Source organism: Chlamydotis macqueenii, chromosome 3 (assembly GCF_036417535.1).
Source record: "Chlamydotis macqueenii isolate bChlMac1 chromosome 3, bChlMac1.mat, whole genome shotgun sequence".
Classification (NCBI taxonomy): domain Eukaryota; kingdom Metazoa; phylum Chordata; class Aves; order Otidiformes; family Otididae; genus Chlamydotis; species Chlamydotis macqueenii.
The window spans coordinates 83,123,739-83,195,827 of NC_141558.1; the positions used below are offsets into that span (position 1 = coordinate 83,123,739).

Here is a 72,089-nt window from a genome sequence, read left to right on the forward strand (position 1 = left end):
CAGAGCCGGGGCCTGCACCACTGCCGGGCCCGGGCAGCCGGGCTCCCCCAGCCTGCTGGCGGGGGCGGCTGAGCTCCGTCCCGGGCCCGCGCTCGGCGGGATTTCGGAGGCCGGGCGAGGGACTGTCTTCGTGGGGCTGTCCCGCATGGCCAGGCCGGCCGGCTACATCTTAACCAGCACCCGCGGGGAGCCTCTCGGCCCCCGCTCCGGAGGAGGCCACCGCCACTCCTACTCTGACGCCGAGTGTCATGGCCGAATTTCTGCCAGGCCCTGGCAGCCCAGCCTCGCTCCAACCTACCGGGGCCGGGCCGGGCCGGGCCGGGCCGGGCTAAGCCACCGCCCCCCGCCCCGCCCCACCGGCGGTCGCCACTTCCCCCTCCTCCGTCGCTTCCTCCCGTCGGCCCCCGCCACGTGACCCAGCCCCGCCCCGAGCCCCTCGCCCGAACCCAAAATGGCCGCCGGCGAGCCCCTTCCCACATTGGGCATCGTGCCCGGCTCCAAGATGGTCGCCAACGGAGGCTTGCCGGACACATCCTAGCGGGTCAGTCCGAACGCTGCGGCTCGGTAGGCTGGACGAAGCCCCGCCTCAGGCATCCTGCCGCTCCCATTGGCGCTGCAGAGGGCCAGACCCGCTCTCATTGGCTAGCGAGGTGTCGCTCCCGCTCTCTCTGCTCCAGGGCCCGGGGAACTATTTTCCATTCGGCGGAGGGGGGCTGGGGAGGGGGCTTTACCGGATCGTTCTGTCCGCGCCTAGCGGCAAGCGGCGGGCCCGGGCGGGGCGGCGGAGGATGCTGCGGCCGTTGGGGCCGCCGGGACGGGGCTGAGGCGTCGCTGTCCCCGCCGCGGCGCAGCGGTAGGTGCCTCCCGGTCGGGGCTCGGGCTCGGCGGACGGGACCTGCGCCGTTCGCCCCCCGGCGGCGAGAGGCAGCCGCTCTCAGCCACGGCCCCGGCTCCGGCCCCGCTGCTGCCCGCTGAGGCCGCGGCTCCGTGAGGGAGGCGGGGAGCTGCCGCCGTCTCCCGGCCGCGGGCAGCCAGCGCCCGAGGGAGCCGGGGGAAGGGACGGGGCCGAGCGAGCGGGAGGGGGAGGGCTCGGCCGCGGGGCTCGGCAGGGCCGGGGCGCGGCGGGGTGCCGGCAGGGGAAAAGGCCGGCCGGGGGGCGGGGAGGGGACGACAGCTCCGTTCGGTCCCGGACACCCTCCTGAGAGAGGCGGGGGAAGCCGGGGCTGGCGTTTGCAGCGAAGCCTGGAGAGGGGCTGAGGGTTAAACCCGCCCCAGGTGAATCCGGTGCCGGCACCCGGAGGCGGTCGGTCGGGGCTGCCCCGTGTCGGGCAGCTGGCGGGGCGGCAGCGCCGGGCCGCTGCTCCCGCTGGGCTCCCAGGTCAGTCCTGAAGCTGGGGTAGGAGCCCGGGGGGTTTGGTCGGCGGGCGCCTGTAGTTGAGTTTACACGCGTGTTTCTCCGTGTGGAAATCACCTTTGCAAAATTGCCGTTAAAGAGTCTTCGGGGCGCACAACCTACGGTGGAGGGCTGGTGCGTTCAGCATCAGGCTGCTTCCCTCATGAGCACTCCCAAAAGTTTGGAAATCGTCTTTATATGCATCTAACACAAAGTTATGAATGGTTTCTTGGAATTGTAGGAGCAGTAAATCGTGTTATGTCTGCTGCTCTTAACTTTGTAATTCAATACTTACACTGAACCACAATAGCTTAATCCCGTGCAATACACTTCTGAATCTGATATGTGTGTTTTATCAGGTTTGTGTCTCATCTGAGCATGTATTCTTATGAACACAGGATGTACGACAGTTATGCTTCCATTCCCTGAGCACTTTCAGAATGCTTCTTTCCTCTTTTTTTTTTTTTTTTTTTCCCTCCTGCCTTCTGTAAAGCTTGTCAAAGTTTTCTACAATGTTTCTATGAACTGTAAATTTTATGCTAATTGTCATATGAGGTATTGTATCCCATCGTGTGAGGTGTGATCCCTGACTGTGCCATGCAAACCTTATTATGAAAAATACTGTGCTTTTCCACTGGAGTGAATTCCATTATGGTTTGTGCCATTGCCAAGTTTGGTAAAGGTACAGCTTTTCTCACATAAATTGCAACAACTTCAGGAGTGCTTTTGTTGCTGTACTATACTCCTATAACAAGAAAATATTTTGGGGATAGATGTGGCCCAAGTGAACTATTTGCAGGGAGATTACATGAATGAATAGTACTACTAAAGCTTGCATTTATATAACCTTACTTAAAAATAATTATGTTCCATAAATTTGCACAGAAGTTGGCTGGATCTCCCTTTAAATTGATCCACCTCCTTCAGAAGACAGGTGAACTAAATACGTGTGTTGGATATCAGGATGAGAGTGAAAGTCTTGAGAGGTTTTTTCCTGGCTTTAAAACATTGTGCAGGAGGCTAAGCCGCATTTTCATAGCTATCTAAACACTTCAGATGCCTCAAATACATTTGAGTGTTCTGTTTTCTTGAGTTTTTACTTTATCTTAACATCTTTTGTGTAATTATTTTTTAAATTTAAAATTCACTTAGAGATGAGCAATTGCATTTCAGGGCACTTCCCCCCTCCCTGCCCCCCATCTGGGTGAATGGCAAAAAAGACCCTTCTGTGGCTGCAACTAACAGAGTAAGATTTTACTAGGTTTTAAGTGCATTATCATTAAAAATGTAGCTTTAGAGTAGTTTTGCTTTAATAATTTTGTTAGGATCATATGAGTTAGGACCTAGTACTGGAAGGAGATTGTTCAGTTCCTGGACCCTTTAGTGTGACCATCTTTACAGAATCAGTATCTTAATGTCCCTTTCTAGAAGTGCTTTTATTTTTATTATGGGATTATACAATAAGAGTGTAATTCCTAACTTCCTTTCACGTAAATATGATTAACTTTAGTTTACGGATGTTACTCCAAGATACAGTACTCTTACAAAAGTAAGTAATGGGACTTTTTAGTCCCACTTGACCCCACAAAGTGTATTTGTGCAACATGGAAATTGTAATTTATGGGCACTAGAAGTTTTGAGTTCACTGAATTATTGAGGAGGATGGAATGTCCTTTCATAAGTCCATTTCAGGAAGGGAAGTTAGGGTTCTGTCGCTAGGTGATGACCATGGAGTACATCAGAGCACTCAAATGCAGTTTGCCTTACTCACTTAGAAATTTTTCTTCGGAGTTCAAATCTCTCATGGGCCACTGTACGCACAGGTGACTTTAGGGTAATTTTGTAGTTAAACTGTCTTACATCCATGGAATTCTTAAGGTGTGGTTCGCACACCTCAAGATCTCGTGTCGTGCAGACTTGTGCAATTAAAGGCTTCCTGCTGAAGATGTCATGCAACCCTGAGCCTGAACATAACCCCTGTTACCTTGAATATCTCCAGTTGGTGATGAGGTTGCTACAGTACGATATTGAAAGAAGGCAAGTTTCCAAGTTAACAACCGCTTAATTCATTCAGTTTTCAGTCTGTAAACCAAAGTATTCAAGTGGACTTGCCCTCAAAGCAGTAGCCTTAGCAATAGGGTCTCTGTTTGAACAGGTTTGTCTCTTTGTGGGTTTTGTACGTTAATAACTATGGCAGAATGAATTAGGTATACTTCCAGGGTGCATTGTCAGTCCAAAGAAAACTACAAAAAGGACAAAACAAAACAATTTTGAGACCTGATGGACTGAGGGGCTGAAATATGTTCTGATTTTCTTGTTGGTCTAAATGTCTTGCATCTACTCTGGTTTCAGAATTGCATTAGTGATACAGCCAGCTAGTGAATTCAGAATGCGTGCTGGGTAGCATGCAGTAGCTTGATATGACTTCGTATGTATGAGAGCACGGGAAAAATTACTGGATTAGTCCTTGGAGGAATATCTAGATTTTTTTCTTCTATTACTCTTTTAATGATGGCAGGTACATCTAAGAAAGAGAGAGCAGATGGAAGGGATTAGAAATCAACTGTGTTCTATTAGAAAGGGGTTTTTTTTAAATCTTCTATGAAACATGTGAAACCTGTCACTCTGCAGTAAGGTTCTAGAGAGTTACTGTTCATCAAATTTGATGTGGCAATTCACGTGTTTTCATGATGGACTAATGACCCAAGATGGTATAACATGCATTTTTCTGGTCTCATTCATTATGTTTAAAGTTAAGTAAGAGATGTATTTTAGTCTAATCAAAGGATACTGATCATTGCTGTTAATAGTTTTAAATCACCTTGTACTGTGATAGCCTGTTGCTAAATAGCTCAATTTTTTTTTTTTTTTTGGTAGATTCAGATGACTCCATGTAACTTTCATACAATAGGTATATCTGTTCTTAAAATTTAGTTAAAGTAGTAGTGTTTCATTTTCTGCTACAAATAGTGAAAACAAATGTAAAATCTAACCAGGATACCTTTTTCTTCACTAAAAGGTACATTCCTCACTTTGTAGAATGAAAGAAAGAACTTTTGATGTAAAGGCTTCACCATAAACTCCTAAAATATTGATTCCTATTCCAAAATATTGGAATAGGCTGGCTAGTTAAGTAGCTCTTGTGTAGCTATCTGTTTTAGGCTGATTTCCTTGCCTCTTATTTCCTCAAGAGCTGTGCTTCATGGTTTCTTCAACCTTACGGGGAAATAAGCGCTCGGTATTCTGTTGTGGTATTTATGCCTAGAGGCTTCATTAAGGCTGCAAGGTTTGGTTGTGTTGAGCAACGTGCAGTGCCTCCCCTCCTCTGATCGTGGCCTGCACTGTATTGTGATGCCTGCTGTCTTCTAGAGATGTCTATCTAGTTTAAAAAAAAAAAAAGAAGCATTTTGATTTATGGAGTTTGAGGTCAGAAGGATTATCAGCTTTTCTGATACTGTTAATCTGTGCATTAATTTGAAAAAAACCCCATGGAATTGCTCCATTAAATAAGCAGTGCCCTGAAATGCTATGTATTTGTGTGGTTTGGTTATTGGACAGCTTATTTTAATCTTTGAGCTATATCTAGTTAAAATATTGTATTTAAAGTTTAGTAAATGTATGCTATACCTTCTGGAGGCCTTATACTTTGTCAGCTCTATAAATTAACTCTGACACACTGAATATTTTTCACCAGCTAACATAGCTGTTAGTTAAGTTAAATAAAGGAGAAAAGCCCACATGCTCTCTCCATGCATACAGCTGGACATCTCTGTTAAATTTTTCAACAAAAATGAAATTTTGATTGCTTTTTAAAGCTTCATGAATACTCTAATTGGTGAATCATCTAATGTGCAGTTTAGTTTCAGGAAATATGAAATGGCTCACTAACTTCATGGTTATAAGATTATGCAGACCTTCTGAAAATCTCAGTAAGAAAATGTGTGCAGTGGTGGTGGTTGATATTTTTGGCTGTGATAGAGGTTGGCTAAAACTTGATGTAGTTATGCACAGTCTGCACTAGTTTATGTGGTAGAAACTCCTTTGAAGAATTATCTGGAAGGAAGAAAGAATAATTTTACAGGTTTATCTGCTCTTGGGACCCTATCCAGATTTTGTTAAAGAAGTTTGCAGTCAGGAACCTCTTCTGGATCTGTAACTGGTCCTGAATTCCTGGATAACGTGGTAGTTGCTTTTCACCCAGTGCTTTTACAGAGCTGTGGTTGTTGAATTCTTCAGCCTTAATGTTGGACAGCTGCAAAACATTTAAAGCCTATCTTTGAAAGATTGGGATAAGAAGGAGGGGGAGATGGAGGCTGCCCAGATAAGTAATGCTTCTTGAGGACTCTGAAGTATTTTCTTTATCTGGCCATATACGGTGTGTTCCTGGCTAGCAGGATACTACTTCATTATGTACTGGGTTTTCAGCTGAAGTATTTAAACCTGTAGTCCTTGCTTGTGAAAGTTTGGGTCTCTACAGTAGTTGAAGAATTGAAGAGGTCAGAAATTTGCTTTTCTTTTTGCTGCAGCAGAATAAGAAAAACTTCAGTGCAGTGCATAAGGTCTTGTAAACTCAAGGGTTTTAGATTCTCACTGTTGTTGAAGATGCATGGAGTGTTCTTAGAATGTTGTTGCATTGCTGTGCCTATGGCAGTAAGTATGGCGAGCACCAGCTTCTTACAGGCAGAAGCTTTTACAGTGTTTGGAAGTGCTTCAGTGACTTCTGATGGGAGTATATTTACAGAGGTGAAATTTGAAAGAATAGTTAAAAATTTAAGTACAGTAGAAGCAATCAAAAACAGTTTTTCTGTAATGCTGAATCTGTTAACGTTTTTATTCTTCCTCAGCAGAGTGAATTCTGATAGTAATTCAACAGTCAGCCTGGCTCCCAGATTAAATCATTTGGGCCTCATTGCTCAAGGCCCAAATGTCAATCATAGGATTAAGAGTTGTAATTCTGGGATAAAAAGGTCTGGCACTTAGCACCTTCTGCGTCTAGTCTGCTAGCAGAGACTCTAGGGCTGCAGTTGAATGAATTAGGCTTGATCAAGATTGTGATAAAAACTGATCAAGATATCTTAGACTATCGGGGTTTTAATGACAAAAACGTAGGTTATGTTGATTGCTTATACCAGTTTGACTTAATTTTCTTCATGACACTTGGCTAGCTGAGGATGAACATGTTTAATAGGTCAGACCTGAAAATACCATGTTTCTTGAAAAGAACTTGAACAAAAGACTTCCATCTCCAAAATGTCTCTGCCTTCCGATACCTTGAATTATGTCTGCGTAGGTACGTCTGTTTTTATTCCTGACTATATACTCTGCCTCTGTACCTTAGGTTTTTGGTTTTGCAGTAAGGCCTGTGCAGCAGAGTCTGATTTACTGACTGACTCGCTTATGGAAAAAGTACCCATTACTAAACTTTGTTTTTAGAGAGCTTTTACATTTGGCCTCTTTGAGGAAGGAAGTATTTTAGTCATTCCACTAGTGCAATAAGAGGTCTTTTTTTTTTTTTTCTTTTTTTGAAGTAGCATATGGATAAAGTGAATTAATTTTAGACTGCAAATTATCTTTAATCTTCAGTTGACTGGAATATTTGTGATAGATTTGGTTAAACACTTATACTGCTTAGTAGATGCTTTACTTTCTTAGATCTTTAATTTTCACATTCCTGTTGGGGAATGGTGAATTGCATACTTTTTTTTTTTTAAACATATGTTAAACCTCTCTTGGATAGAAAGTGGAATTCAATTAAATATACAAATAGCACTTTAAAATTGGTTTGTAGTTTATTACTTCAAATGTGCTGTATAAGTAGTTAAACCGGCAATTTTATCAAAATAATTTAAAAAAAAATAATTACTTAATAAGTTAAAATTCCTATTCACTCATGTCTTGCAGTATTTTAGACTTGGTAGATCTAATTTCTCATTCATTGGTCTTGCTCATGGCTTGAAAGAGGAAAATAACTATATATATTTAAGCTACCAAAGAGTTGTAGTGGTAAAATTACTAATATTTACGATTGAGAGGTCTGTCTAAGAGGTTATCTTTACTAAAAGAGCACTCCTTTCAACTGAAAGTTAACAGTCTGTGACTGTTTACAGCTCCCTACTTCTGAGCTAGGATAACACCAAGTGGGTGTGCCACTCCTGTAGGTTCCACCAAGAGCCATCTCTCCATATTGGCACATGTACTGCTTGAGTCTTCTTTAGAATTGTGGCTGTTTAGCAAGGGGCTTAAGGAGTCCATCCCTCCCAGGGATGGGTACCTGGCTTTGGTAACATTGGAATGATTGGTTTTCCTCGCCTTTTTCCTTTTTCTGAAATAGTATATGCGTTGGGTCTCTGTGATGGCTTGGCAGAGAACCAGGAGAGATGCTGTCAATGTTCTCACTGTGATTGTAGTTAATAAAGCTTCTGTCTGACCTGTCCTAAACTGTAACTGCGTTATTACGCACTTGGAGTCCTCAGATTCTCTGACACAGTTTCTTGATTTTTATTCAACCAGTTTGTTTAATCTGTGATGTTCTCCTTTCTTTTCTCTTCTGGGTTAGTTGGTAGTGGCTTGTTGAGGGAGACCAACTCTGAGTGCCAGCATTGGCCTGAGAGAGTGGGCTGGGGTGTGTGATGGGGCGAGGGGGTGCGGAGGCGTGATGGTGTTGTCGTTCCTTCACACTGTCGTTCGCACTGCAGTGACTTGTTCTCTCCTAAGTTTGTTTCATCTAGCCACACCTTCAGTGTAAGAAGGGTCTGTTGAATCCAGTGAGCAAAGCTTCCGCTGCCAAGATCTCACTGGATATTTCTGCAAGTTCTCGACAGTGGCTTAACTCCTTTGGACATTTGACATTCTTTAAAACTTCGGAAATAAACATGATCTTTGATTTTGCTTTATTCTTATGTATTTGCTTATTTATTTTTAGTAAGTCTAGGGCTTAATGCAGATTGTCACAATGCTGGGTACATTTGGATATAAATTGGATTTAAAATTTCAGTATTAGACCAGCTTTATCTTCAAAAATGTATGAGGTCTATCTACTGAAGAAGTTCCTTATAATTATTGTCCTTAAGATCTGGATGCCTTATTTATTGAAGCAAGAAATTTGACAACAGGACCTTGGGTTCTTCCAGATGTGAGACAAATAATATGTAATAATTTAGATACAGATTATGAGACTAAAATTTCTGTTAATATAATCTTGTATAATGCAAAAGTGCTACATCTGGATTTAAGGCCCTGAACTGCAAACTGCTGGCTCTGGGAGAGGCTATCACGCAGGCGTTAATAAATAGTTCACGTGTTCTTGTATTGTTTGCTGAGCAGCATGTATTGGCCAGACAGGTTTTCTACTAGGTGTACCCTTTGGTCTGGGCTGTTCTTGCATTACATCCCATTACTGTACTTCAGGAGTGCATTGTCTGTTAGTATTTGCTAAGATTATTAGCTTTTAGCCTGGTTTGGCAATTAACAAAATTCTGTTCCATCTTGGATTATGACATTGTGATTGTTGGTTTCTTTTGACGAGTTAGTTATCTTTAGAAGAGAATGTTCGAAATGAACGTTTTGAGAAAATCTACATTAATTGTGGAATCTTAACATACTGTGCACTGCTGAAATTGTAGAAATATTTGTTTTTCTAGTTCTTATTCAGTTACTTTGAGAATGAAAAGTCTTTTTTTTGTTGTTGTTGTTGTTCTTTATTATAAAGATAACTTAACATCTAGTCCTCCAGTATGACAATTCCAAAATAACTTTGCTTATGGTCTTCTGTGGTACTTTCATGTCTCAATTAAAATGTTTACATGTTCAACAAATCCACATGGCAGTCTATGTTATAGAGGTATTTTTACCGCCCACTGAATTGTATTCTAACAAAATGTATTGGAATGAATACAAAGACTCTTTCACATTGACCTGCTGATCTACTGTTTCCTTTTATTGGAACTAAAAAGAGAAAATCTGGGAATCTGTCAGAAGTTTTGATTTTTATAATGCTGAAACGGTCATGCTATATAAGAAGTGAGAAAACTGCTTTGCCTCAAGAATCTGGGTTGACCGGTGTCTGTTCTCATGTGCAGATGATACGGTTTTGTTCTCTCAAATTCCTTGAGGTCTGAAGCATCTGTTAGAGGATTTAGTATTTTTTTCGGTAGAACTGTTGGTCCTTACATGCATATGACATGGTTTTGTTTTCTTAAACTCCTTTGGGAGTGAAGCATCTGTTAAAGGATTTTCAGTGTTTTTGTCAGAAGGAATATGACTAAAATTCAAAACTATTGAGTAATTACAGTCATCTATAGCTCGGTTTCTTGTGTGGATTACTGATGACCACTGCATTGAACAAGTTTTCTATTTTGATATTTGTCTAACAGTTGTGAACAGAATAAACAAGGTTAGAGGCCTTAAGGTCCAGACTAGTAGAGTAATTTTTGTCTGAAAAGTAGTAGACCTCTTGTATTTTAGACTGAGGTTTGGACTGAGTTTCAGTATGGCATGTGGTTTTGGAAAAACACTTTGTTCTACTGTAGACTGTAGAAATTTCTATAATTCAGGCAAAACTGACTCTTTGTTGATTAAACTTATACTTGTTTCCAGAACTAGATCTGAAAGCCTAGCATTCTAGGGACTAACTCGTAAGTGGTCTGAAAGTTTGAAATCTCCCTGGTTTTGTGCATTGTTTGGGTTCATCTCTTCCCCACATCTATTGATTGATGTTGTATTTTTTTTATAGTGAGTGTTGTTTAGCTTTTTTTTTTTTTTTACAAGTAGTTTTGATCATAATTTTAAGGATGGAAAAAATCTAGCATAGTAATATATCATTAGTTGTCTTTTTGAGGCTATATATTTGATTATTTGGAAATATTTGTTGGTAGTGAGCTCCAGAGGAACTTTCCAGCCTTGTTTTCAGCAATACAGTTGGTTTATTTGGGTAGAAAATATTCTCTCTGAGCATTATAGATGACAATAGGTAAGCTGAAGAGTTGCAGTTGTACCTATTTTTGTAAGTGGTTCTTAAGATATAAAGGACTTTGATCTTAGTCCTGTAAGTTCTTGCTTATAGGCTCAAAAATTATCATGTGATGAAATCATGTTTTGTTTCATTTATGCAAATTACCTATTTTGACTACATAGTAGTAGAAACAAAGACGACAAAAGATCTACATAGCTTATGAATTCTACGTCTCATGAATATGAGAGATGAATCAATTTTGTACCATAAGCCATCTCAGTGCTAGTAAAGTTAACATGGCATATGAATAGTATATCTATGCATGGTTGAGGAATACGTCAGCCCTGTACTTTCTTTTAAAGGCTGTAATAAGTGAAAAGAATCTCGATTTGCCAGTTTAATCAACAGAGGCATGTATAATTTCACACAAGTTTCTTAATGGGAGACCTGCAGTGGCATTTTCAGTTTTCCAGAGAAATATAGAAGCACTAAGATCTCTTTTTTTTTTTTCTCTTTCCTTATAATACCAGAAAGCAGTGAGTAAAGCAAACCCAAAAATTATGGGGAAGGAAGAATATTGTTATGTAAGGAGATAGAATGCCATATAGCTGTGGTTTACAATTTGTTCATTGCTATGAAATTTGATAAAATTATATTCCTCTCTTTTAATATTGCTTTGTTTGACAAAAGTTTGATACAGAAAAGGTGTTCAAAGAAATAGTTTTGCCCTTTTTGTTATGCAGGCTAGTCTTGTTCAGGGTCTGTTCTAATTTTTTTCCTGTAAACTCACTGCTTGTATCTCATTTTCTGAGTTCTCACAAATGTTGGGCTTGGTCTCTTCTGTTACTCACAGACTTGCTTTTCTTTGTAGCATTAAGTTAGAGCTCTAATGCCAAAAAATCTACTTTGCAATTTAAGTTTGGCTGACTTGAAGGGGGTCAGTAATTACAGTTACTGTTTCCAGCAAGTTGAGTTTTTCCAGCAGTCTTTCTATGAAGAATGTGACTGTGGATTAATTGAACATAAAAATGAGTCAAAAGCTTTTTTTTTTTTTGCCAAGGGCAAACATAGGAGTAGGTGCTAGTAAGGTTTTCAAAACTCTGTTACCTAGGTAATTTGTAGATCTACTGTGAGCTGTTGCTCAAGGAAGTATAAAACTTATTTAATTTAGTGAGAAAGTTATTGGGGTATAGCTTACTTGTAAAATAGATAGCAATTTTGTGGAAGCTTTTTTATTTTCACCCTTAGAAACAAGTCGATGTCAAGACATTTTTAAAGCCTAGTGCCTCCAAGCTTCCTGCCAACAGTGAGGTTGTCATCTCTAAAGCATGGTACCCTGTCTTTTTTCAAGTTATCCTGAATTCAGGGAGGACAGTAAGTTAACAGTTGTTGATTTAAGAATATGCTGACATAATGGATGACGTACCTAACAGAATTGCTTCTCTTCTGCCTTGCTAGTTTATGCGCATTCCTTTAGTGTCCTGGAGAGGGTGAGGAGGCAACAGTGGTGCTCTGTGGCAGCAGGATGACGTATTTTAGTCGTTGAATAATGTGTGATAGTATTCAGCTGATGCCTCTCTTCTGAAGAATATTAGTTCTGCGGTTTCATTAATCACTGTAAGTTTTCCTAATGCTCAGTATGTGCTTTTCTTTTAGAAAAATGCTGTAGTACTGGTATAAGGAGTGATCTAGAGGGCAGCACTTTGCAAACATAGCCGAGTTTGTTATTAGCGTGGAGAAGTAGTCTTGATCTTAGCTGCCATTACTGTGCTGTCAGAAACCCTCATGGTTTGTGTATGGCAGGAGTTATGGTGGTGTCACAGATATAGTGACATTGGCAAAAATTCTGGTCTTTGATTTGAGACAGTGATGGAAACCAAATCAGGAAAAGAATGTTAATGTACAAAGCTACCTCTCTGTTACAAGATCCTCCTAAGTAGGCCTACCAATACAGCACCATTTGCAAATCCCTTAAGTGTAGATTAATCCCGTGCTTCTGATCCTTGTTTCCTACTCATTTAGCTTTGCATGAGTATTTTATAATCTCTTTACTAATTTTGGAGTTGAACCATGTATTTAGCTCTAATGGGAAGTGATTGTACTTCAGCATTTGAGTCAGCATAGGTAGCTAAATGCCTCTGCAGGAGCTAAGCCTGAGGCTCAAGTCAACACATATAGAAAATTGCTACTCAAAAGGCTTTGCAAGCATACCTTTCCTATACGTAAAGGACTTAAGTAGATAGGAGTAAACTATGTGTTCATGTACTTTGGTTGTTGTATGGGAGGGCAGGGAAGGAAGATAGACTTGAACTGTGTTGGTGAGGAGCAGCAGCAAAGGACTGTATATGTGCTTAATAAACTTACTTTAACTTTTGGTCAGCACTGAATTGGTCAGGCAGTTGGACAAGATGATCGTTGTTAGGTCCTTTCCAACTGAAATAATCTATTCTATAAAACAAACTAAAAAAAAAAAACCAACACCAACCAACCAGTATTTAGACAAGAGTATAACTTTGGACCAGGTATAGCTATATTCAAAGGTATTCCAGCTTTAGGCTGGCTGTGTGTAGTGCTCTTCTCGTGATACCTTAAATAGCTTTAAATTGCCCTTAGAGGAAGTTGAGTGATGGTAATCTCTTCTTTTGAAATACTGTAGTGTACATCTGAACTGGAACATCTACTTGAAATTTGTCAGTGGGTGACCTCTGGCTGAGTTGTAATGTTTTAACTTTAATATGAAAATCTGCCACAATTGAGCCACTTCTTTTTTTTTTTTTTTTTTTTTTTTTTAAAATTTGTGATCTGGACACGGCGATGTTTCCTTGTGGAATTCCCTGGAGACTGTCTGCACTCTGTGTGCTCAGCAGGATTTTTCTTTCAAGTACATCTCTGAACTACAGTAAGCTGTGCAGAGCCTGTAAACAAGAATTGTCCCAAAGTAACTGGGGGGTTGAGAGGGGTCCTGTGGCACAAGGCCAGGTGGGAAATCTCTGTGAGACAGCTCTGGCACTCATCAGCTCCAGAATCATGGACTCATTCCTCCTCCTTTCCTGTCCCATTAGCTCCCCAGTACCTCCAGACTCCAGCCAACACCCGTACTCTTTACAGAGATGGCCTCTCCTGTATGCGAACAGATATGTTACTGCTGAGCAGAACAAGGATGCTGCCCTTCATACTAGGGTGTAACTGGGTTGTAGGGGGTGTGCCCCATCACTTTGTACAAGTAGGGTATATGTATTTGGTCAGTACTGATTGCTATGATGGTCATCCAAGAAAGCTCAATCTGATTCTTTAGAGACCTTAACAGATATAAGCTGGAAAGAGTATTTAAACAACCTAAAGAGTTTTTTCTTTAGTGGTTCCAAACTGGACCAAGTTTGGCTGTACTTCTGTAAGGATAGCAGAAGATATTCAACACAAAGTCCACACTTTCTGAATTTGTAAGATGAGGAGGTGGTGTTGTTTTGGGGTCTTTTTTAAAAGACACCTGAAATGTAACTTTTTTGGGCAGTTTTCCTACAACTTCAATTCTGAAAAACTATTTTAGGCAGCTATGTGGGCTATAAAATTCAGATCAAATCAGTAAGCTGCGGAAAGCTACTAAGTGTGGTCTGATAATGGGAAGCATTAGATGATGGTAATAAAGTAAAGAAAAAAAAATTTTACAAAGGCATGTCCCTCTTGTTGGGAAGAAGACTTTAAGCCCACCAAGTAGGCTGAATTTCTCTGCTACTTTTGAGGTGGCTAGCTCAAGCTTTGAGAAAGGTTGCCTTGCTTGTTGATACTGTACAGCTAAAAGTACCATTTTTTAATGCATTTTGCCTGTAGCAAAATCTGTGTCAATTATAGACAGGTGAAGTTGTGTGAGAGAACCTTCGCTGAGTTTTATTGCAGGCCTTCCTCTGAACTAGCAGCAGAGTCCTGTGTGTCAGGGTGAACTTCATAGGAAGTTAGCACCTGATTGAGCAAGAGTTTCTTTTCCATGTTCATTCAGTATAGGAGAGAACAGACTGATTTTATTGAAAGGTGTTCTAGTCTGGCTGGTTATCAGCACTCTTATGAAGGTAAATCTTCATTTTTCTTCAAATAGTGACAGATTTTTAAATTACCTACAGGTTAATCCAGTATGCCTGTGTGCCACTGATGCCAGTGCTATGAGAAATTTGCAGCTTCCTGTACAATTCAAACACTAGACAGTGTTCTCTGGTTTTCCTCTCCTTCCCCCAGCTGACCGGTAGACTCCTGCTAATCTATAGCAGAAGAGTTTGAGATCTGTGTGAAGTTGCACAACTGATTTTAATTATTCAGCCTCTTCAGCTTTATCTAATGATTTGATGGGTATCAAGCTGTGGCTAATCATGAGTGTCCCAAGAAGATTTTTTTAGTTTCCGTCTGTTAATGAGAATTTGCTGTTCTCGTTCTTGTGGTCACCCTGCATGTTTTCCATCAGGAACTCCTGGAAAATGTGTGACAGTAGCTAGGTGTGGAGGCTGCCATGTCTCTCCTAATGATAAATTGAGGAAACTTATATTTCTACATCAAGAATATAATCTCAAACTGATATGGTGAAATAGCATCAATCACTCACTTTGTCTCCATTGTGTTTTGGAGTTTGTTTGGTTTTGTGTGTGGTGTTTGAGTGTTTTTTTTCTTTTTAAATACCTGCTCTGACAAGTTCACCATCCATCATCTGATTAAGGTTTGCTCAGTTTTATGTGGTGCTGCAAACTTTTTCTGCGTGAAGTGCAGTCTCTTAAACAGTTTGTATGACTGAATCTCTGCTTTTATAAAGCTGATTAAGGGCAAAAGAGGATTATTGTTTTTATTAGTCTTGTGCAGCTTGTAGTGCTGTTTTAAAAATTCATTTTTCTAGTCCGTTTCTTTGCTGCATCTTCTTGGTGTTCCTGCAGCTCGTAACTTATGTTTACTGGTATCAGACAGGAGCCTGTGGATACTTAGTGACTTTCCAATCCTGAATGAGTAGTTGTATCCATTGGGTATTAGTGGTGTCACAGGTTAGTGAGTTGCCTTTTCAGATAAGCCATTTTCCTGTTGGTTAATCAGAATGCACAATGGCTAACCAGTGGGTTATCGGTGCAACAATCCTTAGTGAAAACTGGAGGCAGCTTTAGGATTAGATACATGACATTGAAAGGCAAAGCATTTACATATTTTCAGAATAATTTAGGAGCTAATCAAACATGCATTTTTCTTAGAAAATTCTCATCCTATGGAGGGTTCTGTACTTAACATACACAGGTGCTGCTTTGCTGGAAAAAGCATTTCATTCAGATATTTTTGATGTAACTGATTGCATTATGTAAGACCAAGAAGAAAGATGTAGCCACATCTTGACAATTATTATCACCTCCTCTGCATCTCACTATGCAATAGGATCCGGCTCCCTAAAGATAAGATAGTAACATGATAATCTAGTTAACACCTCGGTTGTAATGGATTGAGGCAATGGATGCTCTTAAGAGGGAAGACAGACCTGACTTTTTTATCAATGATTTTTCAGTCTCTCTGCTTACCCCATGCATATAGTGATAGTCTTACATTTTTGTCAATGTGAAGACTTAGATTTTTTTTTTTCTTTTCTTTTCTTTACTCCAAGCTTTTATGGTATATCTTGGTACTGTGTTTTGAATCAAGGCCATTCTGTTTAAAAACACGGAAGTCTCCTTGCTCATGAGTAGAGACTAAGAGAGCCTCTGAATTTACTCATTAGTCGTCTTTGTGTCAAGGTGCAGAATACAAAAGGAGAGCAGGTTTAGCAAAGAGTTGGCTTCTTTGCTGTGCTGTCACTCTGAAACGTTTTTGTTGTTGTTAGAGCAGTAACTCTAAACTCAGTAACTTATAATACCATTACACTGAGCTTTTTCTGTTTAAAGATTGCTAGTGGATCTTTGTATTAGTACTGTTTAACATCACTATCAGTTAAAGGAATGGTGCAATTGTTTATATAATATGCTCACTTAGAAACAGAGCAGTGTGCTCCATGGCTGTTAGTGGGTTTATTCCAGTGATACCAGTGGTGTGACTGTTAAGCGGTTCCATTACAGCCTCTTGATTTCACAAGCGCCATAATTCTGCATTAGCATTAACACTTATTGACTAAAAAGTCTTTCATACAGAGACTGTGTACAGGTACTGACTTTTCCCTTTAACGCTTCTAAATCTCCAGTTATTTAAGTTACGGAAACATTTGTGCTACTGTACATTGTTGGAATTCTTGACTAGCAAGCTAAAAGTAAAACGCCTAAAACGTGAAGCTTGGCAGAGACACTCGTATAGTCTCTACTGAGCACTTTGCTTTAAAGAAATTTAGTTCTGACTATTCAATATTTATACTTAAACTGTCTTGCACAAAACCCCTGAAAATTTGAAATATATTGATGTATATATTAATGTTCATAGTTTGTATGTGTCTATATCTATAATTAGACACTCTGCTAAGCTAATAGAATGATGTTTTTTTTTTTTTCCCTTTACTCCTAAGAAAAATCTCCCTACTTCAGGGGCTGAACCTGGAAGGCTAATGCTTTAATTTTTTTTTACTTGAATTTTGAGATTGCAAAAAAAACAAAGGACAGAATTTCAGAACGTTTCAAACTCACTGAAATCTGATTCCTAGCAGAGGTCAAAATATGTTCTAAGTGTCTTTTCACACTTTTGGAAGTCCTACTTGAAGCAGTTCATGCAGTCTACTTTTAAGTAGTATCCAGAATGCTGTGGGTTTTGTTTTGATTTTTTTTTTATTTTTTTCCTTTCCTCTGTCATTTGCTATGTATCATAAATTGTCATTGTACATACTTTTATGTCCAATATACAGAATATTCAGGACCGTCTTAGTTTTGATTTTCTGGCATATTGGTCCATAATTTTAAAGTTATAATAAGACCTTTAGTTAATTTTTGGTGATATTTGAAAACCAAAACTTCAGTTCCAATGCAATTTAATAACAGTGTGGATGTTGCAGTTGGCTGTGCTGCAGCGTGACCCTGCACAGCAAGGCTTGGTGGGCTCTCAGTGACAGAGCTCGCAGGTACAAAACCATAAAACATGGATTCCTTTTAGCTGGAAAGTTGCAGGAAAATGTTTCTAATGGTTTCTAACTGGAGATGGTCTAGTATAAAGTTGCTTGTGGATCAAAGTGAAAACGTGAAACAGGCTTGACCTACTGGCAGCCTTCCATCATCTCCTTCTCTGCAGGGTTTATATTCTTTTACCTACCAGAGCCCAGCCTAGGGAACCAGGTGCTTGCTGCCAAATAGTCTTGTCAAGACAGCCCAGAGCTTCTCTTGACAAGCCTGACTGCTGACAGCAGCTGTGGGGTAGTCTTAGGCAGGATTTTAACTCCTTGCTTGCCAAATACTTTGCAGGTTAAATCCTCTGGTCTGGTTCTGCAGTTATTTGTATGTGCTTCTGGTTTATGAAAATGTATTTTGTACAGAAACTGATATAAGACTGCCAGTGGTGCTGTAGTGCTAGAGTTTACTTGGCAAACTTCTGGCATGAAAGAATGTAAGTTGGGAGTTAAGTCATTATGAAAATCACTTTATAAAATTGTGGATGCTATCAGAACTGTCCATCCCAGACCACCTTCTACTTCGGGTAGAATGTAGCTGTAGCTGCATAAGACACCACGCTGGTCCAGCAGTTTTCTCCCCAGTATCTTGGTTTAGTCTCTCTTCAGTATTGCAATGGCACAAGGGAGTTTGACCAATTTACAGGTCATTCATTAACATAGTTGGACTATAAATTACAATTAAATGTTTCATATTTTTAAACATTTTAAGTCACTTATGTTGCTAGAAAGAGAAGCTCACTTTTAGTTGTGGAATTTTCCTGAGGTTTCCTGTCTTTTACATGTGCATATGACCTTGCTACTATCACATGCTTTGCTCCAGTAATGTTAGCAGTGAATAAAATATGCTGATGCTATCCATAAAACCTAAGTGAGTTTTTTATTTTCATCAGAAATGGCAAATTAATGAACCGAGCAACTCTGTGCAAGAGTTTTGGTGGTGTTTTTGTTTGTGTTTTTTTTTAAGTACATGTAGTAATATTTAGTCTTCAGGTTAACACAAACACACCTGATTGCAGTTCCTGAGAAATCACAGCTTAGGCTGTCACTCTTCTCAGTTGTTGTGGTTCTAGAAAATTTTTAACTTTTGGGTCCGTTTCACTCAAATTTGAAAGAGTGGCTTTTTTTTGACGTCTTGCAAATTGCATGAATAGCAATACTACTTTTTTTTTTCTATGTAATCACTATTGTAGGTAGATCACTAGAGAAATTCAAGTAGAACTTTGTTTTTATCAGTTTTAAGAGGTGGCAGCTAGCTAGTCTGTGGTAAAGAATATGATCCTTTCCTTGGTCAGGTAGAAAGGAAACATGGGAAGTAGCTGGGTGCATGAAAAGAGCTCTGTGTGTAAGGGAGATGCTTTTAAGCTGGTAGGGGGCAAGGGTACTATGGTGAGGGAGAGATACTAGTCAGGCTGTTGAGGTTTTGAAAAATGTAGAGTATCAAGTGAGAAGTAAGAAGACTATTAAATCAGTATAAGCTGATCCAAGAACAGAGGAACTATGTGTTTACGAAATAGCTAATTTGCAATTGAATGAAATACTGTTTACAAAATATCTTGAACTGGATGTTTCTACTGAGCTAGTCAAGGATGTGGGATGTGATTGACCCAGCTTTTCAACTTTGCTTCCAATTTCCTTTGCTTTAGTGAAGCACAGCTATTAGGGTATGCTTTTCCTTAACTCAGAACTCCCAAGAATTACATACGAATAACCGTTAGATCACTGTTTATATAAATTTGAAACCTATTTGTATTTTAGAAAGGATATGCTTCATTAATGTTTTCAAAAGTAGAAGCAAATTCTGCCCTGCGAGGGGAGAGCTCCTTAACTTTTTCTCAGAGTACTTACGGCTTTTGTGGAGGTCATCAAGAGGGCTGCCCTACTTAACTTGAACACTGACTGGAACAATTTATTCTGCCCACATGAGTTTAAAAAAACATATATTGGCAGCTTCTGTTTGAGAAGAGTTAAACACAGCAGTACAGAAAACATCATTTCAATGAGTCGCCTAGAGTTCTCTTCTGTAGCAGGTACCTTACTTTCCTAATTTAGTGCTTTTCCTGTTACTCTTTTAAATGATAAAATGAAGTTATGAGTTGCCTACTTAGGATATGTGGACGTAATTTAAAGGCAACTGCTTCCCTTTAATATTACTTGTGTGGATTTACATGTTGCAATGAGTGGCCATCAGGATACTGCCTAAATTATTTGAGTGTCTTTACTTGGAATGAATATGCATCATTGTCTTGTATTTGCAGAGCTTCTACCACGGGTACCTACCAATATGTGAAGTTCTCAGTAGATCTGTATAGCATTACTTCTGTATTGATATGTGAAACTTATGCTTGCTATGTGTAGTTCCATGATCTTTATACAATTAGGAATACTAACCTTGTTCATGATGGTTGTATTATCCCCTAGACTTGTTTAAGTACAGGGAAAAGAGTACTTCAGAAACAACTGTCTGTCTATTTTTGGTCCAGTGATGTTCACGATCTGTTCTTCCATTGACATTTTTCTGTTCCAGGGATTTTAGATTTTCTGAACAGAAAAGAAATGGATGGCAACTGTACAGTATTTTCTTATTTGACATGTGAACACATGTAGTCCTGACATTGTCATTTTTGAACCCCAAAGCCTAGCAAGGGGCTACAAGGGTGTACCCCACAGTTCAGAATACTTTGGAACAATATTTTTGAACTGAAGTTACCCATGTGTAGTTGCTTGGAAAGAAACTGGCAGAACATCAACTATCTAAGCTAAGATTGCTTTTTGCTCATTGTAAATCTGCACCAAAGAGGGGGAGGAGACCTCTTACTTTCAGATTGGAACAATGGCAAAATATCATTACTTTTCTTTGGCTTGACAGTCTGCCAGCTTAAGTCCTTGAAACTTGTAGCTTTCCCTGTGTTTTAGCAGGATGCATCAAGCCAACTCAGCCTTTTATTTTTGAAGTAAACATTTTCAATGGCTGAACTTTCAACGTGAACATTCAAAGCAGCAGCTTAAATAGTCCTAATCTCTCTCTTTGCAGCCAGAGCCCCACAGTTGATGAATGTATAGGCTTCAAATTGAGATTTCTCTTCAAAGTAGCTGTCTAAGATCTTGATATCATGACCAGAACAAACCAGTGCTGCTGTGGAAGGAAGCAGTCTTGCCCTGGCTGCTGCTTCCTCCCTCCTCATCCGCTTCTCCCTTGAGTTAACATGAGTGTTTATACAGAAGCCATAAACCAGATGGAGTAAATGATTGAGAATTAATTTTAGTCTGGATCAGTTCCTTTAGCTGGTTGACTGAGGAGCCATACGGTGTGCAGACCACCCCCTGCACCAGCACAGGTGGCCAGGAAGAGGCTGATGCCATTTCTTCTGGTTGCAATGCTGATTTACGCCAATTTCGTGTGTTGTTGGAATGAGAGCTTTGTATCTTTTACCTCTTCTCAGCAGATTTGAGTGAGTTCAGACCTTCAGATTCTTCTCCCTGTGCAACTGTATTTCCAAATTATCAGAGCCTGCTAGGAAAACCCAGTAGTACTTTGTCCTAGTAAGGCTTTCATGAACACTTGAGACACTTGACCCCTTTACCTTGTCTAGTTTAAAAAATAACAACCACCTCTTCTTTCCAGCCCTCCAAATCAGTTCTTCAAGCTGTCTGCAGTGAGCAAATTTTTGTGTATGTATAGAAAAATGTGTGGTTCCACTTAAGCCAACATATTCCTTGTTTTTTAAGAAATGTTATCTCTAGTATTAGAGCAGTAATTCATTATTTCTGGAATATGTATTGGAAGGGAGGAAGTTGCTTTGTAATCCGTAGTATTGCCCTTCCTTCCTTCCTTCCTCAAGCAGGTTACTTTTGAACAGTTGGTGTTTGCCAGCCTTATTCATTTTGACTGAATAAGGTTGAGGAGTGCTTAAGTGAGCAGCTTTATTAGTGCATCCCTAGGAGCAGTAGCCTATAGCAGGCAAATAGGACATTAACCTCTTCAGCAAGCACACCTTAATGGAAGCAGATGTCTCTAATAATAGTGTCTCTTGTCAGCGCTAAGTGAATCATTTAAAGTAAGGAACGATCTGAACAGAAGTGTAGTCTCCCTCCATTCCTTTACCGCTACCTCCATGGTCCAAGGTGATGTATCCCAGCATCAGTGAATGTGTTGGTGTGCTTGGGCTCATGCTAGCGTTGACCTAAATGATGTGCAAGGAGCAGAGAGATTCTGACTTTTCTCCCTCCCCTCTTTTCCCTCCTCTTTCAGGTTATTGGGTTTTTTAACTTGTAAGAATTGGTTGGTTTTGTTTTCCTTCAATGTTTTGTCCTTGTTATCTTCAAATGTTTGGAAGCTCTTCTAATGTGAAAATACCAAACCAAATAATCTTGTAGATTCTTGGTTTTAAGTAAGTGTAAGTACCTGTTTTTGTAAGGTGGTGTACATCATGCAGTGTTTCAGCTTTTGTGAAGATGGTACATTTTTAGGAGTTAATATTTTGACTGTAATTTACCATATCGACTAAATTTTAAACTGAGTAACACTAGGGGAGTGAAACAAGTGTATTATCTCTAGGAAAGAGCACAACCTTGGCTTTGAATGTTACTCCTAGGAAGTCACGGGCGGAAAACTCTAGCCAAGTCATGACACTTCTGGAACGAGTGGTCTGAGTTTTCACAGTAATCTATTAATTTGTGGTATTTCAGGATTACAAACAGGTTGTGGCTGTTGTCTTTATTTAAATCATACCACACAAACACTTTTCCTAGCTCTCTTTGTAGTTTCATCATTTGTACACTCAGAATACTTGAAGACTACACTCGTGCAAACTTTATGGCTTTGAATGTCTGTAAATTTACTGCAAATGGGAATATGGTGTTAAGATACTACTACTTATTGCTTCTGTAAGCCCTGTAGAGTGCTTACTACCTGTTATTTTTTAAGATAGAAATAATTTTTAGTTGAAAAGAGATTGATTTAGGAACATTAGTACAACTTTTTTTTTCTTAGAAAACCTGAAAAATTGGTGAGTTAAATTTGTGGATTTTGGTAGAATTAAATTTATTTTCTGTTTGGGCTAAAGTAACCACTGGCAGTGCTTCTTCATAAAACCAAGATGGCTTTAGGGCCAGTTCAGAAGCAATTTTTATTTTGTCAACCTTAGTGCTGCCACAAGAAATCTCTGAAACCACACATCTGTTGCACATTGATTTAAACTAATTTAAAATTACTAGGTTGAATATTAAATACTTTACCAGTGACTCAAGTTTTATTCTAGCACAAGGTTGAGAGGTTTAACTGAGACAGTCATCCAAATTCAAGAAACTGTTTGCCATTAGCGAAGGATGGTTCCCAAAGCAACCGCCGGGCAGGTTGTCCAACAGGCTGTGTCCGCTGGCTAGCAGCGGTGATGTGGTAGTCAGCACATCAGCTCTTCCTGTTTCTGAGCAGAAGTGAGGAATAATAATGATGTGTAAAGTTAAGTACCACTAAGCATGAAATTTCAACATAAGCTTCTGTATCCTTTTTAGATTTTAATGAGTTAAAGTGGTTAGTATGCAGCCTCTTTGCCACCTATGCCCACTAAAACAGCATTACTGGTTTTATTTGAAATGCAGGTACATCTTCAGAGGCCTGCATGACCTGGTGTTTTAAGTAAGGGTTTACTGAAATTTGTGTAGCCCTTATTCTAGCAACTTTACCTTTTGTTTGCTCTATTAAGGCCCTGTGCTGAATCGATTATATAGTGGGTTTTTCTGTCTTGTGCTTGTAGACTTGCTGGAACATAATGAGGGGGAAAAAAGACTGTAAATGTTGAAGTTGCAAAATTACTCTTGCTTTAATCTTTGTTTTGTACTAAGAATTTGTACTTGTAAATCTGTTGCTCTCTGGAAATGTTACTTTCATGGAATCTTTCAATAGTGGTGGTATGGCCTAACTTTTAAAAAACAGTTCAGCTATTTTAGTGCTTCCAGAGGTGAGTGGAAACTAATCATGTTTAGTACTTTTCTGACATTACTCTGGAGCTTCTGCCTAGGAATATGAACTTATGCTTGCTCAACCTCATAGGTTTTTATTCCAATAAATATGCATCATATTTGAATATTTTTCTTCCTGTTCTGCATGTAAAGCTTTAACATAAGTTCCCAATATTTTCTGTTAACTCTTACTACTGTCCTGAGCTTGGTTCTAGTGTGGAGAAGTAAATTATTCTTCTCAATCCTGTTACTGTTAGATTTCTGACAGTGATGTGAGCATACTAAATCCCTCAACTCCTCTTGGATTTCTGAAAAACAATGGTGATAATATTAGGGAAGTGCTGACATATTCTTTAATAAAGAACTTGTCTTGTATTCCTCTTTACCATTTTTAGAATCATGGTTCATACTCCTCTTAGTTCACAATCATATACCATCCTTGTGGCAAGTACAGCAGTTGCTTACCTGGAAAAGTAATATTAGAAAAGTGTGTATTTTTAGCTGCCTTTTGATGTGATATAGCAGCTGGAAACAAGGAGGAGAGGCAGTATGAGGTGATCTGACAGCACTGCCAACCACATCTTGGGAGCCACTGCTTTAGATTTGAGACCAAAATGCAAGGAAAGCATTTTTACAGGCCTGAGTATGCCCATTGTGCCTGGCACTTCAATGATCTAGCTGCTGTACCTTTGCTGTTGGTTCTCAAAAGCTTCATTTGAAGGTCCTCTGCTGGACTCTATTTGACAAATGCTGTTAATGGATGAAAAATAAAGTTCTGTAAAGCTTTTTGTTTCTGTTAATATGCATTAAAAATAATGCAATGAGCAGGTAGTTCCGTGCACACATTAAAGATATAATTAGTAAAATATCCCTTTGATACCACTGACTAATTGTAAATATCTAAAAGATATTCTAACAACTAACAAAAATACTGTTTTTTTTCTTTGTAGTAATCATGTCCAGAACTCAGAGAAGGAATCTAGCAAGTTCATCTTGAGGTATAGTCTCAAGACAAGATACAGTGACTCGTATGCTTTTCTGGGTAAGAATGGTGTCTATGTTCTCTTGAGTATGACAAAAAGTAGTTAACCTTTTAAATTTAACTTTTCAAAAGTACAATCTGTCAAGCCAGTATGGTGGGAGTTCGGGGGGAGGGGGAGGGTGTGTTTTGGTTGTTTTTTTTTTCTTTGTTCTTGGAGCTTTCTGGGAAATATAGAGAACTTTCCACCTATCTAACAGTCTGAAGACATTCTAGACTAATAGCGCAAAGGAACAATAATAAGCAATTTTAGAATAAGAGACACCACTGAATAGTATATGGCTGTTTGGTTAGAAAAGTAATTCCAGTTCATTGTTGCAAAGATGTGTACTGTTTCTAGCCTGATTTCCCAGGGGAATGGAGGTTATATACTCTGTCCTCCTTTTCCCTTACACAAAACTTTAAGCATCTCTGTGACTAGAAAGAGAATGAAATGTACAACTTGAGAGAAAAGTGGGTAGAAGTCAGCCTTACATATACTGTGGTATACTGCTGGCTGACAGCCAGCAAACATATGCTGCCTCCTGGTCAGTGTGGGTATTCTGAGACACTGCAAGCAGCTGTGATTATTGCAATGGCATGATACATGGTTGTATGGGCCTTAAAAATCTGTATGTGATCTGACTTTATTCGTTCTTTATTAGCTGCTTTTAGAACTCCTCCAGTCCCCGAGCTTGGTCCAGATGACTCAAGGAAAAGAAAAAAAAAAAAAAAATCAAATTTAGGAATTTTTTTTTTTAATCTGGAAGACATTCCTTACTCACTTGCTTACACATTTGCACTTTTATATATGCACAGAACTCTATAGCATCTTCTATGTATAACACTTCTCTGCAAGTGTCTCCCTCCTTAATAACTACTTCGGTGTTGTTCAAATTGTCATTGGCACTGTGTTCTAGGTATCTTGTACCAGTAATCTCCAGAGACTGTTAAGGCCTGATCTCCCTGCTCCCCCTCCACCTCTCTGCATCCACAATAAATTCTTAAGGTTTTATTTTATGCAATTAGTTGTAGATACCTTGGTTGATTTACTGGATTTGCTGAAGTGTCTGAGGAATGGGTGGGGAAGAAAGCTTTTGCTCCTTTTGCTTTCTTTTCCTGTAACAGTTAGGTGTTTCACGTTCATTATCCTTTCATGATTCTCATGTAAGCTATACCTCTGACTCTTCCCCAGTCTCAGTGGACTCTGCTATAAAGTCATGGGCTTAGAGCTGTGCTTCTATCTTAAGGGACTGCTAGACTGGATTGCTAGAGTATTGCTTCCTTGTTCATCACTCACATTATTTCGTGAGACCCAATGCATTCAGTCACTGCTTCAGATTCCTTTCTAGCTGTGAACAGAAAAGAACTGCAGCAACAGAGGAATGTTGCTTCAAAATAATGTTTCCAAAGAAAAGAGCAGTTTCCGTTAAGAGTTAAATTAGATAAGATGACATGTTTTAGTCCTTTAAGTTTGGTACTTCTCTTGGAACTTAATTAGATCTAATTTAGCTTGGCGTTGCCTGACTTTTTTTTAGTACAGAATTAGCCTGTTTCTCTCTGTCCTAGAGCAGTCCTGTGTTTTTGGCAGTCTTGTTCCAATTATCAAACTTGGCTTCTAAAGAAGTAGTTGCCGAATACACACTGCTAATGTTTTTATCTTTTTGCTGTATCTTCATAATTCACTGTCATCGTGTTTCTGCTTTGGAGCTGCTTTCTTTTAAAGTGCTCTGACTAAAGATAGAAAAGTTCCTTTGGCTCTTTCATTCTTTTGTATCTTAAGTAATAAAGCCAGACAAGTTTGTTTTTTTTTTTTTAAGCTGTTCCATATATATGGCTTTTATTACTATATCAGAGACTTTATAGTTCTGAAATTCTGCCGATACCTTACTGCTTTTCCTTGTCTTTTGATGATTGCCTCATCTAAAAATCCTGACTGCTTTTTTTCTTTAAATTTATTTTTTTCCTAATTTCTTAAATCTTGTCAGTTATCACTTGGAATTTCTGACCTGCAGCTGGAGCTTTTGCTTTTCGATGGTATATCTGGACATTTGCAGTGCACTTGTTGGATTTCTCTAACTACTCTTATAGTTTGGAGTGACTTGAATAGTTCTTTTTCAGGATTTGTTTTACAGCTGCATATTGGAAGCTTATCAGGACCTTACCTATGACTTACAAGTTCTTCCTAAAAAGAACAATTTCAGGCTGCGTGTTTCCTGTCCATCAGATAAAACTATGCAGACTTACCTACATGCCTACAGAAAAATGGGAGGGCCTGCTTGTAAATAAAATGTTTGTAATTTCCCAGACATTTTCTTCATGATGATTTTTCTAAATATCAAAATAGTGTGATGCATGCCGCTTTCACATAAAAGGGCACTTTTTCAAATGTAGCATGTTCAGTTAATAGTCATCTTGTGTCTGTAACTTCATTGATAACTGAAGGTGTACCCTCATTTTTTGAACTGTATTTTTATTTTAATTTTAATATTTCTTCTCCTCTTGAATTTAGATAACATAATCCATGGATAAAGTGGGAAAGATGTGGAACAATTTCAAATACAGGTGCCAGAATCTCTTCAGTCATGAGGGTGGAAGCCAAAATGAAAATGTAGTTGTGAACTCCAATAGTTGCTCATCTACTAAAGAGAAAGCTGTCCAGATAACTGATTTGGCTCAACAACAACCCAGCAGCCCTTTGAGAGAAAACATTGCTTTGCAATTAGGTTTAAGTCCTTCAAAGAATTCGGCAAGGCGAAACCAAAACTGTGTCACGGAAATTCCTCAGATTGTTGAAATAAGCATTGAGAAAGAGAATGACTCGTGTGTCACCACAGGAGCTAGACTTGCTCGAAGGGACTCTTACTCTCGTCATGCTCCTTGGGGTGGGAAGAAGAAGCATTCCTGCTCTACCAAAACCCAGAGCTCCTTGGATACTGAAAAGAGATTTGGTAGAACACGAAGCAGTTTGCAGAGGAGGGAGAGAAGGTATGGGGTGAGCTCTGTCCATGATATGGATGCAGTATCAAACAGGACAGTAGGTAGCCGTTCTCTGCGACAGCGTCTACAAGATACTGTTGGGCTGTGTTTTCCCATGAGAACTTACAGCAAACAGTCCAAACCTCTGTTTTCTAACAAAAGAAAGATCCACCTCTCTGAACTAATGCTTGAGAAATGCCCTTTTCCTGCAGGCTCAGATCTGGCTCAGAAGTGGCATCTGATTAAACAACACACAGCGCCTGTGAGTCCTCATTCAACTTTTTTTGACACATTTGATCCTTCCTTGGTTTCCACAGAAGACGAAGAAGACAGGCTGAGAGAGAGACGTAGACTTAGTATTGAAGAAGGGGTTGATCCCCCTCCCAATGCTCAAATACATACTTTTGAAGCTACAGCACAGGTTAATCCATTGTATAAACTGGGACCAAAGTTAGCCCCTGGTATGACTGAGCTGACTGGGGACAAAAACATAACACCTCCAGGGAGCTGTGACTCTGAAGAGGACACAACAACGCTTTGTCTGCAGTCACGCAGGCAGAAGCAGCGTCAAATGTCTGGAGAGAGCCATGGCCATATCAGCAGGCAGGGGGCTTGGAAAGTGCATACTCAGATTGATTACATCCATTGCCTTGTGCCAGACTTACTTCAGATCACAGGTAACCCGTGTTACTGGGGTGTGATGGACCGCTATGAAGCAGAAGCACTTCTGGAGGGTAAACCCGAAGGCACTTTTTTGCTCAGGGATTCTGCGCAAGAGGACTACCTCTTCTCTGTGAGCTTCCGTCGTTACAACCGATCGCTACACGCACGCATTGAGCAGTGGAATCACAACTTTAGTTTTGATGCCCATGATCCCTGTGTGTTTCACTCCTCCACTGTTACAGGGCTTCTGGAACACTACAAAGACCCTAGCTCTTGCATGTTCTTTGAACCATTACTTACTGTATCTCTGAACAGGACTTTCCCCTTTAGTCTGCAGTATATCTGCCGGGCAGTAATCTGCAGGTGCACTACGTATGATGGAATTGATGACCTTCCTCTACCCTCAATGTTGCAAGACTTTCTAAAGGAGTATCACTATAAACAAAAAGTCAGGGTGCGATGGCTGGAGCGGGAACCTATGAAAACAAAGTAAATGGAAATCAGAATAAGCTTCTAGAACATGCTTTTTTTTCGTGTGCTACAGTTTAACTGTAGCGAGCGCACCAACAATGTCTCGCTTTTCTGCAATATCCTATTTAAGCTGAGTGTTAGTATCCTGTCAGATGCTGCCTGCTGTTAATCAAACTGAGTTGTGATGCCTCTTGGAAACAATAAGCAGACACAATTCTGCACGTTTTTCATTAAGGCCTAATGAAAATATTTTTGCTAATTTCTAAATATTTTGTTTCCCTTTTATAGCTGTAGTAATTGGATTAAGAAACTATGAGGCATTTTCCATGGGGCATTCATGTAATGCTACTAAATAAAGGCTTTGTTAAAGGAACATTTTTGCTAAGATTTGCGGTATTTTTTTTAAATTATATTACTGAAAACTTTCCACTACTCAAATTACTAATTTAGCTCACAAACAAGTTTTCAAATACTAGTGAATAAGAGTATTTCCTTTTAATAAAGAGCAGTTCATTAGAAGCAGTCCATTAAGAGTTAATGGTGTTTTGATGCTAACAGATGAATCGTGCTTTTCTCAGTGTACAAGGTTTCCTAATCATTAAGACTTGAATATGCCTGCTCAGTACTGTAATTCTATTTTAAACACCTGGAGATTTAAGTGGCATTGTTAGCAAAAGTAATACTGTCTTGCACAGTTAAATACCTTCCAGTGTGAATTACTGATTCAGTGGCAGGACACGAGATTAGATTATTGCCATGAAACAGAAGGTTGCGGTTTTTTCCAAAACAGAATTTGGTGGCCTGACTGCTGGTAACTTACAATGGAAGGTAATAGTGAAGAGAAAAAAAAAAGTTTAATTATCTGATATTTTTATGGAGAAAATTACAAGTGGTTGAATTATTATAATCAGAATACAAAATCTGACATATCTGAAATAAATGTCAGATTTCAAAGGTACTGTTACACTTTTCTTGTAAATATCTTACCATTTGCGCTTTTAAAAATGTTTTAAAGTAATATGCACTGATTATAGTTTCAACAGATTACTTGGAAACAAGATTCCAAGTTCTGTTTGCTTATTTAATCGGAGATGGAACTTAAAATAGTTCTGTCTTAGACATTTTTGCACTAAAATTTTGTTGGAATGCCCTGACCCCTGTTTAATGTTTTGTACCAATTATGAGTGCTCCCTAGTTTCTTTACCAGCTGCTACAGTATGTTATTACTTACTTCTCTATGGCAGTGACCTGTGCGAGGTAGGGAACATTTTGGCTGCAAGTACAATAAACGTTATTCTTGTATGCTACACTAACCCTTCTATTGATGTATTTTTCTGCTTGCTGTGCCTTGTTCTGGCTTTTTGTGCTAATAAAGTACAGTATGTTCAGTGTTATACTTGTATATCTGCTCTGTTTTTATATATTCACGTTACTTGTAGCAGTTAACTGAATTTTTAATAGGTTTTTCTTAGTACGTAGTATAGGTAATGCACAAATACTGTGCATCTGAATATTGGTTGGTCAGCACACCATATTCCTGGTTTTTGTTACATTCTTATCAGAAACCTAACAGTGTACGCCATTGAATAATGTTTCTGTAGTCACTGCAAAGTAATGGACTTGTCTGCAGAGATAGAGCATCTTAAAGTTTTTTTGTAACATAAAGGAAAATGTTAAGCAAAAAGTATTCTGAAACATTATTGATCCCCTGTAATGGTTGCTGAAGGTGTTTCAGCTTGTTACATAGCTAACTGCAAAGCTTAATGTTTTGATACTCCCCACTGAATAAGGAATGATTTATTCTTGTAAATTGACAGTACAGCAGTGGCATTTGTTCACTTTTAGACTATTTTAATAAATAGATGTACACACAAACTGGCCAAATGTCCTGTTTTTACCAAAGAATACTGTCAATTTATGTTGGGGTATTTTTTAGTGGAAAAACTTAAAAGTGGAGAGGTGCAATTTCTGTTCTAGCAAATATTTATCCCATGCTATGATAAACCAAAGTATTTGACAACTTCATCTGAACTTAAGTAATGTATACATTTATGTTGGTAGAGCTTAAAACTTTTACATCAACGGTGTCATCATTTTTCCTGAACTCACAATGCACCTGAAGGGGAATGATTTAAATACTTTTGTAATGACTGGAGCAGCACTACATAGAAGCTCATACTGCAAAGGGTTAATCTGAAGCACCCAGAAAGCACTTTAAAAGATGTGTTTATATGCTCGTGGAAAATTTGTGATCCTGTTATGCATTCTTTGTAATAGCTTATCTTCTTTCATGTGTTAAGACTTCAGCTGTTAAAATGGAACTTTGTTTAGAATATGTAAATACTAAGTTTATGTAAGTATGTGTACAAATGTGCTAATGGTCACTTAAGTTTTGAATTGTATGTGTGTCATTGGATATGCAACTCCTGGTTTAAAATCTGCTCTAAGCATAAAAAGAGGAAAAAAGTCACCAGCATGAAATTGCACCCAAGTGTACCTTCACTGTGTCGTTCTCACTGTTCCCTCAGTTGGATCCGAATTCCAGATGAGTTTACTTTAAATCTTGCTTCCGGTATTAGTATCATGCAGTAAACCTGCAACGGAGCTTTGTCCCAATGGAGGGACCTGTTTTTTGTTTACACCCATTGCTGTTGCTTATCACAAACTAGCCAATGAAATTCTAGCTGTGACATTATCAATGTGGTCAGGAATACACATGCATTTACGTTTTTTTTTATCATGTGGTGGAATCTTTGGAAAAAAATAAAAACCCCCAAACCTTGATCTCAGAAAGTTTGCTCTTGCATCTGTGTAAATAGTCTTTGTGGGGAGGATGTATTGCTCCCATAAAACACACAACAAAGGAATGATCTATTTCTCTACAACTTTTTTAAAGCTTTGCTTCACTGAAATATACAGAATAACTTGCTAGTGTGGTTATGTAAAAAAAAAAAATCACTTTCTAAATTACAGTAAACTTGAGTATTGGCTACTCAAGTTGCAGAGTATTTCTTAATGAATATATTTTTTTTCAGTTTTAAAGGCACTAAAACATTGGTATGTTGAGAATGCAAGTAGTTGATTTCTTGTTTTTGTTTGAGGAGTATGCTTTCACTTCTTTAACATTCTGATTTTGTTTAGAAAATCATGTGGTCTTCAAAAGTTGTGCACAAACCATGGATGATTTTTTAATATTTTTTTTTTTTTTTTTTTTTTTTTTTTTTTAGCACTAGGATTCAATGTAATAAGGTATGCTAGGATGATTCCAATCTAATCTGGTTACCTGACAGGTTAACTGTTTGAGCCTCAGTCTTGTAAAGTGTTCTTTCAAGGCAATTCACATTTCTGCAGAAAGGGCTATAGAAAGGGCTTACTTTGCCAAAAAAATTTTACTAAGATCTTTGACCACATTTGAAAAGAACAGCGTGGTGGTCCTATGTGGGAATTAAGGTCTTTGAATACTTAGCACAACTTGTTGATTTTGTTATGTATAAATACATCATTATACTTTAGAAAGTAAGCAACAGCTCTACTTTACAAAGATATAGAAATTAAATAATTGTTCTATTTGCACAAGAATTTTCCAATGTTAGATAACATGTTATATGGACATCACAATGTCACTAAGCATTGACATATAGCACATGGAAGTTTTTAAATCTATGACTGAGTCATTGTTTGTGGAACAGAATTAGACTTTTAAAAAAATCAAGGCATTACATCCAAGTCTTTTTAGAAATCTGTCTTTATGTCCCTATGGAATTGGAGAAAAGTAACTGTACTATATTTTGACTATATATGAGGGTCTACAGGTTGTTGGGGTTTTTTTTAATTGCTTAACATAACGTTTCTGAAAATACTTTTAAGGATATGTAGACATTTGTGGTCCAAATAATTTTGTTGTCAAAGTGAAACTTTTCTGAAGAAAATAAGTTACAAAGCCATGATTTGCAATTATGTACTTAAAATTTTGTGTGTATTTGAAGACTTGTTTCTTACAAAACAATAGTCTTTCAAAGACCGTATGCTTCCGATTTAAAGATCTGTATATCCGTAGTGGTTGATAGGATGAATTCAAGCCTTTGCTAGAGCTCATCCTGTCAGTCACTCTCATCCTTATGTCCATGTTTAACTTTAAAGTTCTGCACTGTTTAGAAGCAAGCAAAGGTTCTGAATTTCTGTGACACAAAACCAGTTTGCTTTAGTCTCCATGTGCAAACCCTAATATTTGCAGAGTGCTCTAAAGCTTGTCACTATCAAGTCAGAAGTTGCTGAGAACCAGAGAGACGAATCTGCAGGGAGCATGATTTGTTCTTTTTCAAAGCTACCGAAATACAGTTTTTAGTAGAAAAGATATTAACTGAATCTTCTATGATTCTTTCTAAAGGAACTATCTGTCTCATTTTAAAACTGTTCACATTTAAAACAATGAAAGTGCTTTTTGAGTCTTATTTTCCTTAAAGGGTTCTTGTGAAATGATCATTTGTGCCAGACCTTAGTATGCAAATATCTACGTAGCCAATATATATATATATGTGTGTGTCAATAAGATGCCTCCAAGTATGTGTGCATTCATCGTCTTTTTTGAAGCTACCTGAAGTATGCCAATATGGTGAGCATTAATATATTAGCATTTTTAAAATTCTTTCTCAAACTTTCTACCTATGCATGGCATACACTGCAAATAAAAGGACTATTTTATTTGTATCTTCAATGGTACTTATATATTATAGCCAGTTGATCGGTGTATGTTTTCCTGCTATTTTCGCACTTGCCTAAACAGTTGTCTCCTGACTGTGACCAAAGGAGAATTTTTGTTCATAATTGCTTTTTGAAAAATCTTACAAGAGACAGAAATCAAATCAGTTGACTTTTAAAGTGCTAGCTCTGATTATGAAGCATGATATAACACTCCTAATTGCTCTCTCTTTTCACAATATTGATATACAAGAATACTTTAGCTTGACAATGGATTGTGTCTACCAAATTGAGTTGACTTAAAATATCTGAATTCAATGTTTTCTTTTTTCATTTTTAATTAAAAATGCTACTCATGAGGGCTGTGCGAAGAAAAAGGCTTGATATTTTCACAGCAAGATACATAAAGCACATGTTTTTCAACGAGGTAAGGATCTCTTGAAGATTCTTTTTAAGAAGGTTCCCCCTCTTACTATGTCTTAAATAAGACTCTTGAAAAGAAAAGAAAAAAAAAACAAACCCACCTCTTGATGACTTTAACCTTACAGTCATTCAAAATACAAAAATAAATCTGTTGCTTTTACTTAATTTGCTTGCATATTGCTATACTGATTTCAGAGTAGTCACTTCAAGAAGCAAATTTAATATCTGTTATTTCAATGAAGCATTGCTGTTTCTTATTTTTATAAAAATATTCTATTTACAAAAATTGTATATCAATAGGATGTTAACCTGATACTATCTTTAAGTCTGTTGTTATCAAGGTAACTATTGTCTATGTGCTTTTCAATCTGAATAAATGTTCGCTTTGTAAATGTGCATCAAAGCTACAGCTGTTGTCAGCTAGGTTTCTAAGGGCCAACACACTGTATTTGAGCTGAAGCTCCTGATGCTTGACTTTTTTTTTTTTTTTTTTTTTTTTTTGTTTTTTGTCTTCAGTAGGGAAAAAAACGTAGATAATTGTGTATGTGTGATATAGCTAACGTTGCAGATTTCCTTGTTAAGCACACATCTACACTGACAAGCAGAAACATAGCTGAACTTGCTTGCCTAGAGTAAAGCAACCTCTCGATTTCTCAGCAGGAGTTGTAACTCGGTGGCACGTTGGCAAAGGGGAAGCAGAATTGGGTTTTGTTCTTCTCTGAGCAGCTGTTAAATTGAACATGATGTGTGCTTCCTGTGCGATAACATATATTAACTTCTTAGAGCCCTGAAAATTTTATAGCTTTTCAAAGATACAAGAGCACTTGGCTGCTTTGTCACTTCTTGCTTTCACACTTGTAGCTTTGCCAAAGCATGAAGAGAGATATTTATTAAAACCGAGTCTATGTAGTCACCGACTGTATAAGCACTACTTTGTAATATCTTTACGGAGATAGCAAATTCCTACACGATTGTATTTAAACTGTTTTGGGAGAATGAATAATGACACTGTGGGCACAAATTAATTCAGATTGCACTACAAACTTTCTTACCAGAAGCCTTCATTCTTACAAAAACCTCTGTGATCCCTGCACAGAAAAACTGTAGCTTTGGTGATGCGCTCTTTGGTAGGCGCCTGAAAAAGCGGCACCCAGATGGTCCCTGGACCTTTTCCCGACATTCCAGTTGAAGGGGCCCTGGCAGGCCCGCCGGGCACTCGAGGAGTTGGCTGGCAAGTGTGCCATGCCGAGCGTTGCCCGGTGCCAGCACCTTGTATAACTGCACTGGTTTAGGTCTCCCTGGCTTAGATGGTTTTTAACCCGTTGCATCTCCACCCTGCCTGATTTGTCATCATCTGGTTGCGAAACTGTCTTGCATCTTAATATAGTAAGAAAATAATGTGATTTATGGCTACCCAACCAGTGTATTAAGTAATAGATGGCTCTGTCTTAATAAATGGGGTATAAACTACAATATTGTTTTCTTTTGATATTTGTTTGTGAGCAAAAAGTTGTGGTTTTAATGGGTTTATTTCAAGTCTATACTGTAAAAGCATATTTTTACAAATATTTAATTGCTGTATGTGTCAAAGTGTTGAGTATTAGATCAAAATAATCAGTAACTCGTGTTTATTCCAGTTCCTTTCTGTTGCATCTTAAATACTTGAGTGAAGAGATTGAGACTGATAATTATTGTCTTCAGAAGTTTTTTCACGCTCTGAAATTGCAGCAAGCTCTTAATTTAGCAAATTTTCACTTAAATCTCAAGGGTTTTTTCTCGGCAGTTGTGAGCTGACAACACGTTTTTGTGACATAAATGTGTGTATTCTAGAGCACAGCCCCCATCAGCACAAAGTAAGGAACAGATGTAACTGTTGTCCTGTAAACTGACGGAGTTTCTCCTTTGTGCCTGATGGGAGTTACCCCTAAAGCAAATCAGTGCAAACTCTACAGACTGTGAAAACTGGGCAAAATGCTGCTGGTGAGGAGTTACAGCTGGGCACAACAACGGCTGTGTGACAAGCCGAAAAAGTATTGTGGGCTGTTCTATAGAACTATTTTAGGCTTCTTAATTTGCTAATTATGTATTTTTAGGAGCAATGCTCTAGAAAATATATTTAGTCTAGGCTCATTTGAAGTCTTTATTTCTCATCGCTAGTGAACTAATGGAAAACCAAAACCCTGAAAACAAAACCGTGGGTTTTTTGGCTGTTTTCTATAGAGATTGCCTTTGTAGTCTTAGCTTCATTTAAACATGCAGAAGGTTAATTTTCTTAAACTTGGCTAAAATAAATTCATAACTGATTAATAAATCAAAGTCATGTAAATTAACTTAACTATTATAGTGGTGTGTTTGAAATATGAAGCCCTAATTCTGTTAAACTTACAGCAGAGATCATCATTCATAATATTATATGATGAAGTATTTTGAGTGTTTAGGTAAGGAAGATAAAGACACAATAATATTTCAGAAGGGTTTCAAAACACCAGGTGGTTGAAAGCAGAGATTTCTAGAATCACTCTTCTGTGCCACTTTCCGTAGAAGGAATTTTAGGAGTCTGTCTCAAAGTTGTTTGTGTTGTGACTTTGCAGGATGTCAAAACTACATAGGTAGCTAGAAAAGAATATATAGTATGTAGAAAAAATGTAGGAGAGGGCCTGGAATGACCATGAGTGGCTAGACTACCACAAGTTGTGCAGAAAAGAATATGTGCCTGTAGCAGTGTTTCTTGGGCTTCTGTTTGTCCATGTAGGCATTTATTTGGTCACCCAGATCAAATGCTGAGAAGTAACACGAGCTTTCTGCCCCATAGAGATTCCCAAAGGAATGTTACACCCAACCTGGAGGACCTGGAGAAATGACTCTGTAATAAGGGTTCGTGGTGTCTCTTAACCTCTGAAGCAGCCGGTGGTGTGAGAAGCATTTGAATGGTTCCACATCTGAACTTCCTGACAGTCTATGGGGATAGCTCAGGGGTGGGCATGACCTGCTTGCGAGACTGTTCTCGCTCGACTCTCCCATCAAGTGTCCTATGGCATCTACAAAGTCAAGATTATAAGTCTTCAGAAGGGCTATCGTAGTCTTTTCTTAAAACTTAAACAAAATGAATAAAATTTGCTATTTATAGGGTCTCTAATCTTCAGAATAGTGATAGCTGTAGCTCTCAGCGGTTGTGTTAGGAGGAATACATAAATTCATCTCAGTTTTAAGAGCAGGACACAAACTTTGTAAGGTCTCTAAGAGCTGCTTGGAATCGGACTTGGTGGATGTGGCGTAAGTTGGACACGTTGCTGTTTCCCCGTTAGTGAAAGAAGAATGATGATACTTGATCTGTTTGTGAGATACTTTGTGCTCTAGTGATGAGCAGCATAGTAGAAGAACTAGTCTGTGTTACCTGGGAATGTCGGACACCCTTCCTTCACCAAGCAGTAGACCCGAGGTAGGTGTGTGTCCACCCTCAGTATTTGTAATTCAGTGTTTGTGCTTGAGTGATAACTAACTGCTGTGGACACGATATATGCGATAGGCAGGTATGTAGGGTACTGAGTGCCATACGCCCTTTATTTCCTAACCCAGCCCTCTGTCAAGCCATAGTTTGGATTTTCCCCACATAAAGTGTTTTCTCCTTGCAGGCTCTGTTGTTGAGCCACTGTTTTTACCTCGTCTCTTCTGTCATTTTATTTTTTGTATCCAATCTGATAAGGCTGTTAACCTGCAAGCAGTGTGCCAGGAGAATTTCCTGGCATGAGCCGGTGAATTGCTGAGATTGTTATCATTCTGTACCACAGAAGCTCCCTGTTTTATTTATACACCGTTGGTCTTCAGTTTCATTATGTGCTAAGAAAAAAGCCAGACTCTTCCTTCAAGCGATTGCTTGTATAACCATTCATACTGTGGGTGTGCGGATGCCTGATACTTAACCCGAGTACTTTTCTGCCCAGGCAATGCTCACAAGAGTACTGTCCTTCCCTTCTCCCCAGTCTGGCAGATGTGTTGTGTGCTTTTGGTTGAAGGATTATTTCACCCTTGCTATTTTAACTGTCCAGTTGAGTTGGAGCTATCAAACTTTTTTCTTTTTAACTGAAAACTTTGTCTTTACGGGCATGGCTTTGCATAAAGGCTGTGGCTTTAAGCTGTTCCAGATGTGTCAGAGCCACGGCTGACCATCAGATGAGTTCTACTGGTGTTGATGCTGTTCAGGAAAAAGCCAGTGGGAAGCATTCTGTGAGCAGGAGTTTTAAGCCAAGAGTTTGCAAGAAGCATCAACAGCTTCAGCTATTTTTTTTTCTGGAAGATTTTAGCTTCATTTAGACTCTATACTTCAAGGAGTCTTAATCTTCATGCTGGGTCACCTCAACTAGATTTTTTTTTTTTTTTTTTTAATATTGGAGGGGAAAGGAAAAGAAGGGATAAGGTACCTGTAAATAATTCCAGCACAAACTTCAGAAGAACCATTTCTAACACTGGTATCTGTATCGCTTTAAGACGTCCTGAATTTCTCAGATGTCTGGTATCTCACACAGGAATTCATGACTGACACCAGCTCCAGAGATATAGTTGCCCAGAAAAGTTGAGTGGTGCCCTGAAACACTACTTGGCTGCAACTCTTGATAGATGCCTTGGAAGTCACTTTCCATCAGGGCATCACTTACTGCACTATGTACTTCATTGACATTGGTGCCCCCCAGAGCTTGCCCTAAGTCCTGGTTTCTGGCAGTTTAGACATTTTAACAAAGGTCCCATTTCTAATCCTTACACTCCTCTGAGGACCAATGCTACCTAATGAAACAGCCTAAGATGGTCTGAGGCTCTGAATGTGGCTTAACCTTCCTTTGCTTCTTGGGGAGACGTATGGTAGGTGGAAAGAGAGGGACAAGCACAAGAGTTGATCCCCATCTCAGACTGGACAGAGAATGGATCTAGTGGCCAACCCTGCTTTCCATGCCCTGTAGTTAGAGAGCTTTAACTACTCTCCTGTAGCCAGAAGTCTCAGGTTCACAGGAGAAAATCTTGCTCGGCTCCTGCTTGAGTGAGCCTGCGGACCAGATCCCTCTTGTCCTAATGGGGCTGGTTCTGGCATTGCCCTTGTCATGTGCAGGATAGGAGAGATTCTGCCCAGCTGCCTTGGTTAAGGGTAATTGAACAGGGCTCCCCTCAGGCTGCCTCTTTTAGAGCACAGTGATAAAGTCTCTGCGCCTGTATCATGAGCAATTTGCACCTAGAGCAGGGAGCTGCCTTCAGTTTTGCGTAAGGAGAGTTTCTGCAGTGTTATTGTCCCCTTCAGGTCACTTCAAAGGGCTCCTCTCTTTTTTTTCCTCCTCAAGACAATGTCTAGTCTCATCATGTTCAGTGTAACTTGAGTCAGTAATGGCTTATAATGTCTTTGTTTTGCTGCCACAGGTTTTGTCAAAAAATAATGAAGCAATTTACTGATCGGTATCATTGATTGAGAAGGCATTGATCAACACCATGTTTCAGACCTGCTCACAGGTTTTTAAATCGGCATCTCTACTCAAAGCTCCGTTCATTGCCCTCAGTCTGTGAATCATATGGTCCTCAGTGTTAAGTCATGGCTTTGCTTTTCTGTTGGGAGATACCCTAATTAACAGTAGAATGAATGTCAAAGACAAGTAATTGGATTTTCAGCTTGAAGTTTAGTCATCTCTTTTCCCCAGGGATGTGTTCCTCCCCCTTTGTTCTGACACGCTGTTTGGTGTCTGAGCTCCTCAGCTAAAAGTTTATCTACAGCCATCTTTGCTCCTCAAACACTGTTTTTCTCCTTCATCCTGCAATGATTAGAAACATTAAGGATTTAGAAATGTTTCCTTTCATTCTCTTTTAATTGTCTTCTCCCTATATAATTTTAAAATCTCTTTCCTTAGGGGATATTTAAATTGGTTTAGACATCTGTGAAGATCAGATTGAGCCTGTGGCAGCCATTCTGATGGCTGTCAAATTGATGAAAAGGGTGAGTAATACATGCCCTTACAGCTGGCCCTCCTTGTACTGTCTCTGTCTTGACAAAATTACCTTTTGTTTGCACTTGCTTTACTTTTCTATCTGAGGTGAGTTTTGTTTATGCTAATTACTCTGGTTTTTTTTTTTTTCCCAAACTGCAGATGTTCATATCTGAATTGTCCCATTTTTATCTTGGATATTGAGAAACCTTTTGGTTTTCTATTTGAACACCATGAAACTGGTTGGGAGGACCTTCCACAACAGAAGTCCCAGGTTCAGCCATTTTATCTAAAGGTTGTGGTACGAGAGAGCTGGTTATGGCACTGCCTATAAAGAAAGTAAGAGGATGTTTAAAATTAAATGTGGTTAAAATACCAGCCACCAAAGCTTGAACACCTCAGATGGACTGGGTGAGCAAGGCAGCTACCTGGAACTGTGGCTGCATCTGTACTGAGGAGCGTGCTGATGTGGGGGCTTCCAGGTACGGTATGGTTTCAGCAGAACGGTACCCTGCTCACCATTCTCCTAAGGACTGCAAAATACTTCACCATGTTGTTTGCTCGGATTCAGGGGGTAACAGGGTTATCTACCAGGTGAATAGTCCATAGAAACGGACACTGCTTCCAGAAAAATGACACTTTTGTGACCTGTTCTGAAAATAAATTTAATTAGAGTGACTTTCACGAGGGGAGAAATATACACACTACATCTGCTCCATACACAAGGTAAGTAAAGCGCATGCTGCTGGGTGTTGTGTAAATCGTCGCAGGAGTACTCTAATACATTTCAACTGGGATGTAGTGAATATGTGCCCTAACGGATTTATACTTTTTAAAATTAATTAATTTTCTGAAAAATTGTGGGCTTACTGAAGTCATACTTGAGATGACGCTTTTCCATGCCAAACCAATCTCTTTGCATGGATGAGGAAAAGGCTGGAAAACTTTAAGCAAATACTTTCATAGAATCTTAGAATGGTTTGGGTTGGAAGGGACCTTTAAAGGAAGGTCCTGTAGTCCAACCCCCCTGCAAGGAGCAGGGACATGTCCAACTAGATCAGGTTGCTCAGAACCTCATCCGACCTGACATTGAATGTTTCCAGGGATGGGGCATCCACCACCTCTCTGGGCAGCCTGTTCCAGTGTTCCACCACCCTCAATGTACAAAATTTGTTCCTGATATCTAATCTGAATCTACCTCACTCTATTTTAAAACAATTACCCCTAGTCCTATCACAACACACCCTACTGAAGAGTTTCTCTCCTTAGCTTTCACTTAAAGCTCTTTGAACTAATCAGTAAATATGCAAAAGGAGATTAAAACTTTCTTAAAATGTTTTCATGTACAGAATGACCTTCCAGAGCTGCATCTTTAGTCTACAGATTACTTAATCTACTGTACTTGTGCGTAGATATAGATCCAGCTTCCCACCTCTCACAACTTACTGTGCAGTTATTCGCCAACGTACACGTTAGGCAAAAGTAAGATGATGTGCACGGTGTGTGAGTGGTGGGCCAACAGGTATTGGAACCTGGGGGAAAAATGGCAGGATCAGGATTCCTTCTGAATTGTGTTAAATTCTGGAAGTGCCAACCAAACCTGGATCAGCATGTCGCCTGCAGTTTTCTGTAGCGTAGCTTTTAGATCTAGAAATATTAAATTTGAATCTGCAGGTTTTAATTATTTATGTGTATTGTTTTGACTTAATTGGTTTATTCTACAGTGATTAAATGCTATTGTGTGAGATGGAAAATTACTATGAGTTTACAATGGAGACTTAAGGGAAAGCCTGGAGGGAGTGTTTTGATTTATTTTGGGAACTTGAGTAACTAGACTCAGAAATGGTGGACTGGGTGACGTGGCATTGCCTGTCTGTGTGGGGCTGTGAAGTGTTCATGGGTTACCTTTTGGGGGGCACCCCGCAGCCCCAGCTCTCCAGCCAGCCTGTCCAATTATTGCAACTTTTGAGCTGCATGTTGTACGTTGTTTGCACTGAAGCCGTGATGTGCGAAAGGTGGCCACAGACGGTGCATGCTCACCTCTTTTCCTCAAAAGGTCCCACAGCACAGAGGTGCTGTCCCAAACCCTCTCTGTGAGGCCACAGTCCCTCAGGAGCACAGTTGTGCTTTGTTTCCTGTTAGCATTAGGTCACTCATCCAAATAAGAGATTTCTTGTGCGTTTGCTGAAGGAAAGCCTGAGACTATTATTTCTTGCTTACTGTATCTGGCTTGTGACCCAGTGCGATGTGGTGGCCTGTTACACTGCCTCTGTACTCCTTCTCTGTCGTATGACCATGCTGTGGGCTGACTCAGCTCACTCTTCGTCCTCAGTAAATCGGCTGGGATTGTATGTTGGCACTCCCTGCTGTTCCCAGGTCTTCCGTGGGTATTTACAGTTGAACAACCGAACAGCCTTTTTTGGATGACACACATGGTCATCCTGAGCATGCTTGCCAAAAGCAGTCATACGCGGCCACAGCAAAGGCCTCACGCTGTGACCTCAACTGTTACGGAGTTGAAATGGCCGAAAGTTCTACTTGCCATCTTCCAACAAATGAAACCAGCTGTGGGAGACGTCATAGGTAACTGTTAGTTATATAAATTTGTCCTTCAGAGCACACCTCAAGGAGTTTTGACCATAATCCCAGCAATCACTCATGCAACAGAAACTGTCCTCAACCTCCCTAAGATGATTAAACATTAAGCATGGTAACTCGCCTACACGTGTTATCACCTGAATGAGGTCTTATGTGTCTCTCTGCTTTGAGTGTACAATTATGACTGAAAATGTGGACATACTTAAAAATAAACTCAGATTGTTGGGGTTTTTTTTGAAGCTGGCATGGAGACAGTGTAATTCACTGCCTCTTCTTCAGTATAGCAATTGTTGACATTTAAACAGACCAGACCTGCTGTTCTGGTGATGATGCTTGCAGGTATTTTTTTTTTTTAAACACCTATTTAGTTATGATATATGTACAAATTACTTATCCTAAAAATTTTAAATGGATATGTAGGAGAAAACCTTCAGAAACTGTGGGGTTTTTTAAAATTAGATTAGTAGCTGTGACAGAGCTTTGCACTGCGAACTGGGACATATTCACATTCCCATTCATAATGAGACTACTCATTTGGGGATGAGATCTCCTATTCTTAAATCCTATTTATCATGTGAAACAGTAATGTACCTTAATGGCAACACCTGAAAAGTTTAATCTATGAAGAGACACATTAAAACCAGAGAGTACTGTAGTGTCTTGTCTTGTAAAAGGTAAAGAAAAAATCAATTAACCAAATAATCTTTCTCTTATCAGAAGTAGAGGTAATAGTCTAAAGACGTGTCATCTTTACATTGAATTTTTTATGGCTTGTTTGTGATAATGAAGGAAGTCAGGCTGATCTAACCTTGATTTACTTCTGAGTACAAAGCCCCAGTAATGTGTTTTTTCAGGTGTGAGTGTTTAAAAATATTTTTTAAAGCAATCTGCATTATTTGCAGATTATAAAGGCTCCCTTTATTCTGCTTTATGAATTGCAAATTATAAAGCCAGGGAGGCCTGAAAATACTGAAATCTGAAATTATTAATCTGAAATTATATTCATCTCTAGGCTTGGCATCTTAAAGGGCAGAATCCGGCTGGTTAAACTAGGAGATACTCTTAGAGATGCACTGAATGATTTGAGGTAAAAGATAAAATATTCTGCTAAGTGTGGAGATAAGCAGAGATGTAGTGATGTTGTCCTTGTTACGGTGCCTAAATGAGCTGAATGCTGACAAAAGCTTTTTTTTCCAAAATGCAGAGATAATTCAAATCCCCATGCACCCAAGCTTCTTTGAGAAACCTTAAGAGAAGCTGGAGACTGCCAGGTGGGTGCAGAGCATACTGCTCCCACAAAGTTGGTCTGTTACCATGATGTTCATCAGAGACTCTGGGGAAACTCCCCTGTGGGCACCTTCGAACAGCCTGTCTCCAAAGCTTCAAGTTTTCTTTGCCCGTCAGGTGTGTGATTCCAGCAAGGTAAAAAAATTACATTCTGGATAAATTTGATGGGAGGAAAAAGCCCCAGCTCAGTAGCTGTTGTACCGAGCCAGATTTTTAAGGTAGTAGAAGTACTCGTAAGCCCTCCAAAAGAGGACATTTTGCTTTCAGAGGAAACTGGAGAGCATCACACATGGACAAGTGTTATTTCAGACTACTCTCCCTGCCCCACCTCAGTGTGACTATTTAAAACTGCTGAAACCCCAGGTGTTGGGGCAGTTACCAACTGGACATGGAGCTTCGCAGCTTAGCTGGCGCAAGGACATTGAATGCAGTTGCTCCTCACTCTTAATCCTCTCCCTTGACATCTCCTCTGGATTGGCTCCATTGAATCCCTGGGGTAGGTACAAACAGCTTTCTTCTCTGTGGTATGCTTGCTGGAAAGCCTCTGAGTGGTCATCCTGCCATGAGGATTTCATGCCAGTCTTATCCAAGGGTGTTCCCCAGGTGCATGTCTGGAAACAAGTTGGGTTCAAAGCTGTTTGCTTCGCTTTGCTTCTCTCCATGCTTTGGGAGTCTGAAGCCATAGTTGCTGTTAAAGGTTCTCTGCTTCATTTGAGGGTTTACTTCAGCAGTTATTGTCCTCAAATTCTTTGCTGTCCCTAACTTATATGGATTTATTTTGTTCTTTAGAAAGCTGGAATTCTATCAGTGGGTTTTGTTTTCTCTGTAAGTTAGAAAGGCGGGGGCAGATGACACCAGGGTTTGCTAAATGGTACTTTACCATAGGTGTGAGTAGATTGCGGGTCCAAAGCCTGCCCTGACATCGAGGGACTGAAAGTTGCATCTGTAATGTAGATGTTTTGTGGCTGGTGGATCTTCTTGTGCTGACCAGACTTTTAATACCAGAAACTGAATTTGTCAGAAAACATAATTTCCCTTTCAGTTGAACACGTACAGCTGTTGCAAACACTGCTGCGTGCTGGTACCAAAAAATACCATATTTTTCTTCTACAGTTTGAACGGGAAATAATTGTGGTTTCTCAGATCCCACTTTGAAGCAGCGGTTGTTTATAGCTGACTGACTTTAATAACTGTAATTGTATGTGCAGTCCTGCTCCAGCTGTGCACTGGGCACCATAAGTCACCGTCCAAAAACATCCCTTAGGTTCAAACCCCTCTTAAAACAGAGTTCTAAAATTCTTCTGAATATCCTCTGCTCTGTTATCAAGAAGTCTCCTTCTGGTCAGGCAGCTATGTTGTGGCCATTTTAGATGGATCTCTGGGAGTTTTCACAGGTATATCCTATGTTGTGTGCTCCCAAGCCAGAGCCGAGGACAGAGGAGCAAGCTGTCCCCGAGAAGCCATGGCTCAGCCAGCAATGGGCACATACGGTCATCTCACCCTACAGCACAGCAGACAAATACACATACCATGCCTGGGCCATTGCATGAGTCACCAGTGTCACCCTGGACCCTCTCCTGCGGGTACACGCAGGCCTGGGACTGTTCCCACCCGTTACCTCATTTGTACAGAGATATGAGATGCTCTTTGCTGCTGTTGCTCCAGTATTTCTCCTAGTAGGTTAATTTGCTATAAACACCATCAGAGAAGTCCAGGAATTTGTCCACTTTGTCAGAAGAAGCCACAGTTTAAATACTCTTGTATTACATTGCTACAAATCACACTAGGACTTATAAATTCCTTTCCATCAGCAGAACTGGAATCAATTTATTGCACAGCTAAATACTGCCTGGTATTCTCAGTAAAGAAACTGAGGCAGAAAAGTGGAATTCACCTCATGTGGCCAAGTGGCCAGTAAGACACCTGGGAAAAAGGAGGTTATCTGTTTCCAGCTCCCTTCCTAGCAGCTATTGCCCTACTGTAAATAAACTTTAAATACTTAAATATTTTTAAAGTTCCTTTAAATAATTATAAGAAAGGCCACCTTATTTCATATATTTCCTGCCCACATAGCATATTTACATATTACATGTAGTTGGAAGGTATTATTAGAGATCCCTGTTCAGGCACCTGAGTCATAGCACCTGTAACTTGGCACCATAAATAGGCACGTTTGAAAGCGCTTGTGATGCTTGTGCATTGAAGGCTCTGTCTCCTACTGATAGCTAGGGCAGACCTCAAAATCAAACAACTTTTCTATGGCAAAATCCTACTTGCCTAATTGCTGGCAGATGTTTGCAGAGGCCTGGGACCTGAGCCTGACCCTCAGTCTGTTGGCTTCATCAGGTGATGAAGATCACCTTCAAGTTAAGACATCCTCTAAGTGAGGCGTGATGGGACCCAGGGGATCAGTCACATTGGTGCCAACACAATTGTCCACCCACCCTGCCTGTCCACCACCACCAGACCAGCAATGCTGGAGGCCAGCTGCTGGTGCTCTGGGAGATGCTTGATTGCAAAGCACTAGGTCTGTGCACACCAGCTGGCCAAAGTCAGAAGTCAGGCACTTCAGTCTGATTTTCTTATGTGCTGAGGCATGTGGGTGGTGTGGACAGAGCAGTCTGAAGGTATCTGAAGCAGCTGGGTCTGAAAACGGGCTCTGTAGTGCTACTACTGTCTGTACTAATATCTGTTTGGATTTGCAAATATAGGACTTTGTCCAAGAAATGTCAAATCTCCCTTGCCTGAGCTGGGAGCATGGCCCAGGTGCTATGTGGGTTATCTGATGCTTTGGGAGGTCCTTGACTGTATGTGTGTAAATTGTACCTACTCACTAGGACCTATTTTGACCCAGGATCAGACTTACGTGAATACACTGTGCAGCCCTGAGCAATACACAGAGTAAGACTTCCTGTAAGTGTTACAATATCCTCAGTGGAGGCTGCGTTTATGCACTAGAGTGCATGTGTGCCTTGGATTCCCAGTTTTCTGGTAAGCCAGAGTGAGTTTACTGCATGGTGGTTCCAACCACTGCTGGATACACAGAAGACCTGTGAAAACATGGGCAATTGTTGTCCATCCAGACAGAAGCTCTGAGTGGGAAAGATAGATTGTTGTTGCTTTTTTTTTTTTTTTTTTTTTTTTTTCCCCCCCTAGGGGATGCTGAGTATATTTGGCCCATAAAAGCACTCCAGCCTCTGCTTTGGTTAAAAAGTCAGTCCTGCACATTTTCCTGGGTGATGTGAAATCTCATAGCTCATCAGATCTGACCCAGTTGTTGGGACTACAAAGAAACATTTGCAGTGGACTCCAAGAGATCAGCAGCAGTCCTGGAAGGTTGCTGAACTTGGGTTCTCTCTTGACAGAGCGCCATCAAACTACGATGCAGAGCAGGATGTGGTTTCCCAAGCAGAATAGCCACATTCTTGCAGAAGGATAGGGGCAGAGGGAATTTTAATTTTAGTTATTGAACATGGAATCACTTATCTGCTTCTGCAGCTCTTAAAAGGGAATGAGAGCATGGTTGTTCTGTGCAGTCCTTTGTGGAATCATTGTAATAGCTCACGTTGTCCTTCAAAAAGCCAAGTGGCACGGTGTGCAAGACCTGGAAGAATTCAGTAGACCTTACACTTGGAACTGGTCTGGCCTCATGCCACTGTCCCCAAAACTGCACATGGAAATCATAGGACTTCTGTACTGTTAGTGTACAGTCTTCACTGGGTCTCAAATGATGGGTTTTTTGCAGATTAGCAATCTATACGATGAATGATATCATCAAATTCTGTCTAGCAAAAAATGCTGCCAACATTTTAAAATATCTCTTCCTATTAAAACAGTCTTGTTAAAGTTGTCTGCTCTAAACAGAAAGATGTTTTACTGAACTCTTGGTTATGTGGTTTTCCTCCTCAGATTTCTGTGAAAGCATGTGTTTCACAAGGCATAGAAAAGTTGTCGCATGGGCAAAAACATGTGAACAAGCAGCATGTCATTTTTCTGAAATCCCCTGTAAAATGGCTAGCCAGGTTGCCTTAACTGTGCAGACGGTTTTCAGAAGTGTAAGAAGAAAGGAGGATTTTGCAGACCCTTCAAGTCTGGGGCTGGGGGAAATTTGAGCTGTGCCCATTGTGCTTCAGTTGACCATTTGGAAGTCACCCAAATGTGCTTTCTATGCCTCAGCTTCCCCACTTGGGAGGCAATGATTGTGTTAAGGATCTGGGTTCTGCCAATGAAAAATATAACATAAGGTCCACATGTTGCTGGGTTGACTCCTTAGGTCTGGTCATACCTATTTTTGTGGTACTTAAACCTGGTTCATGCTCCTGGGAAGAGTTCACTGCAGTACTCTTGCACCGGCTCCACGTTGAGCTCTTTCTCCTTAATACAGCCAATACGTGTAAGGAAGAACAAGCTGTCTTGTTCCTTGCCTTAATTCTCTGCCTGGTTGTTTAGGGTGAAGCATCAACCAAGTGCCTGAGTTCGGCAAAACAAAAATGTTTGTTGAGTGCCTTTTGCAGACTGCATGGAGCTTTGGCCTTCTGCAGGAGGAATGGCTCCCTGCTCCCACAGGAACAAAAGCACCGCCGAGTCCCTCTGCTTGCTGCGGTGCTTTAACCAGACCTTGCACTTCCAGTACATTTATATACTAAATTGTGTGTGTGTGTATATATATAATGTATGTGTGTGTATATATATATTTCTGGTGTTGTTTCTGTTTTGGAGGTAAGGAAAGGGAATGGTGGAGATGTGTCCTGGAGAAAGGAGTTAAGAGGTCTGTTAACTTTTCCTTCAATTCTTTCTTTGTAGCCACTCGAGTTTTTTTGGTAAAAGGAACAATAATCCTTTTCCTAGCAGCAGTTAATGAACTGAAATTGTTCCCTAGGGTGATGCTGATGTGCCAGCTCTCTATATGTGGAAAATGGCTTCTGAGGTCCCACAGGAAAGGACTGCATAGTCTGCTGAAGATCATGGACAAGATACCCGTCTGTGAAAGGTGGGGTGGCTTTGTCGATGGCTGCTTCACGTGTGTATTTCCTCCGAAGATCTTTCTGCTTGCCTTTAAGCCATGGCCTTGGCGTGCTGAGCTGCACTGCTGAGGGCAGTGACGAAGCAATAGCATGGTCTAGATAAACTCTACTTGAACACGCTTATTCAGATGGAGGTTGATTGGCTTTGTCCTTTCTCCATGAGGCAAGACTGAAGAATCACTGAAATGCTGCAACTTCATCAAGTGGGTCAGTGCTTTCATTGTAAATCTGTAAGTCCTCTTAACCCCTGTTTGTGAGAGATGAATGGAAGCCCTGGGAGCCCACCTTCTCATAGACCCTCAGTTCCATTTGTGCCACAGATACAATGCAAATACTGATTTCTCCCTTTTAAATGCAAAAGCGTTTATCTGCCAGTTCTCAGACTGTGTTTAGATGACGTAAGAAGAGTTGTCTGGATAATTAAAGAATACAGATACAAGACATCAGTTTGAACAGATGTTCTTGTCTGTACTTTTAAAGCAATTGGTCTTCATTTTGCAGCAAAGTCAGTGAGATGGCACCTCAATGCAAGGGTTTGGGTTTGTGAAACTGCTTGCAGAATGAGGGCCTATATTTATATTTCTTCCAGAAACTCTCGCTGTACTGCACACAAACCTCATTTAGAGAGTTTTACGGAGTCAGCACATTCAAGCCTTCACTATAAGGAGATGTCAGCAATGAGATTGGTCTGTTTGATGTTAATTCTTCCAGCTGCGTGTCAATATATTGTAATTGTCCTGATTTATTTGGTTGCAGTTCATTTTCTGCAGCGTCCTCTTGCCTGCTCGGTGCTCGTGGTGCTGAGGTTGAACCTAGGCTGTGTGGCAGGTGGGGCTGTGGTGTATCAGACCCACGCTGGGGCTGTCACAGGGACCCTCCAGCCAAGGAGTGGCAGTGCCTGGCCAGTGGGACAGAGGTGCTGGATGTCCTCCAGCTGCCAGTGGAAACTGCTGCTCTTGTTGGCCCTCTGAGGGTGGGCAAATGCAGTCGCTTCATGAGGAGCAAGAGTCAGTGTGTCCTCAACTCTTATCTGCTAAAAAATTGTCACAGAAGCTTGTGCTTGTTTCACATTAAAATACAATCAAATTTAGGAAAATATAGAGATGTCAGATGGAAATGCTGGTCTCTTCAGCCCACCTGTGGCTCCATGGCTTCATCATCCAGCCACGGAGGGGCTGTGCAGATGCAACCGTCCGAGGTTATGGGTGAGCACAAGCTGCTGCCAGCTGACAGAAAGCAAATCCCTTTCTCGCCTGCCTCACCTCCTCTTCCACCTCTGCGAGTTCAGGTCTCCATCCCCAGCCAGTCCTATTCCCCGTCCCTTTCCATCTTCCCTCCCCTTTCCTCTGCCCCTGCTAGCTCCCAGAGGCAGGGCCATTTTGAAACAAATATCTGTCTCTTTTTGTCTCTTCTCTGCCAGTCCTTCCTCTTTCCAGGGCTCTAGGCCCTGTCTCCTCCTTGTTCCTGAGCTCCTTGGTTTTTAGTTGTGCCTCTTGCTGCAATAGGTCTGTCCATGTTCCTCTGGCTCTGTGGGAGATAAAGGACCTCTTGCCCACAGCAGAGATAGCAGAAAACTGCAATTCTCAAAAGCCTTTACTGAGCCCTGACCTGCAGGTTTTTTCCCTTGTTCAGTAATCTGGCCGAAGTTGTGTAGGTTTTAATAGGGACAGACACATTTCTACCACAAAGGCTGCCTCTCTGCCAAATTTCAAAATTCCCCTTCTGAAGCTAGAGATCCTCATATAAAAGGTTGTCTGGATTTATTTAACATGTGTCAAGCAATATATTTTTCCCTTAATAATATTCCTGGAAATGGCCGAACCGTTTTGGCTAAAGCAGATGCCAAACTGTTTGGAATCAAATTCTCAGTGCTAAAATTTGGCAAAGTCGAGTAACGTGTGATTTTCTGTCGTTGACACTGGGAAGGCTGTAGAGAGGCAGTAGGGAGGGGATGTGGCATTGCTGGTCGGCAAACCAACTCCAACCAACAAGTGGTGCTTTTAAGAAACTGTTGGCTTGAGGCCAGTGAGGAGCATCCCTGTGCTCTTGCGCCCAGTGTGCCCTGTGGTTTGTACCTTCATCTTAAATAGTGAACACAGCAACCCGGGAGCATCAGTGCTGCTTCCAGCTACCTTGAACTGCTTAAACCTGCCCTTTAAAGCACCCAACCTCCCTCCTTCCCACCTTTATCACTCCTGGGCTTAAGGCTGGATCTATATGTGGAATCTATAGGTATATATTGGAGTTTGGCCTGAAGTCATTTGTATTGCCACCTTGGTGCTTGTTCCCCACCTTGGAAGCCCATCTGCAGAACTCCTCTGTGCCAAACAAGTGTATCCTTCTTGGATGTTTGACCATATGGTTGTATCTTTTGGGTTAAAGCCTTACAGGGCTGTGATGTGAATGAGGACAAGGCTCCTTCCCTCTTCTATCCTGTCTCCTTTCTCCGTTTTTAGGACCCGAGGCACAATGACATAAAGCTCCTGTTCTCCTTCCTTGGTATGTATAATGCTTTGGTACATAAACGGACTGTGAAATGCACTCCTTACAAAGTTGGCTTTGTCACAGACAATACTATTATTTTGGGAGTAGAGATGAAGTTCTCATCTCTAGAATTTCTTGGTGTTTTAAAAAGAAAATGAGTAAGTGAACAAACAAAACCTGTCACACTCTCTTAAAAAATGGTGTCCCTACCAGCCTCAGAGCCCCAAGTGGGATTATTGTGCCCTTCCCAAGTTTGTGCTGTGCAAGTCCTTTCCATGACTTCACTTGCTACTCCGCAGTTTTCTCAAACGATACTGGTACCAGAGCGTGGGCCCAGCACTTTTATTAGCTGCAGAGCTGTGAATACATCTTTTTATGGATACAGTGTTCGCACGCTGTGGCTTTGGGCGCAGGCTACTTCTGTGTTAGTACAGGGCTAATAATAGCCTCTAAAGACAATTTCAGAAGTTGCTTACCTTTTCCCAGGGAACAGGACGTGTCTTTGTATTTCCTGCCCTGACATATGCAACCCTCTCGTGGGCTTGACTGCACAGCAAATGCAGTGTGAGAGTCATCCTTGCTTATATATATATACACACACATATATATATATATACACACACATATAATTTTTTTTTCTTTATGTCTGCTTTGCCTGCTTAGTTGTTTTCTGCCTGTTTTCTCCGAGGCTAGTGGCTTCATGGCAAGTTATTGCTCATAACCGAAGTAAGGTAATGGGCAAGCAGCAACTGCTGCGCTAGGTAGCCCAAACTGACCCTGCCACTGCTCTGGTGGCAGAAAGCAGCTGTTTGAGAAGAGCCCAGCCGTCCTGAGCGTGCCTCTGGGCTCTGTGCGCACAAGGGCTACTCAGAGGAGCCCCTTGACCCTGTGGCATCTCTGCGACCTCTGCCACTCTGACTGATAACAGGGAGTGCAGTTTGTGTTGGGGCTTTGTTCTCCGCTCTACCCAGAGAAACGCTAAACTGCAGAATGACTAAGTGCCTTCTCAAAGGCCACATAATGAATCAGTGAATGAACAACAACCCCCAGCAGCTCCAGGCCCCCTTCTCTCTGCAGAACAATGCCTCTTGCTCTGTGTCAAGATGTGCACGCAGTATACGTTGCATGCAGAATTACGTATTTCAAAATAAATTTGGATATTAATATTTATATTGTAGCGATGCCACTGTCCTCTGGGCTCTGTAAATAGCAGCACCACAACAATGTGAATTATTCCTTTTATGCGAAACCCTGGCCAGTGAAATAGCTTGTCAATGCGAAATAAAATTGCTGCACAAAATTTTGACAGCTACATTCATTATATATGTCAATCAAAGGATCCTAAAGGCTTTATTGTCACTGTACAATGTCTGAACAATCTGCTAGCCCAATATGCCGCAAAGTTATTTTCTCACTACTTCTTTCATTTAAAAAATAGCCACCAATAACTTTTGTCAAGCAGCCTGAGAAAACAGCACGAATGGCAAAGAAATCTTGGATTTTCTTTGGTGTCCGTGGGCTGGAGACATTTCAGGCTTAACTCGCTGCGCTATGCGAACATATCAGGGCGCTTACAGTAGATGAGATCTGATCAGAAACATAGGACACGCAAATTAAATTGCTGCACAAACCCCAGAGCAGGCTGAGGCTCCAAGGATGGCACCGTGACTTAAAAAGGAAAAGTTACGTTGAAGAGAAGCTCATTTAACCACTTAACCTGCTTTTTCTTTGCTTTGGCCAGGTACCAGGTATTCAGGCTCCTCTATCCCAAGTCTCTCCCAAGGTCAGGATCAGCCTCTTCGATTTTCCCGAGTTATTTGCTGAAACGTGGGTTTTGAGAAGGACTTGCTCTCAATAGACTGGCCTACAACTTGGGGCAGAGTTTTTTCTGTTTGATTTCCTTTTTCCAGCAAGCTCTCCTCGCTGAACCTGTCAAAACCCAGGCACCGGTGATCACTTCGGCTGTTGTAATTTGGGGCAGGGGGATGGAGGACAGCAGGGCTGTTTCCCGCGCCCCGGGCTGCCCCGCTGCCCTGCGAGAGGGAAGCCCCGGGGCGCGGCCTCTTGGTTTTGCCCGGTTTTGGAGGGCACGGATGCCAGCTCCTCTCGTCCTCTCCGCTCCTTCCCAGCAAAACGCGGAGCAGCCGCGAGAGGGAGCGTGCGGAGCTGCGGGCGCGGCTGCGCAGCCCCCCGCGGGGCCGCGCTCCCCCTGCGCGGGAATACGCGCCCAGCCTTGCCGAGGGCCTCTGCTCGGCACTGCGGCGAGTTATGGGGGGAGTTCATCCACCGGCGTCCTCCTTACGGACAAAATGGTTTTAAAATAGAAGGAGGTAGATTCAGGCTGGATATAGGGAAAACTTTTTTTTTTTTTTTTTTTTTTCCCTCACACTGAGGATGGTGAAACAAGGCCAACTACAAGGCCCTGCACCTGGGTCAGGGCAATCCCAAGCACAAATACAGGCTGGGCAGAGAATGGCTTGGGAGCAGCCCTGAGGAGAAGGACTTGGGGGTGCTGGTGTTGAGAAGCTCAACGTGAGCTGGCAATGTGCTCTTGTGGCCCAGAAGGCCAACCGCATCCTGGGCTGCATCAAGAGGAGCGTGGCCAGCAGGTCGAGGGAGGTGATTCTCCCCCTCTACTCTGCCCCGGTGAGACCCCACCTGGAGCACTGTGTCCAGTTCTGGAGCCCCCAGCACAGGAAAGATGCAGACCTGTTGGAACAAGTCCAGAGGAGGGCCACAAAGATGATAAGAGGGCTGGAGCACCTCTCTTATGAGGACAGGCTGAGAGAGTTGGGGCTGTTCAGCCTGGAGAAGAGGAGGCTCCAGGCAGACCTTATAGTGGCCTTCTAGTGCCTAAAGGGGGCCTGTAAGACCTAGTTGGAGATGTCCCTGCTCCTTGCAGGGGGATTGGACTAGATGACCTTTAAAGGTCCCTTCCAACCCAAACTATTCTAAGATTCTATGAAATGCAGCATCGTGGTCTCTTGCCACAAGAGACCGCATCAAATCCAATGGGTGTTGTAACTTGACCAACTTTAATTTCCTCTGGGCAGGAGCCTAAATTAGCTTTTCCCATTGAAAATATTTTAGAGGTTGCTCGTTTCCTCTAAGCAGTCAGCTTGGTTCTTCGCATGCATCAGTCTGTGGCTTTGCTTTCAGACCCTGGTCATGGGCATGGCCACAGCAGCAAAACCTTGTGAGGATGCATGCACCTCTGGCCGCACCTTTCTGATGGCCGCTTTTGGGATGAGATGCTGCTTTTGGCCTGGGCTAAAGGGCACTTTTCAGCTGCTGCCCTAAAAGTGTAAGAACAGTCCTGCTCTGATGTTTGGGCATGAACTCTGGGGATGCTCTGTGAGGGTACACACAGAAGAGATGTTGCAACAGGAATGCTGATCATGACAGCTAGTGTTACTACTGGAAAAGCATGGTGAAGAAATGGAAAATTGGAAGCTTTTAAAGAATTGTGGTGTTAATTCATGTGCTGAGAGCACTGTCCTACACACTCACCATCCCAAAAATTGTGTGACATTTCCCCGAGGTGCGCTGCTTGCTGCTGCGCCATGGGCATGTGTTTGGTCACAGGCAAATTAAACCTGTCTCATAATCAACGGGCTCAACAAGTAACTTCATGGTACACGGGAGTAAAATACACAGACCAACACTTGCCAGTGTTGAACTTTGTAGTTTTTGGTGTGTTTTCTCCCTGTACAGCATTGCCCTCTTTTTGAGGTCCTGCACAGAGCCCTTTTATTAATGTTTTAAATAATTACCACTGGCATGGCAATGGCATAGAAGTCTTCCAGCACAATTATTTTGTGGCAAGCACCAAGTGCAGTGCCACAGAGCATCTGTTACCTGACAGCCAAAACAACTATCTTTTATTTCAGCTTTGCAAAACTGAAATCAAATGAGCTTAATTAGGTGATGCTGACAGGACACAAAAGGCTTTCTGTAAGCAGAGTGGGCTGTGCTTTTCTCGCTAGCCCACCTCTGGCCAAGGACAGGCTTTGTAGTGTGTGGGTGCAATGATAAAGACCTTGCAAGCGCTTTTCCTACTGTGATAGGGCCAGCAGCTCCAGTTGCTACACTTGGTGCTGTACACAGGAAAAAAACCACCCTACCCAAGTCTGAAGTCTCAGCTGCGAGCATCACTGCTTCAGTTTGTTCATTCTGACCCTCCTGAAGGACCTGGGGGACGCATCAAAGCGAGCGGGGAAGGACAGGGGGGTACCTCAGTGAATGCAGAGGTTGCGGTGACTTCCTAGGGGGGATAAACTCGCCTGTGCGCAGCATGCAGCTGTCTTTCTTCACTGCCTTGTGGGAAAGCGTTGTGACTCCCTCTGCTTGGGTGATTGCTCACACTTCTGCACCCGTGGCCTTCGTCTGTAAACTCTTAGCAGAAAATATGTACTGATGCTGGGATGGCTTTTGCCAGCTATGAGCTTTTTCCCAGTGTCACTCACTCTTAGTTGGCATGTGGAACCGCTGTGGTATTTTCTCAATGTTTAATGTGACCTAATTGTGCACTTCCACTGTCTGGGAGGATCAGCTCTTCTGGTGTGACCATTGCTGTCAAATTTGTGGTATTCAGGAGTCTTTCTGGCATTTGCAGCTGGGTGCAAGGCACAAGTTCCTTGATTTTGCTGCATCAGCCCAGCAAATGTGTGGCTGTGTGTGCAGCCAACTGCTTTACACTATGCCTGGTAGTGGCTTGTTAATGTTCAAAAGAAATGTAACCTCCAGTTGTCTCATTTGCTCTAGGGGGGGAATTTTTTTTTCTAATAATCTTCCTATTTACACAGCATGTTTGACTTGAAGCAGATGGAGGCAATGGATTGATATGCAGGACAATTGACAAAGCAAGAGGAGAAAAAGTGTGTGAGTGGCTGCAGCGTTGGATGGGAACAGGTGTTTTTGACACTGGGGTCTCACTAGTGGTCCTTTCTAGTGGTTTTTTTTTTTTGGTAAGTCAGCCTACCAGCCCCCTCACTTGCTCCTTTGAGCAGGGCCAGCTGTTTCCCTCAGGTGCCCATGGCTGGCTTTTGCTATCATCTACAGGAGAGGAGAAGGGGCAGAGCCCTAACTAATGAGAGGGACAGAGGTGGCCAAGGCAACTGGCACCTCCAGCTCAGCCATGCTGTGCCTTCCTTGTCTACCCCAAACTTAGGGTGCAGGAGCCTTCCCGTTGCACCACCCACCTCCTGCCAGTGCCCGGACTGGTGAGTCCCAGCACACTTTTGGCTGAGCTGGGGAATGGTCCTTCCTGAACTGCTGCTGTGGGCACTGTCACCAAGCAGACCTGGGTCCTCTGGGCAGGCTGGTGCTGAGGCTCTGCCCTCCCTGCGAGGTCCACACATGCCACTGCCCTGGCAGGCAGCTGGCAAATTACAAAATATCATAGAATCATTAGAGTTGGAAGGGACCTTTAAAGGCCATCTAGTCCAACCCCCCTGCAAGGAGCAGTGACATCTCCTACCAGATCAGGTTGCTCAGAGCCCCATCCAACCTGGATCCAATATGGATCAGCACAATTTTTTTTTTAATATTAACTTGTGCAGCTGTCCTGAAAGGGTTAGAAATCGGTTCTGGAAAAGGCTGCAGTAGTTGTTGCTGAAGAGTTCTGTTGTGTCCTTAATTATTTACAAGCATCAGGATATAATGACATTGTGTTCACCCTGCAGCAGCGGGAAAGACTGCAGATAATCCAACAAATTGCGCATGCAAATTTACGCTTTGGGTAGGTTTGGTTGCAAGTTCTGAGATTTAAAAATGAGGAAATATCAGAATTAAGGCTGCTGCTTAATATTTTCTATGTCAGGCAGTTAGGCAAAGTGGTCGTTGCAGGCCCCTTACAACTGAAATATTTTACTCTATTCCATTCTATTCCATCCCACTCTGTGTTCCTGATGGCACAGCCTTCTTACAGGGTCACAGATTTGCTTCCCACGCCTGCCCCAGTTGCTCCCACCACCTCTCGCTGCAGCGGCTGTTGCTCAGGGGATGAATCAGAGACAGGCCCCTGCCTGATGGCCTCAGGGCCAGGCAGGGCTGTAGGAGTGCTGCGGAGGAGATGCTGCTTTTGGCAGCTGGATGGTGTCGGGAAAAGCAGGCTTCTCTCCCTGCTCTATGTTTCCAAGGGACTGCCGAAGAAGTCAGGGAAGCCAAACCAGGGCTCCCTCTTGGGCTCAGAAACCTCTGTCATATCAGACTTGCTGGAAGAAGCAGTCCCTGCCCAGAGGGGAATCCAAAGAGACTGGTGAGAAATGGCATTTGCCACATCCCCAGGGAAACGAGCCGTGTGGCAGCAAGTGCTGCATGGGTTGGGGTGTTGTCAGACCGCTGGTGTGCATCATCCCCTGAGGAATGTTTGCTCCGAGCACAGTGCACAGAATCACTGACGCATCCTTGGGACTGTTATACTCCTCCACAACTTCATCTACTGTGTTGCAGAAAAGCTTAGACGCATCAACAGATTTTTGGAGTCCTGTTGTGTCCTGCATCATATCAAAAAGATCTAATCCCCATCGCAAACTAACTCAGTCTAAACAAGCTGCTATTGTACTGTATCAAAGGACACTTAAAGATGTTCCATCAGCCTTGAGCTGGAATATGGAGTGCCAGCATACAGAACTCACTGCTGTTCATTTTAACAGGTCCCTGAATGTTGACAATGTCAACGGTTTGACCTGGCAATCTTGCAGCACTCGAACCACTGCTTTCACCTTAGCAAACACAGCTTTACAGCATTTCTGAGATGTTCTGATGCAGTGAGAAGAGGACTCTCGAGGTCACAGCTGGAAAAAGGGAGATCCCAGAGGGACATCACCCCTGAATAACAGTGATCTCTGCTCTCCACCAGCTGCCAGCACTGCTGATCCACCTGGGCTACGCAGGGCAACGCCTTGTTCTTCACGCAAGTCAGAAGAGCAGGGAAAACTAATTGCCAGGTAAGGTCGTCAAGTGTTTCATTCTCAACTGAGCTAAGAGGTATCAGCTCCAAACTTAGAGTGCTAAAGTGACAAGCTTCAAAGCCAAAAACTTGTGTTTTGTAATACCTAGCAGAAGAAAAGAGGGGATTAAATAGAGATTAGTCTACGTCATTCATATCTTTGAAGCTGGATATGTGCCCATAGCTGTGGTTCTGAATTGCTTCTCAAGTTGGAAGGCATGTGGATGGGAAATCTTGCAAAATATCAGATCTCATAGAATTTCTGCCACTTGAAATTAGTCATGTTGCAAGATTTGGGCATTGTCAAGACTTAGTCCTGTTTTAAAGTGAAGACTTACTTTTAAAATGAGCCTAGCTGTTAACTTAAATTGCAGCAGCTGGAAGAGGTGCTATGTAAAGATCCAATAACACCTGTTAGTGCAGCTGTAAATAAGTAGTACCAAGTGTTATTGAAAATGTGCAAAAGCAATGTGTATCCCCAGTACTGAGCCACAGCACAGTCTCTCCTGGTACTGCTTGTGCTTACGGGACCTGTGGAAGCATCTCTAGTGTGGAGCAAGTGCCACGTGAGCAGTGGTCAGCATAGACTGTCCTGACATGTAGCTCCTTTGGCTGTTAAGGGAAAGAAAACTCATTTTTCTCCTTGAGGACTATTTCTTACACTTATTTTATATTGCTTTTAGTTAAAATGTAAATATTTAGAGGAACATTTTGGAGGCCCGGTGATTTTATTTTTATGTGTAAATACTTTTGTGTGAAGGCTTTGTGGGTGACTCGATGTCTTTCATACCGTGCCCTAATATAATTTAAAAAACTTGAAGATGATGAAGTTAAAAACCAAAGCACTAGGGAATATCAGAATGAAAAGAATCAGATTAAATCATGACCTGTGTGAATTCAATCTCTTGTATCGTGCATTGCAACAAAGCCTGTGGCTATGCTGTATGCAGAGAAGAGCTGTGCCATGTGCCAGTGCATGCTGGATGCCAGAAGAGTTAGGCCAGCACCTTGAGACAGGGACCTTTTGGACCTGCGTGAACTGTCATCACTTTTCACCAGGCTTGTGGCCCGATCAGGTTTGGGATAATGTCTGTGGGGATTCCAAAAAGGGCATTCCTCACTGTGATAATTTGTGCCAAATCCCAGTCCAAGGCTTTAGTATTTTGGAAGCAAGAGGACTTTTCAAGAAAATGGGTAGAATTGTAGACAATTTCAACTTGGGTGAAACAGTACATTTCAGAATCTTGTTTTGGTGATGACTGAGAGGTCTTTGATTGCAAAGAAATATCTACTTGCATGGTATCCAAAAATTCTGCTGTGTGTTGACAAAGTTATAAACAGCTGAAAAAATGAGAATGTGATGCGACATACCAGGCAGCTTGTGATGACAGGTGGACCTACCACCATCTGCAGTAATTCTTTGATACAATCAACTGGTTGAATGCTTAGTATATCGTGTCTCGAACTCTGCTAAAATTTGAGTTGTTCAGTGCTCAGAGGGCCAAATACTAAGTGCATCTAGGGGTGCAGATTTTGTGGCTACAGCTTGCTTCCATCAGTATTATAAGTTTTGCAGAGCCTCGGCTCTTTTGCATGCCTTTGACTAAAATTAATTGTCCCTATTCAAGAAACCTCTTAAACACAGACTTAAACTCTCCTGGATGTCTTTGGAACTTACCCAGTTAAGCCTTTAAGTTAAACCTGTGTTTCCTTGCATTCTCAATACCGTTTAGCATGTACATAGTAACTGTTTACATGCTATAGTATTAGAATGAAATTTGGAGTTCTGCTGAACAGGGACACAAGGTTGGTTGTTTTCTAATTTTAGGTGTTACAACTTCTTGCGCCATTTTGAAGTAGGTGTACACAAAATGATGATGTTCTGTATAATCTATTTCTGTAGGAAAAGAAACATATTTTCCTACCAATTATGGAGTGCTGTGATGCAGAGGACAGTTTATTTCTAGATGTATCTTTTTCTAGCCCTTTTTTAAGTGCTGTCAGTCTTGTCCTGTGTTATTAGGACAGTAGTTTTCAACACCACCCACTCTTAGTTGTAGAGCAGTGAGATCTTCACTGTGGGGAGGTTTTCAATTTTTTTTCTTGATACAGAGTGGAAAAAAACCTGGAAAACTTCATAAATCTTGCTAATTAAAAAATGTTTTCAAAATAGAAAATGCATCATTCCATTGCAGAAAGGTTGGAATAGTGCATTTAAATCTTACTAAAGCTCTCTGGTATCAACTGCTAAACTGATTTCTTCCCCAAAGCTGCCAAATTTCACTTTCAGCTGCCCAGCATTTTCCAGCAATTTGCAACAACCCTAGTTGGGTGCCAAACAAAGTTTGCCTGCAAATAAGCAAACCTGCAGGACTTCACAGACAACAAACTGCAACTATTCTGTCTTCATCAATCATTTTTGTCTCACTATGAGTGTTTTAGCTGATCTCTCTGTGTCCAAAACACACTTTCTCAATGTGTCCTGGAGCAGGTGGTCTCTTCCTATCCTTCTCTACACTTAAGAGGCTTTGGATGAAATCTTGCTCTTGCTTATGTTGTGCCAGATATGTAGGGCATATCTGCCTTTCAACAAGCAGTTATGCTTATGGAAATAATGCCTTCTGGAACTGGAAATTTAGGTAAGAGATTCAGGAGCCTTCCCTAGGTACTAGTACAAGAGAGCACAGCTCTTGCAAGCACAGCTCCCAAACAGATGCAACTTTGAAGCTGCTCAGGGATAATTTAGAGGACACTCTCAAAGTTCAGGTAATATAACTACTGATTCCCAGAAGGGATAAAATTGTATTTATTCTGTGATCTGACCTTATCTTTGAATCCTTTTATAGAAATTCTTTACCTTACCCTGATAAGTGTGCACATATTTTAAGAGTGAGAGAGAAAGCCCAGAAATTACCTGACTAAAGAAGTGCAATTAAAACCAGTCAAGAATGAGCATGTCCCTAGTGGCAGAGGTTTGTTTTCCCCTGTGCCTCTTTCTCAAGAAATTTATCTTTTCCAGCTTTTGCACATTGAAGTCAAAGAGGACTTGGCATCACCAGAAATGTGTTTGCATCTAGTCCAAGGATGTTCCTGTAAAAGTGGAGATCTAGGTCTTCTAGGAATGTCTGGTTTTGACCAGGCCTTACTGCAATACCCCAGCACAATGTTCTCACTATGGAGCAAACCAGTAATTGTATCACGGATGCACATTCAACATTTTGGCTTCACCAAGTGTGTCATACCAACTAAGAGTGTTTTTCAAAAACCTTAGGTCTAACTACTAACCTGCATTTGTAGGATTCACATGGGACACGTAGTGTTCCCAAATCCGCTCAGGGGAGCCGCTCGGGAGGGGAAAACACGTCTTTCTAGCTCTGTAACCTTAACAAAGATTGCAGTATTCCTTCAGAGCAAAATATGCATGACATCTGGAAGCAATTATTCCTTTACAAATCAGTCTCTGAGTCAACATTGAAAATGCACTCAGCACTGAAAATGAAAACTAAGAAACATTGAAGTTTCCAGTTATCCCACAGTCTGAGTGACCCGCGCTGGAACAAAGTCATTTCTAGAAAGCCTGAGCAGGGTGGGCATAAAGCTGGTCTTGGATCCCAAAGCTAACCAAGCTGTGCTGAGACAAAGAAGTAACGTTTCTATGAAATTAGATGGCCAGGGTGGCTTGATTTCTGTTATATTGTTGGAATAAGAGGGAGTATGAGGAACCGGGTCACACTAACAGACCTTGCTTGTCAAGGAACTGAATATAGCATGTATGGATTTAGAGCCAAATCGTACTTTTTGGTGATATGACCCGTAGTTATCTGGCCCTTTTAAAACAACTTAATGTAGGGCTGTGACAGGATGGAAAAACTTTGGTGAAAAACTGATGTGGCTGGGGTCTACTGGGCTAGTGAGGGTGCATGGATGCTCTGCTGGGCTTTCCTGGCAGAGTGGGTCTCAGGACATCTGTGGAAAGGGCAGATGCTGAAGCAGATCTTGGTTGTTTTAGATATCACCATATGTTGCCTTTAACCTTTCCATGATAACGTGGAAGATGCCCTGGAGCTGGTTTCTCCTACCTCAGCAACATTAATTTGTGCTCTAATACAGCGATTATTAGATTAATTATTTTATTCAGTAGCCAGGGAAGACTATGGGTCCTTACCAGCCTGTTACTAGCCTGCTTTTCAAAGGAAACAGAAGTTTATCTGATAGTGCTGTGTCCAACTGTCTTTTTACCATGCTTAAACCAGAAGGAAAATATCCAGTTCTTCGAATTTTGTGAAAACAGGTGGCTACATAGAGAGGAGAGACCCAAGAGCACCGTGAGCTTGGCAGAGGACTCACCACAGAAAGGGGTCTCTGGGGAGCCCCAGGGGATGCACTGGAGAGCCTCAGCAACACAGGCAGAGCCGCAGGACATGCCAAGCCAGCAGGTCTCAGTAGCACTGCATTGTGTTTAACCTAGGACTGTCCTTCAAACACCTCTCAGAGGTGAGCCTCTCTCATCCTCCTCCTCCCATGTACAGAAGATCAGTTTCAGTAGGGCACACAGGCGGCCATGTCTGTGGGAAACCTCCCTGTCCCCAGCCTTTCTGTCCCCTCTGATTCCTCCAGCCTTTTGCACCTGCATAGTGCCTGCTCGGCGTAGGCTGGCATTGCCATGCACGTACTGGTCTGGGGAGGTCCCTTATGCAGCACAACTTGCTGCTGTAGCGTGCCTCCAGTGACCTGCAGAGCCTGCCTAGGCAGAGGAGGGATGTCAGAGAGTGTGCACCATACCTTTATAATGATGCCCAGTACTTCTGTTTTCCAATAATGTCAATTTTGCTTCACACTCTTCTGCCCAGCGCCAGGGGCTTGGTGAAGTCCCGCGGTGTTGCGCTGTTTGATGAAATACCAGTTGAAGTCAAAGGCTTTAAGTGCCTCACTTCCCATCTCAGACTGTGTCAGGACAAAAGCCCTGATGCCGCTCTGTCAAACAGTACGATAGATGGTTAAACACCCTCTCCTGTTTTCTGTAAGACAGGAATAATATTTATTATTGGGGCTGCAGGAAACTCAACTGCTTAATGGTCATGAAGATCCCTGAGTACCTACTGTTCTCCAGAAGGACTAGGTGGTAGTGCTAATGAATATATTTGTGCTGACAAATATTGTGCCCAATTTGCATGCCAGCTGGATCAGCTACTTACTTGCTATTCTTTTTGCAACCATAATTTTTATCATAAATATTTTCCAGACATACATCAGTAGCTCATATCGCTTGGCTGGCAAGTCTAAGACAAGTCTGTCTTAGCAAGCCAGACGGTTTGTACAAAACAAGCTGACTCTGTACCCTAGAAAGTGGTCATTTCCTGATTCTTTTGAGTCTCTGAGCTCTTTCTCAATACCTACGGTACATCTGCAGGCAGATTATGGCAAGAATGTTATAACTCCACAGGCATTAATGGAGGAAATGGTATTTTGCTAGCTTGCATTATACTTCTTTCCAGTGAAATATTATTTTTAAAATAACTTCAGGTTTGATGGGTGTTAGAGGATCCCAGCTCTTAATCTTGAAACTGTAGTTTGCAGCTGCAGTAAATCATGTGGCTGAAATGTAGGTATCACTCCGTGTTGTGCTTTCCTATGGAGAGGATCCAGCAGCGCAGGGTGACTCCTGTGACTCCAGGCCTGTGACCCGTGTGGGCAAAGAGGGCAAAAAGTGAGATGGGGTCTGGAAAGGGACATAAAGGAAAGACAATGCTGCGAAGTGAGAAATGCGTAGTAGGAGGAATGGAGCTGATGTGCAGGAAGAGCAGAGGGGTGGAAGGAGGTTGAACCAGCAGAAGTGGTACAGGTTTGCGTTGCAGCCTTCCATGAGGCCAGAGCCAGGGCCCTGCTGAAGGGACTCCAGGGACAGACCAGGGCCAGAACTTGTGCAGGGGTGGCAAAGGGGTGGCAAGGGGCAGTGCTGCTCCTCCCCTTCAGGGAAAGGCTAGGGACAAAACTGCATGAGGAGGTGTTTTGCCAGTTTTCTCTCTGGTGGTCACCTGCGATGGTCCCTCCACAGCGGGTGGTGTGGGGCAACCTGAAGGGATGTGGTGGGTGAGTCTGGAGCAGCCCTGGGGCTGTGGTGGCCGTGTAGTGGATGAACAGGCAACTTCAGTTCAGCCTTCCTAAGCAGTTGGTTCACTGGCATTCTGGGACCCAAACTCCTAACTTAGCTGGATTTTTTTTTTTTTTTTTTTTTCTCCCTTTAAAACTTAAAGTAGAAGAGTGGGAAAGTAGGAGGTATACTGAAGTCCTTGCAGACTCCTGTCCTTGCAGACTCCTGTCCTTGCAGACTCCTGTCTAGTGGGCACTGGTACAAATTTTGTTGTGTTTTCTTACTAGTTACATACTTGTAAAGGCAGGCTGAAAAGTCTTCTAAGGGACAGACAGTCTGCTGACATGGGTGCTGGGAGTGGTCCTCCTTCTCCCTGCTTTATTATCTATAGGCTGCAACTCCAAAAGGCTCTTAGACTCTAGATTTTTGAGTGCAGGAGGTCCCAAATCCAAGCTCCCCAGCTACTAGTGAGGGGATGAAGAAGATAAAACAGTGCCAAGTACCTGCATTTTACCTTGACATTTGGAGCCAGCTCTGTGACCTAAGCTGCAGCAGACAAGCTGTAGTCCCTGCAGGCGGCACAGGGGTTGCAGGGATCTTTGGTGATCATAGCACGGGCGTCTCCTCTTTCTCCTGTAGCCCACAGCTCCAACTGGTGATGGAAGGTGAATGGCAGACTGGGTGAGACTGATGGGCTGATGTTTCTGGTATCTTTGACTCGGATGGTTGGAACATGCGGGACAATAATGGCTCTGTCTTTGAATCCCTTTCTTATACAAATGGATGACTAAAAAGAAAGAAAACTGCTTGTAATAAAATGCTGTAGCAGCAGTTTTTCCGGTGGCTAAATCCACTTTTTTAGTGTTTCTAGCCAGGTAGTGAAGCATGGGATGACTTTTCTTACTGCCCTAGCTGGAACTGGACAAACCCCAGTCATGTGTGCAGATGCTGCAGACCCTTCATGCTGCCAACCCTCACTAAGTATTTCACATCTGCTCCATTCCTATTTCAACAGCTAAACAAAAGTCTCTGATTTTAAGCAGAGACCACTCACAACCCAGTTGTTCTCACCTTTGCACTGCCGTAAGGTCAGCTAGTTTGGAGGCAAGCTCTTTCCAAATTCCGTCTTGTTTTGGTGCCCAAAGAGAGGGTTAGGCTCTTCTGAAGATGCCTGCTGCACCACTGCATGGTGGCATGGCTGGGAAGTGGTACCTTAAAGCAGGTCTTCCTTCTTTCTGGCTCGTGCTCTCTCAGTACAGCAGGAGAGCTTTCCTCCCCTGTTTACTGTCAGTTGCTCAGAGATCATCACTTACATCACTTTCACATACGCTTTACTCTGGGCGGATAAGCAGTGATAAAAGAGCTTGTTTTATTTTGGTGCCTTGACCTGAGTGATTCACTCAAATAATCTGATGGCGCCTAGAAGGCGTGATTAAATAGCTGTGATCGATTAAACAGCAATGATGGCTCCAGCTCTGTGTTGCATGGACATTTCTTTGCACTTTTTAAATCCTGGCTCTGTTGATAGCTGGTGTGTTATCTAAACTCTCTTTCACGGGAGTTTGCCAAAGTGCATGAGTCTATCTGAGAAATGCTGTGCTTGGGTCATTTTTTTTAGATCAGGGGTGCAGTGAAGAAACAGCTTGTCCCGTTCTAAATATACTGTCCTTGACAGACGTGAAATAAGCCCACTGATTAAAATAGCTGCCTAGTTCCCAGTTCAAGATCTTACTGTATAACATCAGCATTTGGCTGCCCTTCTGATAAACTTGGAGAAGGACTGATTTCCATTTTGCTCCTTTCGAAAGGGAAGAGGTTGGAGGGTTGTCATGCAGCAGGAATGCTCCGATTCTAAGAATTTCTAAACAAGACCCACTGCATCGCGAATGGCAGTGGGAGCGGGGATTTATGGGGAGATTACTTGGTTAAACGTAGCCTGAAGGAATGAAAAATGAGCAACCCAAAAATGAAATTTGTTGAATATTTTGGCAGTGAAAACGAGTGGCCTGATTTATGAGCAATGCAGAGTTATCTTTCTGCAAACAGATTTCTGAGAGTGGTTTTTCAACCCATGCCCTTTGGAGAGGCAGCTCTTGGTGAGATGTACGGTTGTACCTATTGCTCATAAGATGTCATGGGACAGACTCTTCTTCTGTACGACTAGGTGGGGTGCTTGGTGGGTGGTCAGCTGCTGTAACAGGGGTGCTGGTGCTTTCTTATCCTCGGGCCTGCCTTGGCTGGTGGCTGTGTGGGACGGGAAGGAGGGCTGGCTGCAGGGGTGCAGAGCCCAGGCGTCTGCGCTGCACAGAGGAACAGTGAGCCATGGGGGGATGGAGATGCCAGAGGTCACTGCTGAGGCTGAATGAGTGTCTTGTGGGGTCAAGACCAGACTGGGGAGATCAAAAGGCGTTTTGATCCCTTTACTATGGCATGCACTGCCAGAGGGACAGTCTACGCCTCTGTGACTAGTGGGGTGGCTCCCCATCTAGGTGCTGGCCCCACTGACACACACATATGTGACTGGCGTAGCCTGGGACAAGTGACTGTGAGACTGCAGAGGTTAGAGGTGACGAGTCCCAGCCAACACGTGTAAAGATTGTGGATGAAACTATGGCTTTATGGAGTCTTTAAGACTTCTGCTATTGCCTTCAGTGGAATCCCTAATTTTTTTGTGATGATTTTTGCATGTGTATAAGCACTGGCATATATGTATATGAATCCAAGAGCCACATAAATCTGCTTTCCATTGGCAAAGCATCCCCTAGGTGCCAGTTCCTCTGAAATTTTCCATTCAACTATCTGCACAAATTTAATACTGCATATGTCTCCATGGGTCTTTTTTTTGCCCATGTGAAGCTAACTGTCTATAATGAAGTCATGAGTTACTTGACTAAAATAAGAACTCAGACTTCAAAATAAGAAACCCAAAACCAAACCTACAGCTATTTTTTTTTCAAGTTCTGAAAAAATTGTTTTTCCTTTTTAAATGAATCTATCACCACTTAGGATGAACTTGCAGTTCTGCAAGACATGGAGAGCTTTTTTCAGCAGATATGCTAAACCTGAAGTCAGTGGAAGATCTAAGCAAGTGGTTAAAGGTGAGCGTGTGCTCGGACACTTGCTGAATAGGGACAGAGCATTCAGTGTTTTCCTGAGTTGTATCTTATGTTTCAAAGGAAGGACCTTTATTTTGCCAAATGGTTCATTTCTGTTTTGCTATGTGCTGAGAGGCTCAGGATAATCCCATTTGGAGAGAAGCAGAGAGGAGGGACGGTTGCACTTGGGAAAAGCTGTTTTCAGTAGCTCTGTTTTCTCGAACTCCATTTTCCTAATTATGATCAGCTCATGCTGACAGACTGGTTCACAGAAATTAAACCCCATTATATGGTACAAACAAGTCAATGAGGCCTGGAGTCGGACCCTACTTTAACATAAGTAAAATAAAGATCCCCTGTGGCTTTTAATTCCTTTTTCCTTAGTTACTTAATTGAACCTGCACTGTTCTTCCTTTGTAATTGATTACCACACAGAAAAGGTATTGAAACAGAAAACTTTTATTTTCTCTCTGGTGATTTTTATGGTTATCATAGAAATATTTTTACTGCTTCCTTTTCGGACATAAAAATTCTTAATATAGGCAAAGGGAAATCAATGTTAGTTAACTGAAGGCATTTACATGGTTGGAAGATTAAAAGTTGTGAGGGTTTTGTTGTTTTGGGTTTTTTTTCCCCCTGTGTGGTTCCACACCCCCCCACCCCCTGGTAGATCAGCTCAGATTTTTTCAGAATGAAAATGATCTGGCATTTTATTGTCCCTTTCTTTTTTCAAAGCTGCATCTATGAAGTTTGAGGACGTGGTCCAAAACCCACCGAAGCCAAATGGGAATTGTTCCATCTAATTCAGTGGCTTTGAATCATGGTTTAGAAGCCCATATTCAAAATATATTTGTATATGTATACATACACACAGATGCCTATCTGCTCCACATGCCATTTGTCATAACTGGGATTAATCTCTGAGCAAGACAGGGAAGGAAAATTTGGGTTTTTTTCCTGTGTTTAAAGAAATGCCAATGTTAATTCCCCACTTCTTTTATTTCCTTTAAATTTTATTCCCCTTATACTTCTCTCTGTTTCTTTAATTCATCAAGCTTTGTTTCCTACTTTTTATATGTGTTCCCCTTTCTCCTCTTCTCCCTTTTTCAGTGTCTTGGCTACCTTTGTCAGGGCAAGGGTCTTGTGGACACGGTTCACCCAGTACCCAGCGCTGCACCCAGCTCTCCTATCCTTTGTGAAGCTAGGGGTATTTCTCAATGATGCACAGAGCTGGCTGAGAGTTAAAGGACTCAAGTCTGAAAGTCTAAAGGAGTTGCCAACTTTCCCCACCCCTTGCCTTTGTGCGTACAGCTTTTTGCCTTGAAGCAATTTTAATAAAGACGATGTAACAACATGGTGTTGGCATAGCATGAGCAACATTATTCCATCTGTTTCTAGGGAAAATGTAAAAACATGTGTTAGTATAACATTAAGGTTCCAATTTTCAACAGTTTAAAATCAGGCAACACTGAATATACAGACTGCTTTTCAAAGCTATTTAGTGATTTTCACTGCCTTCATTTTCTGGGGACTCGAGTTCAGATACCTCTAAAAATTGTCTTGTGTCCAAAGAGCTTTGAACACCCATCCTTGGAAATGAAGGCTCTGTTAGCTATTTCAGTTTCAGCAGCCAAAATTATTGCTTTCTGTTGATAGTGTTGCATAGCTGATATTTTAAAGAGTATTTAGTCTCTCACTGTAGCGATGAATGAGGGCTGTAAGATTTTTATTTGCAAACATTCATCTTAACTTCTATGAGAATTAACCTTACATAAGGCAGAGGGCTTGAGCATGTGAACTTTAATATTTTCCCAAACTCAGATCAGTATAGAAAAGAGCCTTAAAGGGAGTAGTCGCTGCTTTTCTGAATCAGGGCCTTAACACCTTTATTGTAATTTGATTTTTCATGTGAATAATTATAAATATACATCGGTCAGAGATTTTACTAAACATAACGTTTTAAACAGTAATGATAGGATATCCATCAGTGCAATTGTAGTTATTTGTGCCAAAAGTCTCATTTTAAGAGTTATGCTGGTACAGTCAGGAAACAAAGCAATGCAGCATGTGGCTTCCTGGCACTCATACCTAGTGAGAACAGCTTCCACTGCCAGTGCCGCAAATTGAGTACACTGTTCACAGGGAGATATCCATCAACGCAGAGCAGTACTGAGCAAAGGTATGATCCTGTACAAACAAGTGATCAAGGAGTGAACAAGAAAAGGTGCTTTGCTAGACCTGATACTATGAACAAGGAAGAGCTGGATGGAGACATCATGTCAAGTCAGAGGCAGCTTTGGCTGTGGTGACCATGAGGTTGTGGAGTTGAAGACCTTAAGAGGAGGAAGCAGGGCAAAGAGCAAGACCACAGCCTTGGATTTCAGGAGAGCAAAATGCAGCAGAGATCTTCTTGGAGGAATTCTATGGAATATGGCTCCAGAGAGGAGAGGGATGCAGGAGAGATGGGTGCTCAGGAAAGGATCATCCCAAAGAGCAGGAAATCAAGCAGAACTGGCAGAAGGCCTGTATGGATGAGCAAGGAGTGCCAAACTGAATTCAGACATACAAAGGAAATGTATGACATTGTAGAAGGCTATTAGGTTGGTCAAGCAAGATTTCCTCTTCAAAAATCTATACTAACTGTTCCTAATCACATTCTTATCCTTCAGGTGTTTGGAAATGCTTTCCGGGACAATTTTCTCCATCACATTCCTGTGAACTAAGGTGAGGTCAACCAGCCTGTAGTTTCTCAGATTTACCTTCTTGCCATTCTTGACAATGGAGGAATAGTTGCTCTGCTCCACTCATCAGCAGAAATTGGTTGAATCCCAATGGCTGACTCCTATGAATGTATTTAGTTTTCCATAATAGTTAAATAGTTCAAGGCCTCTTTCATGTTCATCCTTGGAGTGTTATTGTATCAAATCTCTCCTAAAAAAAGTCCATCTTTTTGATAGATATTACACAAAAGTAGCAGAGAAATAAATTTCTTTTAGAAAAGAAATACTCGTGCTAGGTAAGGATAACACACTCAACTGAGAGCAACCACAAGTAAATGGTATCACATTATTTGATGCATGCAATACATGCAATACAGCTTATACTGCTTATCCAAAACCTTTGGGTAGCATGAGGTTCAGAGATGATTTTGATGCTGGTGGTGGCAGCAGCAGCAGGGAAGTTGTTGACTTTTTATCTTTTTTATTTTCTTCTGGGTTTTAGGATCATTTACTATGGATGCCATAGTAAAAGAGGAAAACATGATTTTACATTGGCTGCTGTGCTCTGTGATATGGTTGCTTGCAAATAAATCGAGGCATATGCTGAGAAGCGAGACTCTCTGTTCCTCCTCCCCCTGTTTGTGAACATGGCTCCACTTCTGCTCCCCAACACCAAGTGCACGTGAGCCAGCAGCATTGCCAGCAGCTCTGGGCGGGCCTTCTGCGACCGAGGTGGACCTGCTCCCCAGCCCTTGGCAGCACTCCCGTGCGAGGGAGGCCCCTGGGGACTCTTGACATGCCCCTGACTGCTGGAACTGGCTGCTCTCAAATCTGCATTCATTTTTTTTCATGAGGTGTGACTCACCAGAGTCATCAAGCTGCGACCTCGTAAAAATGGCTTTTCTAGAGCTATAGAAACCACAAGATGCCATTACAAGCCGTTTCATTTTCAGTGACTAATGGAAGGTCAGCAGTAATCAGACAAGAGGAAATTCTTAACTCTTTTTCAGATTCCCTTTTGCCTCTTTAGTGAAAAGAAAGCTCACCAATAAATGAAATTCAGCTCAGATGGGTATTCTTTGTACACACTTCGCCAGTGCTTGGTTGGTTGACAGAAGACTGCTAAATGTCTGTTCAAGTTTCTTGGTTTTCCTTCCTGCAAAAACTGTTTGTTGCTTTTAAGATGTATTTCAGCTACTTCAAAGGTCTCAAAATAGCTTTTTTTTTTTCTTTCATTCCCATTTGTGATTTTCTAGATCATAGAATCATAGAATTGTTAGGGTTGGAAGGGACCTTTAAAGGTCATCTAGTACAACCCCCCTGCAAGGAGCAGGGACATCTCCTACCAGATCAGGTTGCTCAGAGCCCCATCCAACCTGGCCTTGAATGTTTCAAGGGATGTAGCATCCACCACCTCTCTGGGCAACCTGTTCCAGTGTGTTCCACCACCCTCATTGTAAAAAATGTCTTCCTTATGTCCAGTCTGAATCTGCCTCCTTCTATTTTAAAACCATTACCCCTTGTCCTATCACAACAGGTGCTGCCAAAAAGCCTGTCCTTGTCTTTCTCACAAGATGATAAAAGTGAAAGTGGTAAGGATCCCTGAGCAGAAGAGCTGACCTTCACAGCCAGACAATAGAGCAAGCCAGTGAAATCAGTGTAGCCCAGTCCTGCAGTCAAAATTGCAAAGCTGGAAGTCGTGAGGTCTCACTCATTAATTTAATTGTAGCAGATAAAGAAATGAAGAGGGTAAGAGGGCAAACAGACACAGAAATACACTTTCAAGTTTACAAAAGAAAAAAAAAGAGCTGCATGTCTTGTTGGTCCTATTAACTTATGTGATTTAATACAGAGCAACTTTCAGACCTATGCAGAGATCTTGTAAAATTAATGTGAGCAGTATGCCGAAAAATGTAGAGGTATTGGAATCATAAGCAAGGGCTGGGAACTAAGCTTATGGTTGGCAGGATGGGCTGTGCATGACTGGAAGGTGGTAGGCTGTGGAGCATCATATGCACTTTAATTATCAAGTGCTTTTTAATGCCTGCTGGGGGCCTATTCAGCTTAGGATGATTACATACATATGCAAGCATCTGTGGTGTAACGGGCTCTGCATTGTCCTTAATCCTGAAGGAGGACTATTGCTGGGGTCAGAGACCTACCCAGCCACAGCTTCATTAAGTGACCCTGAAGTCTGCATGAGCAAGCACGTGTAATAATGCAAAAGATTGTGTG

The 72,089-nt window shown here is 41.6% G+C and overlaps 1 protein-coding gene across 3 annotated transcripts; it reads left to right on the plus strand.

Moving 5' to 3' along the window:
• The first annotated feature begins 461 nt into the window (after positions 1-461).
• Positions 462-35,119, plus strand: SOCS5 (suppressor of cytokine signaling 5). Of its 3 annotated transcripts, none has more exons than XM_086745449.1 (3): positions 462-541; positions 24,345-24,436; positions 26,925-35,119. In XM_086745449.1, the coding sequence occupies exon 3, from the start codon at positions 26,937-26,939 to the stop codon at positions 28,545-28,547; it is 1,611 nt and encodes a 536-aa protein (XP_086601575.1). In that variant the 5' UTR covers positions 462-541; positions 24,345-24,436; positions 26,925-26,936; the 3' UTR covers positions 28,548-35,119. The 3 variants fall into 3 exon arrangements, with proteins under 3 accessions (XP_086601575.1, XP_086601574.1, XP_086601576.1); XM_086745448.1 differs by lacking the exon at positions 462-541 and adding an exon at positions 733-853; XM_086745450.1 differs by lacking the exon at positions 462-541 and adding an exon at positions 1,227-1,378.
• The last annotated feature ends 36,970 nt before the right edge of the window (positions 35,120-72,089 follow it).

Coding starts and splice junctions, on each gene's coding strand:
- SOCS5 (XM_086745449.1), top strand. CDS start 26,937: ATGGATAAAGTGGGAAAGATGTGGAACAATTTCAAATACAGGTGCCAG.